The following is a 72,089-nucleotide window of genomic DNA, read 5'->3' as shown; positions in this document are numbered from 1 at the left end:
TTGACTCACACTTTGTGTTGAATGCATGTACAAACAAAAATCATTTTGTGTATTCATTATGTGTGGACATGTGTATGCTTAAAGGTTAACTTTATGCAATGTGTTTGTTTGAACTAATTTTGACATTCATTTTGTGTGGTGTCTATTTAAACTAAAAGTGAAATTTACTTTGGGTGGCATTTGTGCTTTAACTTTGTCATGTTTGAATGTTATTCATGTGTAGAATGTCTGCACTTCAACATGTTTTATAACTTCAATTTTGACTTTCTGTGCGTGTTTGTATGTTGACTTGTTTGAAATATTGTTTATTTTATGTGTGCTTGATGTTTTGTGTGAAGTATGTTAGCAATTGTGTTTGTGTGTGGAGTTTTTTTAAAATTTAATGTATACGTATACATGTGTGTGTTTGAACAAAATTTGAAATACACTTTATGTGTGTATGCGTATGTCAAATTTGACATTCAATTTATATGAAATTTATGTATGTTTAAATTTGAAATTCACTTTTATGTACAATGCACATGCACACATTTATATTTTAAAACTTATTTAAAATATTCACTTTGTGTAGATTGTGTGTTATGTTTAGTCAAAATTGTGGATTCAGTGTGGTGTGTTTGTGTGTTGAATCAAAATTTGGCATAGGGTTATAGAAACCAAAACTTCAATGACTCCTTGCTTTCTCCCGTTGAACGCGGTATTACGTTACAATAGTTGGGGGCATGAATTAGGTTGACCTTATTATTATTATTTATTTATGGGAATCGTCAGCATTCCAATAACTCAACATATTTCAACTCAAACCTTAAAATAGGTTGACTGTGTTTTCTTCAACTTCTACAAATTCCAGCGTGTCTTACGCTGCCTTCTCATTCTCACCGACTAAATTTCGTACCCTTGCCTAAAAATTTTGAAATCAACTTTTTTTTATTACAGGAAAGGAACTGCAATACATATATACAAATTATTAAACCATTTTCTATTACCGCTGAATAAGGCTTGGAAATTCTCGACACCCGCCAGTCAATGACGTGGTGCTTTTTTCAGTTCCTAATTTATAGATTGCACTTTCCTGCTTTTAATATTTGTAGACCAGGATAACATTAAATTCAGCCATGACTAGATCATGAAAGGACTTGTCACCCATCTCATATGACATTAGATTCAGCCATTTTCAATCTCTGCACTTTATTTCTTCTTTTTCACACTCATCTTTTTGTACGCAAATAGTATTCTGGGCCCTGGCTAAATTACTAAAGGTATTACGTGTTATCTTGGTGAGAGGATTGTTCAAATTCAAGATAAATGCTTAGATAATTAAATTTAAAAATGTAGCGGAGAATCTAAAATTAGGTTATAGCTGGATGTAGTCAACGTTACTGCTCAGAATTCTGTGTGAGATTTATGCCTAACTATTGGGACTGATTTTTTTAAGCTCACGGTATTGGCCGGTCAACTCAATACAAGGGGTCACACATGCCGACCACAAGTAAATAGCATTATAAATACCCAGTTTATCATACGGAGAGACCATCAATCTATGCCTTCCAGGTAGAGATAAATTTAGCGAACAATATCCAAAGCTTTGCCCAAAACACTTAGCAGCTTTCATATTTGTTATCAGTTTTCCTAGCAAAATGCAGGCCTCTATAAGCCGTTAGAAATAAGGTGGCAAATAAAAAGGCGAATTTTCAGAAGTCCAGTCTAGCTTTTGTTTAGACTCTTTTTATCAGTGACCCTGTGTGTATCTTGGTGGCTAAGAATGGAGATCAAAATGAAGTTATCAGTTTCTTCCGTGTTTGTGATTATAATAATGAGCAATGTTGGATGTGAGGGCAGAGAGCTGAGCTCCACCTTTCTAATTAAGAGCCGCCTTACAAACAGAAATGCTTGGTGTGGTAGTGATGAAGGAACGTGCTCAAAGTATGCCCGTGCTCATGGGTATACGCAGGGTAAGTGGGAATGCTGCTCCAAAAAGTACTGCGTCGATATTTCTTCCGATTCATTAAACTGTGGGAAATGTGGGCATGCATGTGGTTATGGGTTAAGCTGCTGTAAAGGAAAGTGCGTTGATCTCAACACTGACAAATCTCACTGCGGAAGTTGCTCCAACCGTTGCCGTCATGACAAGTGTGCGTTTGGTATTTGTGGATATGCACACGCCTAGGCCTACCTACTCCATTGATAATCAAGCAGGAGGGAACACTGGGGAGCTATGAATTATAATCTCTAGTATTCTTATTCTTTAATAGATGGTTAGATCTGCATTCTTTTAGGAGTATTGAGGAATTGTTTAGCAATAATGATTTTAGGATAGGTATTTAAGTGGTATTGAGGAATCGTTTTAGAATAATGATTTAGTGAGTTGCAAACCATCATTTGATTGTATTTAATGCAGCAGCAAGTTCTGTATTCCTCCACCTGTTAAGAAATGCAGAAGGAAATCGAATATTATGGTGAAAGCAGTACAGTATGGATTCAAACTGAGCTGTGTGTCCTGTGAATATGTTTCACAGCTCGCGAAACGTATACTAGTAAATCAAAGTAGTAAATAAGGTGATTGAGGATAAAGTTGTCTATAAACAATTCTCTCATAACTTTTTTGGATGAAAACTGAAAGGAAGTATGTAAAGTTTTACAGTTACATAATGATATGAAGGAAAAATCATTTTCTCTGTCTTATGATTTCAAAATGTCTTTATTAATATTTTTATATGTTTAAAAGTTAAGTATGAGTTTTAGGTGAAAATATTATGTGTTATGTATTTTATTTTTTGTTTCAAATTTTATATGTAATATTTCTATTTTATAAGTTTATTAGACTTGTTTGTTTTATAATTGATATATCAAAAGTTTGTTGTTAGTTTATCTTATGATAAACTTGTCTCATATGAGAGTTACATGTATAAGGATCTACAGATGATATAAAATTACTATACGCATATGAATACATATTGACAAATTTAATAACAAAAATGATTCATGCAAGCTAAAAATGAAAGATTTATTAGTTGATAAAGATTAATGGATTGTTATATTAGGAACAAAACTTATGTGTATAAAGAAAGAAACTTGGCTGGTTATAGAAAAATAGTTTAATCAAATTTTATCTGTTAGATTTCATTTTATTTAAATTATTTTTTTTGTTGGAGAAGTTGCGAAATTTCTATCAAGAAAAGGACTTGGTAGATACTTTTTTTCTTTGTAAGAAGATGCATTCACTGTGATCAATGATGATGATTGTGTAGAAATTCATTTGAAAATTTTCAATATTATGGTAAGCCAATTACTTATTGTTGAGCTTAAAATGGACGATGATGAGAATTATATCACTTTGTTACATTTTTAACTTCAGCTTTAGGATGATCTAGTTGTTGCAATTATAACGACTACTTTTAAATTTAAAAAATAAAGAAAATAATAGTAACCCTGTTACCAGAAGAGGTTGTAAGAATCAAAAAGATCTGTAGAGAGAATACCAATATTGGTCAAGCCACATGAGAAATGAATGCACATGCTTTAATTATGGGATAAAAATAAAACACAAAATATTTGAAAATAAAAATAACACAAAAAATGGAATAACACTCAATGTTCTAGATTGATAAAATCATAAAAAGATGCACACATTTTTATTGCAAAATAGATCTCTCCAACACCTTGGAAAGAAAAATTCTACTCCATGCAAGAGAAAGACTAAATAGTACACCTAAGCAATCTTAACACCTAATCAATCTTATCTCCTAAAAAGGAAAAATCCACATGAGAGGATATACCATGTGGAATAATCTACACTAACAAACCCCTTAAACATAGCTTAGATGGATACAAAGAAACTAGATCCTAGCAACTAGGCTTATTAAGGTAACCAAGTACAATGTAATCTTTGATGAAGTAAAGCAACAAAAAAATATGAAAAAAAAATCCTTCCAAAAGAAAGAAAAACTTGAATTATTTCTTTGTATCATTGTTTCCAAAACCACTAATAAAAGCCTATGCCCTTCTGCAAGGTATTTGTTTTTGTTTCTTAAACTATTGAACAATTTTTGCATATCAAGTAGCCATTATTGCATTCTGATATGTGATTGATTCATCTATTATGGGAGGTTACTATTCACTTTACAAGCTATAATTATTTGTTATAGGTTGATAACTACCTTGATTAATCTTGTGCAAACACTAAAAATGCTTTGATGTGAAGGTAGCGGTGGAATTAATCTTAGCATTGCTAGAATTTTCTCTCTACATGTGGGAGGAACCTCCATTATCCTAGCTATGAGGTGATTGAAGGTTCATGTCTAACTATAGGTGATAATTATATCTAGGAGTGTGATCACCTTTTTATTCAACACCAAAAGTCCATACATTTTTTGTGGCCACGTTTATTGGATTATTGTAGAAGGCAATAGCCTTAGTTTTTTGGTGTATGAGTTTATGTTGTACACATATTCTTAAGTTTACTTAGTAATCAACATTATTCTAGATGCATACAGTTGTATATTAGCTAATCAGGTTAAGTATATCATTGTTTGTCCCAACATGGTCATACCTTCTTTTCTTCTTGATTTGGACATTTTTCATCATCACATGTATTATTATCTCCCATATTCTTCTTTATAAGCATAGGGTCTGTATAGTTTAACATATCTCATACAAATCAATGCATTTGTTCATCAATTGATGAAATAGCTTTTTGTGTTTGCTTCTCATTATTTGGTGGAGGTTTGATTTTGACTTGCAACATAGACTCCTAGGTGCATCAATAGGATACCACTAGAACAACTATGGTTGCAAGCCCTTCCGCTTAGTGATTTTTCACTAGGCCTAAGATCCTGTGTTTTCTCCTACGAGAGCATTGGTTTATCGATTAGATTGCAATAATAAAAATGTCTTCATTAATCACAATACAATTAGATTGATTATATGGTAGATATTGAACATAGACACAAAGACATATTTGTAGGACCAACATATGTTACAACATACAAAGAAAGTGTTACTGATTGGTCTAGAAACAAGTTGCAATCACTTATGTATTGAAAATACCCAAAGCCATTTTTCATTACAAACTTGTAGTATACAAAACCGAGAAGATAAGACAATAATAAATATCAAAAACATCGAGAAAGTGTGAGAATGGTAGATGTGATAGTGGACAACATGAAAACCATTCAAATATTGAGAAAAAAGTTTGTCTTCAATGTTCATCTTTAATGTTGCAGACTAATTGAAGATATGTTGAAGATATGACCACTAAATGAAGGATACAAAGGATATTGAGTTGCGGGTATGTGCAGGATCATGGTGTGCCAAAACAAGCCCTTCAATGGCAATGAAATTTCAAAAAATTAGAGTTATGCAACTTGACATGAAAATTTGAATAAGTTGTGAACATTATTTTTAAAATATGTAAGAAGAGAATCTATAGAAAATTGAATGTAGTTTCTAAGCTACTGGTTGTTTTTTGGAAAAAAAAATCCTATTTGATGAAAATTTCAAATTTTAATGCAGTGGTACTAAAATTTCAGGAAAAAGATAAGAAGTAGACGTATGTCTAACCACCCTAATTAGAATCAAATCATAATATTATTTTATAATATTTATAATATAAGTATTAGACTCATGTCCAGATGTGACACATATTTTCCTATAAAGTAAATAATTATTTATTAATTTTTTACTACAGCTTTTCAGAAATTCAGAAACTCCTATGTCTGACCACCTTAACTTGGTCAAAACCTTATGAAATTTAATTTTTTTAAATTTTTCCCTATAGTAGACGAAGCATAGGATGTGATGCATGTTTCAGATTCAAAAAATGTTATACCGTTTGAAAGTTATGAGTTTTTTTCAATTAGTCTATCAATCAGGACTATTGTCAGAATTCAATTAGAAAATAAATAATAATTATTTATTAAAGTCGAAATAAGACAAGACTTATATTGTTGGAAAGCTGAGAACGTCCTTAAAAAACCCTTTTCATTTTATCAATTTTGGCTACAAAAAAAATCGTTAGCCACCAATGTAAAGTCTGGAAAATCAAGGAATACTAAAAAAACACATTTTTTTAGTTGACTTTCCAGGCTTGTCACTTCCAAGCCAAATCCCAAAGCATTCCTGAGCCAAAATTTAAAATTTGAAAATTTTACAAAAAAAATTGAGTATCTGATTTTAATAAGTAAATTCACTAACTAAATTTGCACAAAATTAATCTATTGTTTATTAATATATTAATATATAATATTTTAATATATTAATATATTAATATATAATATTTTAATATATTAATTTATAAATAAATTAGTATATGATATTAGGGGGAGAGAGAGAGAGAGAGAGAGAGAGAGAGAGAGAGAGAGAGAGAGACATCAAGGGAGGGGGAGAGAGATATTAGGGGAGAGGGGGAGAGAGAGAGATTAAGACATCAAATTGTGTCATTATGGGTCATATGGCCTCCTAAGGGGTTGTAGGACACAATATGACCCTTAGGACACCATAGGACCCATAGCAACTCAATATGGTGTCATAAGGGGTCATATTGTATCCTAAGGGGTCGTATGATGTCTTAAAGGGGTCATATGACACAATATGACCCATTAGGACACAATATGGCCCATAACGACACAATTTGGTGTCTTAAGGGGTCACATGGTGTCCTAAGGGGTTGTAGGATACAATATGACCCCTTAGGACACCATAGGACCCATAACGACCCAATATGGTGTCTTAAGGGGTCATATGGTGTCCTAAGGGGTCGTAGGACATAATATGACCCCTTAGGACACCATAGGACCCATAATGACCCGATATGGTGTCATAAGGGGTCGTATATTGTCCGTAGGGGTCATATACTGTCCCATGACCCCTTAGGACACAATATGACCCATAACGACACAATTTGGTGTCTTAAGGGGTCATATGGTGTTCCATGACCCTTTGTGATACCTTAGGACACCATATGATCCCTAACAACACCATATGGTGTCATAAGGGGTCTTATGGTGTCCATAGGGGTCATATGGTGTCCTACGACCCCTTAGGACACCATATGACCCCTTAAGACACCAAATTATGTCGTTAGGGGTCATAAAGTGTCCTAAGGGGTCGTAGGACAGAATATGACCCCTTAGGACACCATATTACCCCTTAAGACACAAAATTGTGTCGTTAGGGGTCATATGGTGTCCTAAGGGGTCATAGGACACAATATGACCCCTTAGGACACCATAGGACCCATAATGACCCAATATAGTGTCCTAAGGGGTTGTATGTTGTCCTTAGGGGTCATATTGTGTCCTACAACCCCTTAGGACACCATATGACTCCTAACGACACTATTTGGTGTCTTAAGGGGTTATATAGTGTCCTAAAGGATCATAGGACACAATATGACTCCTGTGGACACCATAGGACCCATAACGACCCAATATGGTGTCATAAGAGGTCGTATATTGTCCTTAGGGGTCATATGGTGTCCTATGACCCCTTAGGACACCATATGACCCCTAACGACACAATTTGGTGTCTTAAGGGATCATATGGTGTCCTAAGGGGTCGTAGGACACAATATGACCCCTATGGACACCATAGGACCCATAAAAACCCAATATGGTGTCATAAGAGGTTGTATGTTGTCCTTAGGGGTCATATGGTGTCCCATGACCCCTTAGGATACAATATGAATTATAACGACATAATTTGGTGTCTTAAGGGGTCATATGGTGTCCTAAGGGGTCCTAGGACACAATATGACCCCTTAGGACACCATATGACCCCTAACGACACCATATAGTGTCATAAGGGGTCATATGTTGTCCTTATGGGTCATATGGTATCCCATGACCCCTTAAGACACCATATGACCCCTAACGCCACCATATGGTGTCATAAGGGGTCCTATGGTGTCCATAGGGGTCATATGGTGTCCTACAACCCCTTAGGACACCATATGACTCCTTAAGACACCAAATTGTGTCGTTAGGGGTCATATGGTGTCCTAAAGGGTCATAGGACACAATATGACCCCTTAGGACACTGTATGACCCCTTAAGACACTAAATTATGTCGTTAGGGGTCATATGGTGTCTTAAGGGGTTGTAGGACATAATATGACCCCTTAGGACACCATAGGAACCATAACAACCCAATATGGTGTCATAAAGGGTCGTACAGTGTCCTAAAGGGTCATAAGGGGTCATGGGACATCATATTACCTCTAAGGACAACATACGATCCCTTATGACACCATATGGTGTTGTTAGGGGTCATATGGTGTCCTAAGGGGTCATATTGCATCCTACGACCCCTTAGGATACCATATGACCCCTTAAGACACCAAATTGTGTCGTTATGGGTCATATTATGTCCTAAGGGGTTATGGGATGCCATATGACCCCTAAGGACAACATACAAACTCTTAGGACACCATATTGGGTCGTTATGGGTCCTATGGTGTCCATAGGGGTCATATTGTGTCCTACAACCCTTTAGAATACCATATGATCCCTTAAGACACCAAATTGTGTCGTTAGGGGTCATATGGTGTCCTAAGGGGTTGTAGGACACCATATGACCCCTAAGGAAAACATATGACCTCTTATGACATCATATTGGGTCGTTATGGGTCCTATGGTGTCCATAGGGATCATATTATGTCTTATGACCCCTTAGAACACCATATGATCTCTTAAGACACCACATTGTGTCGTTAGGGGTCATATGGTGTCCTAAGGGGTCATAGGACATAATATGACCCCTTAGGACACCATAGGATCCATAACAACCTAACATTGTGTCATAAGGGATCGTATGGTGTCCTAAGGGGTCATAAGAGGTCATGGGACACCATATGATGCCTAAGAACAACATACAACCCCTTATGACACCATATGGTGTCGTTAGGGGTCATCTGGTGTCCTAAGGGGTCATATTGTGTCCTACGACCCCTTAGGACACCATATGACCCCTTAAGACACCAAATTGTGTCGTTATGGGTCATATTGTGTCCTAAGGGGTCGTAGGACACCATATGACCCCTAAGGACAACATACGACCTCTTATGACAACATATTGGGTTGTTATGGGTCTTATGGTGTCTATAGGGGTCATATTGTGTCCTACAACCCCTTAGGACACCATATGATCCCTTAGGACACCAAATTGTGTTGTTAGGGGTCATATGGTGTCCTAAGGGGTCGTAGGACACAATATGACCCCTAAGGACAACATATGACCCCTTATGACACCATATTGGGTCATTATGTGTCCTATGGTATCTTAAGGGGTCATATTATGTCCTACGACCCCTTAGGACACCATATGACCCCTAACGACACAATTTGGTGTCTTAAGGGGTCATATGGTGTCCTAAGGGGTCATATTGTGTCCTACGACCCTTAGGACACCATATGACCCCTAACGACACCATATGGTGTCATAAGGGGTCATATGTTTTCGTATGACCCCTAACGACACCATATGACCCCTAAGGACAACATATTCTCTCTCTCTCTCTCTCTCTCTCTCTCTCTCTCTCTCTCTCTCTCTCTCTCTCTAAAATATGAGTATTAAAATTGAATATCAGATTTTATTGGATATATGATTTCTATCATTACCATTAATGTGGCAACAGTAAAAAAAAAAGGCGGCAACGGGAAAAAATTTTGGGACCACAAATTTATACATTAAAATTGGATTTCCGATTTTTGTAAATAAAAAAGAGCATTGTGGGCCATTTTATGGATTCCAATGGCCCACGGTCTGCATATTTTGTTTTCTGTCAACAATACATGGAAATATCGATGATGATTATGTGTCTACTGTGTAATGCTTGTTTATCTATATTTTTCATTGAACAAGTTAGGGCCACAGATTCTGAGATAGGCTTTTGTAGGGACCCCCGCTCATGGCCTCATAGGTTCAAATACATCATTCATAGGTGTCATGGATTCCAACTTAGGTCCCATCAAAGTTTGATAATTTTTAGCACTTAGGGTGCTCAAGGGATGACATCGGTAGGGTATGACCCCGAGCGTTCGATCGAGTAGGGGGCAAAAATAGGAACATGCATAGGGTGATAATGCCTAACTGGATGTGTCGGAGCCAATGGTTTATTATCATGATGAGTAGAACGAGAAATTGGCCACACGACAACATTCGATTGAATGAGACTGACAATTTTTTTGCCAACCGAAAAAATGCCGCCCTAATAAAACCATAGGGAAAATTGAAAAACTGAGATAGGCTTTTGTAGGGAGCCCTCTTGTGGCCCCATAGGTTTAAAAGGATCATTTGTAGGTTCCATGGATTCCAAGTTAGGTTCCATCAAAGTTTGACAATTTTTAGCACTTAGGGTGCTCAAGTGGTGACACTGGTAGGGTATGACCCTGAGTGTTCGAATGAGTGGGGGGTAAAATAGGAGCATGTATAGGGTAATAATACCTAACTAGACATGTCAAAGCCGACGGTTTGTTATCATGACAAGTAGAACAAGAAATTGGCCACGTGACAACACTTGATTGAATGAGACTGACGATTTTTTTGCCAATCGAAAAAAATAATGCCCTAATAAAACCGTAGGGAAAATTTAAAAATCAAGATAGGCTTTTGTAAGGACCCCTCTCATGGCCCCGTAGGTTCAAATGGATCATTTGTAGGTGCCACGGATTCCAAGTTAGGTCCCGTCAAAGTTGGATAATTTTTAGCACTTAGGGTGCTCAAGGGATGACGCCGATAGGGTATGACCTCGAGCATTCGACCGAGTGGGGGGAAAAAATAGGAGCATTTATAGGGTAATAATTCCTAACTGGAAATGTCAGAGCCAACGGTTCATTATCACAATGAGCAGAACAAGAAATTAGCCATGCGACAACATTTGATTGAATGAGACTGACGACTTTTTTGCCAACCGAAAAAACGCTGCCCTAATAAAATCATAAGGAAAATTGAAAAACTGAGATAAAATTTTGTAGGGAATCCTCTCATGGCCTCTTAGGTTCAAATAGATCATTCATAGGTGCCACGGATTCTGAGTTAGGTCCTGTCAAAGTTTGATAATTTTTAGCACTTAAAGTGCTCAAGGGACGACATCGGTAGGGTATGACCTCAAGCGTTCGACAGAGTGGGGGGGCAAAATAGGAGCATGCATAGGGTAATAATGCCTAACTCGACATGTCGGAGCTGATGGTTTGTTATCACGATGAGCAGAACGAGAAATTGGCCATGTGACAACATTCGATTGAATGAGACTGGCGATTTTTTTGCCAACCGAAAAAATGCTTCCCTAATAAAACCGTAGGGAAACTTGAAAAACCAAGATAGGATTTTTTAGGGACCCCTCTCGTGGCCCCATAGGTTCAAACAGATCATTCTTAGGTGCCACAAATTCTTAGTTAGGTCCTGTCAAAGTTTGACAATTTTTAGCACTTAGGGTGCTCAAGGGACAATGCCGGTAGGGTATGACCCCGAGCTTTCGACCGAGTGGGGGGGGAAAAATAGGAGCATGCATAGGGTAATAATGCCTAACTAGACATGTCAGAGCCGACGGTTCATTTTCACAATGAGAAGAACGAGAAATTGGTCACGCGACAACATTCGATTGAATGAGACTGACGATTTGTTTGCCAACCAAAAAAATGCTACCCTAATAAAACTATAGGAAAAATTGAAAAACCGAGATAGGATTTTGTAGGGACCCCTCTCGTGGCCCCGTAGGCTCAAATGGATTGTTCACAGGTGCCACGGATTCTGAGTTAGGGCCCATCAAAGTTTGACAATTTTTAGCACTTAGGGTGCTCAATGGACGACACCGATAGGGTATGATCCCAAGCGTTCGACCGAGTGGGGGAGAAAAATAGGAGCATGCATAGGGTAATAATGAATTGTATCAATTATTATTTATTAAATGAATTGTATTGTATTGTTTATTAAATGAATTGTATTGTTCATTAAATGAATTGTATTGTTCATTATACAAACAACACTTATGATGAAATGAAATGAATTATATTGTTCGTTAAATAACCATTATTAACCATTGTTAATTATTGGAATGAAGATTAAAGATTTCCATGATAACACAATGCACAGATGAGCAACAATTTATATGATCGAATATGAACTTTTGTATGTATAAAAATGTCAAATGATTACAAATGTATGTCCATACACAAATATGGCATAAACACCAACTCAAACAAAATGTATGTCTATATGCGTGAATGTATGTCCATATACAAAATATACATGCCAAATAGACATGTAAGCATCCCAAAACTATCTATAATATCCTAAGCTGTTGATGAATCATCAAAATCGATCCTCTTCACCGCACTGCTCGGCTCTGAAGGATTCTGCACAAGAAAAAACAAACCACGATTAATATTAGTTATATTATATAATTCACATTCGAAAAGTTAACATAAAAATGAACTAAAATTGAATTATTCATGTTTACCTCATCTCCACATTTTCTCTTTGGCTTTGCAGGACTCTTGATGTATGTCTTCGAGAGAGGAGGTATGTTTTCAATATTTTCATACACAACCTACATATGTTCACAAACATGACATTGATACAAGTTAGCATATAATTGTCACTGATAATAATAAATTATATCTACTAAACATAAAATAAAATAAACACACATGTACTCGAGGCATCTCTTCTTCTTCTTTATCTTCAGGTATACTGGGTGTAGTCAACAAGGATGTGAAGCCAAGAATTCTCTATACATATACACAACAAGTATATGAAACTATTAATCTATGTCTAGACGTGTATAATCACTATAAGCTATTTAAACTATTCATTCAATCATATTTGCATTTAATTACCTTTCTCTTGTCTCCAACTGCACTACCAGATCCTAAATCACACTTCCCCACACTCGTCCTGCTTGTGCCCTACAAGAGTAAAATAAGATATACATGCAAGTTACTACATAATCTAATTAATACTGTGAGATTTTGCCAAGATCTAGAGGCAATGGAAAGCACAAATAAGAGAGAACAAAATAGATGATAAGAATAAACTGTATTCTATCAAGATGCAAAAAAATATCAACTGGATCATTACAAGATGTTCAATGATTATCCGTTGTTTGTTGTTCGTACAAACAATGTAGATGAGCCTACTTATATAGGCAAGGCTATAAGGATATGTGAGCACACAAACATGACATGTGGCTCAATAAGAAACAAGGGTAGGTAGGAAATAGGTGTGGGTAGGTAGGAGAAACAATATAATATTCCACATGAGGTGGAATGTAACAACAAGATAAGATCAACACCATAAAAGGTGAAAATTCACCTACACACACTATCCCAATGTGGCACAAACACCCAAGTGTCTCATGCCCAAAATAATATGAAATGCATTTCCTAAGTAAACTTAAGTAAGGTGTAATAATATCTAAGATGAATAATTATTTATACCAACACCCCCCTTAAGTGCAACTTAGGGGAATGCACTAAAGTCTACAATGCAACTAAGCAATGCAAGATGGGTCCTGGTTACAAGGCCAAGTTAGGTACCCATGTAAAAATGCAAATGCATGCAAACCAATGCAATGAAATCTCTCATAAAGCGGGGAAAGAGAGAAAAAACCAATGGGAAAAAACCCTCCCCCAAAAGAGAGATGATGAAAGCACACAATACTCTCAATGATGAAAAGAAGAGACCATGAAGCCCCCCCTCAATGTTGAATCTCTTGCAAAGATGGTCCAATGATGATGACCAAAATACCTCCCCGTAAAGAAGAAGGAGAGCCTACGTTGCACCAAAATGTCAAAGTGTGACAAAATCAGGTACCAAGTCGATGACGATGAATCACTCGCTACAACAAAAAGAATATCAGGCATGGAGACAACTTGCTTTGAGCATCATATGGATACTCGTAAATGGCAGAAATACTGGTACAATCCAAGTCTCATGGGAGCCATGCACAAATGTGTACAATCTAAGTCTCAACTAAAGCCATGCACTAAGTCTCACAAGATATTCCTAATCTACATGTACAAGAGGATTACATCAAATAGTCAATAAAGACAAGATACAAAAAGGTGGGGCACTTTATGATAGTGCGAGTATATCATTTCTCATGCAAGAGCATACATAATGATAAAATATTCAAATGTGGAAACATGAAAATGATGCCACCAACAAAGAAGCCCTATAGAATACTGCAGATGAAGATGCCTCCGAATGGAATTTCACCAAGAGATATAAATGAACAACTGACCCCCCATAAAAAGATCATGTTGGCACTTACAAATAATGGCAAAGTGGACTTCTGATTTTAACTTTACAACTTCTCAAAATGAGATATAAGAGACTTCAACAAATACTGCTAGTGATCTAAACTGAGATCCAAGCAAAATACAAGTACCAAATAGGCTAAAAATGACCAAATACTGAAAGTACAATATCCACTCAAAATCACTACAAAATAATGGCATATTATGAAAGTAGACAAAAAATTATTCACTTTAAAAAAAACAACACTTGAAAAGGAGTCCATATGAGCCCGAACGAAACCTCCAAAGTTTAAAAAATCAGGATTTCATGATTTCAGAAAAAACCTATATCTGAAAATCAGAAAACTCCTGTACCACTGTACAGATCACAAAATTATACCCCAAAACAAAAAAAAAATCTTGAAAAAAGGAGTCTGGATGAGTAAGATATCATTATTTGAAAATTGCCTGCAAAATTATAATTTCTAAAAAATTTTCGCCACAACTTCAAACTTCAAATGCCTCTAGATTTGGCCTACAAAGTCTAATTTGGATTAAACAAAAGGCAAAACTAACTTTCTTGGACCTCCTCAATCCAATGGTAACCTCAGATTTGACCAATCAAGCTTCAATAATAACCTGCAATAGAAAGCTCTAAAATACACAACCCCAAATAGCATCAAATTTCTCTCAATTGGCAAACTAATGACACTCTAATGACTCTAATACCATGTGAGATTTTGCCAAGATCTAGAGGCAATGGAAAACACAATTAAGAGAGAACAAAATAGATGATAGGAATAAACTGTATTCTATCAAGATGCAAAATATGATCAAGTACTAGATCATTACAAGATGTTCAATGATTGTTCGTTGTCCGTTGTCCGTACAAACAATGTAGATGAGTCTGCTTATATAGGCAAGTCTATATGGATATGTGAGCACACAAAGATGACATGTGGCTTAGTAAGAAATAAGGGTAGGTAGGAAATAGGTGTGGGTAGGTAGGAGAAACAATATAATATTCCACATTAGGTGGAATGTAACAACAAGATAAGATCAAGCTAAAATCGAATCATGAAAGTAGGATATGGAATTCGGAGGTGAGTATTGCAAAAATCAAAGGCAGTAAGAAAAACCTGGTTGATATTAGCAAGGCCGCCATGAATAATAGTTTAGATGGTTTGTTGAGGGTCAACAACATGATTGTGGATTACAGGGTTGGACATATTTCCAGTGCGACACCTTCAGACTTTAAGCAGAAGAAGATTGTGAAGGGTGCAAGTGGTCAGACGCCTCTATCCCAAACTATGACTAGTTCGTGTACCCGTACCAGGAGCAAGTACCAAGAGCAAGGTAGCTCCAGATTTATCATGGACAAGCTGGAGGATATCAATAGGAAAGTGATTCAAAAAAATGCATATTTGGTGCATTCTTATCAGTAAGTCTTTGTTTGTGTTGCCCTAAATCATTGGTATTTTGTAGACTGTTTTGTGGGCTTGGCCCTTTTTGTATAGCTTTTGTTGCTAGTTTCAGACTTTAATGCTTATTTCCAGGTTTTTTGTAAAACTTTTGGGTTTCGGGTCCCTATAAAACACATTTACCTTAATAAAAAAACAAACTAAGAAATAAACAATGTAATATTGAGCATTCAAGCTAACATTCCCCCCCCCCCCCTTATTACATTGTTCCTACAAATCTGCTATTGCAACCTCGGGTTTCTTTCACCTAACTAATGAACCCTCCCATAACAAAACTTGCTGATTACATAATATGAATACAAATTTTTAGATCTTCTCTTGAAGAGGTAAATCTTGAACCAAGCGGGGCTCCATCAAGTTGTCTCTTGACCCTCAAAAAGGTGTAGCTTCAAGTTGCATTCTTAAGCTCTCAGTCTCAAACTCTTAAATCACAGTCTTGAATTATTCAACAATGATCCCTAAGAGATACAAAAAATCTCTATCATTGTCTAATGACCACGAAAGGGTAAAATTCTTAATCATATAATTTGAATCTCTCTCAACAATAATCCATATTGATCTCAACGGCAAATCTCAAAAGTGTCTCCAAAATATAACCTTCACAATGCATGTATTCTTCAAATCTATTAGCATCAACAAAGAAGACAAAAAGAAACAAGAAAGCCTAAAGCTTAAAAAGCTTCTCAAGTAAAAAATATCATCTCAAAAAGAAGCTAACTTGACATGATGGAAATCCTCCATCCTTCGATACCACCAACCTCAAAGATGACTCTGTTAATCCTTATCTATTTAAGGAATCATGTGAGACTTTGGAAGCCTCATCAATTTGAAGAGTAAAAAGTTTTGTACCCAAATAAATCTTGTTAATCCTTATCTATTTAAGGAATCATGTGAGACTTTAGAAGCCTCATCAATTTGAAGAGTAAAAAGTTTTGTACCCAAATAAATCTTCCAATCAAACAAATTTTCAGTGTTTATGTTTAAAACATAATTAAAAAAGTGTTCATCTTTAAGCCACATAATAAGTATGAAATCCTTTCAAAAAGACATAAAAAGATAGTTTGAGGCGGTACATCTTCCCAAGGTTCCTATTTATAATCGAGTCTATAAATGGGAGAGAGAAATTCCTAATACCATGCTCTTTCCATAATCCAAGAATAGCCAACTGACTACACGCTGGATTGTTGTTAGCAATAGAATTTATATAAATGTAGGATACATCATATTCAATCTCCAAATATTTGACCTTAGTTAAGAATCCTTGTTCAGTTTCCAGGTTAACGATGTTTCCCCCTTTAGTAGCATTAGTTGTAGCTACAACGATGGAATATCCAAATGGAATTCTCCATTCAGTTAATAATTTCCTTGATGCGCTTACTAACTTCACAGAAATGGCTATTACCTGAACAACCTTGTCCTGAACATCATCAATGAAGTAATAGTTTCCTTTTGCTTCCATTGTCACAATCTCATAGATGTACTTCTTGATAGAAATGGTCGATGCCCTTCCCAATCCAAGATCTGGAATTTCGACCAAACCCTTCTCTTTTTCCATGAGCAAATTGTGAGGCTTCATGTTCCATCCACTTGATATATGAAATGTTTCATACGGCTCGAAAATTTCTTCTGAACATCACTAGCCGCAACATCATTGCTTAGACTCAACATAACCACATGAAGGTGAAATTGCCTGCCAAAGATTTAAAATGCATACACAATTCACATAAAAATGGAGAGACTAATAACATTTGACCAATCTTTTATTCGTGTTCCACACAGCTGCAATCTACGACCTGAAATGGTGAGTCAAAAAAGTTACGTAGCTGGCGACAGCCATCCATTGCAAAATTTCAAAGTCTTTCATCCCACACAGGCATCGAAAAACTCTCTATCTCACCATACCAGCACCTTTGTTGAAACTTCAAAGAGGCTCAATTAAATCGATTATTCAAATTGGATATCGAGATACTGTAGAGGACTACTTATGATTGCACCTTTTGACAGTATCGAATTCTTTGAAATGAAAAACAAACCAAGCTTCTATGAACAATATTCACACCTGTTCACATGGCGTATCAAATATTTCTCAACTAACAGCTTCAATCTAGGTGCCTTTTCATTGCGAAAAAAGATTTTTCTCTATCAATGTAGCAATGCAATGGCTATCTCAACCTTGAGTGAAATATATCCAGTTCTGCAACATCTCCACTGTGATCAATGTCTTCGTTGTGTTGTGCAACAAGAGAAAACTAACTCACTTCTATTGTCGTTCAATCCATGGTGGTAAAATTTAAATTCTTTATTCTTTTATTATTGCTTCAAGTTCATTTTTTAATAGTTTCCATCTTTTATTATTATAACACACTACACCAATTAACATGTTAGTTATGTCAAGAGGCATAGTGACATCACAAAGTCTCGATAATTTTTCAATTATCCATTTATCTATTTCTTTTATCTTTCCTAAATTTATTCACAATTTTGCTTTTAGTTTCTTAACAAGCTTTGATACCAATTGTTGATATTTAAGAGTAAAAATAAAAGATAAAAACAAGAAACATATGTGAAAGAACAATCTACACAAAATATCAGATTTACGTGGTTTACCGTAATGATTACATCTATGGGAAAATAAAGGAAAAAATTGTTTTTTAATTCTATTTATACAATTATATCTACAACAATTTGTATCAGCAATAATAATGATAATACATTATCCACTACTACTCAAATTTGAAATCTCCAAGGTAGACCAAGAGGCACAGGGGCTTCACTTAGTGAACCTAGGTTATATCACGTGCATTCATGGCATACTAAAGAATCCTCCTATTTTCAAAAAGTATTGCCTTGAAAAAAAAATTTGTCACCCCCTCCCAATACACAACTTGAATTAAAAGCCCCCCATTTTCACCAAATATTGCATTTTTTCATTGCCTGAATTAAAAAAGCCCCCTATTTTCACTAGATAGGCAATATACCGAGCTCATTTTTTGGGATATTACCCCTCAATATGAATGCACGTGATATAATATTGCCTAGCCAGTGATGCCCCAATGCAAAGAGGCCACCAATGGAGGGAACAATGAGAGGAGTTGAAAAGTCTATAATTGTTGGACTTATTATACAACACTATGACGACAAATTTGCAATTGAGTATCAAAGCGAAGCTTTTTGTCTAACATTATAGATGTAATTGTTTTATATTGACATGACAACTTTAGAACTAAGTATCAAAGTGCAACTTTTTTTCTAACATTGTAATTGCAAGAGTATTGCTAATCTAACCTTATAAAATTCTTTTCTTGATAAAGACAAGTATGATTCTAAATAGGATTAAGCTCCTACTATCTATTTTTGGTAACTATTAACTTTAAAGAGAATGCATCAAAATTTCTAATGGCTATCCTCAAGATTATAAAAAGAACAATTAAAGATGTAAATGTTCATTAATATTAGACTTGAAAAATATTCAATATGTTTAGACATACTACACATAAATATTTTTGTCATCAAACTTAATATTACTTTATTTTCTTAATCTCTATCTAAATGTCTAAAAAATAAATAATTAACAATACCAACCATGTACCTTCTTGATAATCTAAGACTTTATTTTCGCTTAACATATTCTCACTAATTTAATAACCTACATACAATATCTTGCAACCTTGACCATTCAAAAGTCTTCCTACAATCACTAACTCCAATATACCTCCCCAAAATGTCCACACTAACAAAGGACTAAAGTACGCCCCGACCCTTGTTTCCTTGATGACATTAAACTTGGTCAAAACAACTTAGAGGCAATGGGAACATTCGTTAGATGGCTACTTACTTTCTCCTAGATTTCACATGCCTGCTTTGAAGAACACCAAATTACGTTAAAAAGGTTGACCTTCTGATTTCAAGTCGAATCTTTAAAAAGGTTGACGTTATTATCTTTATAGAGTTTTTAATTTGTAAGTAGCTTTTGAAGAGGCTATTGAAATCAAAGGTACACTATTTGAAGAGGCTATGAAATCAAAGGTACACTATTTGAAGAGGTTTCAGAATTCGACGCTACATTTCCACACCCGCCAGTCAATGGCTTCCTGCTTTTTCAATTCCTCTTCTATATATTTTTAATATTTCCCACACACAATTGTAGACAAAGATATTCTAGATTAAGAAATGACTTGCCAGCCATCCTATGCAACATTAGATTCAGCCATTTTTAATCTCTGCACTTTATTCTACTATTTCACGCTGATCTTTTTGGACGCAAATAGTGTTCTGGGCCCTAGCTAAACTGGTAAAGGTACTAATTACGCGTTATGCTGGTAAGAGAATTGTTTAAATTCAAGATAAAGTGCATAGATAATTAGATTTTAAAATGTAGCGGGGAATCTTTAATTAGGTTATAGTTAGATTTAGTCAACGGTACTGCTCACTATTCCGAGTGAGATTTATGCCTAACTATTGGGAATGATTTTTTTAAGTTCACCGTATTGGCTGGTCAACTCAATACAACGAGTTACTCATGCCGACCACAAGTAAATAGCATTATAAATACCCAGTTTTCCCTACGGAGAGAGCAACAATCTATGTCTTCCATCTCGTCTCATTAATAGTGAGTGGTGTTCTTGAATGAAGGTAGAGAATTTAGCGAACAATAGCTAGTTCTACCCATCTTCACATATTCCAGAGAGTAATATCCAAATCTGAGCCCAAAACTCTTGGCATCTTTAATTTGACATACTGATTAGAAGTTTTCATTTTGTTTATCAGTTCCAAATAAAAAGGAGAATTTTTATAAGTCCACTCTTGCTTGTGTATCTTGGTGATTAAGAATGGAGATCAAAATGAAGTTATCAGTTGCGGTCCTAGTTTCTTCCGTGCTTCTACTTTTAATTGTGAGCAATTTCGGATGTGAGGGCAGAGAACTGAGTTCCACCTTTCTAATTAAGAGCAGCCTTAGAAGCAGAAACGCTTGGTGTGGTACTGATCAGGGGACATGTTCAAAGTCTGCTCGTGCTCATGGGTATACACACGGCCAGTGGGAATGCTGCTCCAAAAAATACTGCATTGATGTTTCTTCTGATTCATTCAACTGTGGGAAATGTGGGCATGCATATGGTTATGGGCTAAGCTGCTGTAAAGGAAAGTGTGTAGATCTCAACACTGACAAATCTCATTGCGGAAGTTGCTCCAACAGTTGTCATCATCAGAAGTGTGCGTTTGGCGTTTGTGGGTATGCACATATATAATAGATGGCCTATTACATTCATAATGAAGCACGAAGGAACGGTAGGGAACTAAGAATAATAATCTCTAGTGTTCTGCCCTCAAAATTATTATTCTTTAATAGATGGCTAGATCTACAGTCTTCCATGAGTATTGAGGATTTGTATTACAAAAATGGTTTTAGAATAACTATTTAGGAAGTATTGAGGAATTGTTATAGAATAATGGTTTTGTTATTTTGGAACCATCACATGATTGTAATTAATGCAGTAGGAAGTTCTTTATTCCTCCAGTTGTAAAGAAATCTAGAAGGAAATTGAATATTATGCATATTATGGGTTCAAACCGAGCTGTGAGTCCTGTAAAATTGTTTCCGAGCAAGCGAAGCGTATCGTAGTAGATCAAAGTACTAAATTGAGGATAACGTTGTCTATAACTGGAGTGTCTGGAAACTATGGAATTATCTTATATCTTCTTTGTAACTTCTGAAGAATGAATGGGAGAGGCGTTTCTGTAAAGTTTTCAAATATAACATAACTCTGTGGAGTGTTGGATGTTTCATGTCAACAAATACGGTATATGTGTTGAAAAAAGTAGTTGGTAGCTAATCGATTCAGTGTCTATAATATACAACGGGACAATACAGTATACACATTTTTATAGTTAAGTAGATCATTAATATTGGAAAAGTCGTTGCTGAGCAACGTAAGTATCATTGTCTTGTCCAGGCAACGAAAATGTTTGGAAACGTATGGTTATTCCGCATATCCATTTGGTTGTGATGAACCAACACGCCAATATCGGCACTGTTCAAACTGTTTTATCTGGGTTGGTCGAATGGTAAAGAATTGGTATTTTAAAAAGAGGCGTGACAAATTAAAATCTTACAATATTTCATATTTGAAGTATAGTAGGAGTATGGGAAGTCTCATGTATTGTATACTCAAATATAATTCCCCTAATATCATAGATTAAAAAAAAATTAATTGAATTACGAATATAATTGAAGAATAATATTGTACATTAGGATTACCTGTCTTATAAGATGGAGAGTAGTGGTGGAGGAGCCAGGGTCTTAGAGGATGGGGAAGGTGCAGGAGATGATGATGATCCCGATGATGGTGGATCTGCTTGGCCGTGTGCGTCCCGGTGTGTGGAGTATGCAGATTTTAAGTTCTCCCCAAGTTGGGAGGCTCTATGGAAAGGGGGTTTTTCTCTTTGCCCTCTAGTTTTGCCCTCAGAAGCACTCCACTCCTTCAGGTTTTAGCATTTTTTGGGCCTCTGACCTCTTTGCCTAGGCCCGTGAGCTCCTTTCTGTGGGGATTGACACCTGCTATTTGACATTTGTGGCTGCTGGCTTGTCTCCGTTTTTCTCCATTGGAGATTGTCCTGCTTGGTCGCGCTGAGAAGGGGTTTGTCAGTGTGCGGGGAACTTTTTTGTTTCCCCCTCCTCCAACTTCTCCTCTCTTCGGGCTCACTTCTTTCTCCATCTAGCCCTAGCATCGGGGTGTTTGGTGGCGAATGTTTGTGCTCTGGAAGGGTGTTTTCAATAGGGGCTTGGTGCACTCCCTTCCCCCCTCACTATTTGGTGATAGATCGGTTCATCGGTGTCTGCCCTGTGCTAAGTGTGTTTTAATTTGTTGGGAGAAGTGGTGTGATTTGCCTGTCGCAGATCTATGTGTCCCTAGTGTGGATTCGTTGGTACAATGGTTTGTACTCTTTGGACTGTCCTCCTACCCATTGCTTGGTTTCTTTGCAGTGTTGGTGGGGTTTTGTTTCTTCCTCTATTTTCTTTGTTCAAAATCCTTCCGTGTTGGAATTTATTTCTCTGTAGTTGGGTTTTGATTTTGTGAGCTTCAGACCCTTTTGGGATGTTGTCCCTTGTTATATGGTGGCCTTCAAGTTGCTTATTGTGAAGGTTAGGGCTTTTGGAATTGTTGCAGATGGCTGTGTATGCGAATAATGGGTCTATTGAGGTGGCCTTGTTGTTTGCAGGGGCTGGTGTGGTTCACAACACTTCTTACTGATAGAGTGCCTATGGAGGTGGTCCTCTTATGTGTTGGGTCTGATTTTGGTATAAGGTTTTGGGCTCTATTTTGGTTTCTGGACTCTTCGTGCTACTTACTCTCCACTTGGAGACTCTTATGGAGGTAGAGTTTGCTTGTCTGGGGGTTGGCTATGGTTTAGGGTGTGGTGGGATTTGAGTATTTCCTGGTTGAAGACAGATTCCCCATTGAAGTTGAGGATTAGCTATCATTGGTGGCTGGAAATAATTAATTGTTGAGGGTCGGTTATCCTTGTTAGAAGTACGGTTGTCATTGCACCAAAAATTGACCTATTAATGTCCAATACAACCACTAGATTTATAAAATCTACATGAAGCAGCTAAGCCATGTCACAAACCCGAGCGTTGCGCTACACAACACAAGGAGACCCCCGAACGCAAGCGAGGGGTTTTGAACATATGATCCAAGCTCTGATACCACTTGTTAGAAGTATGGTTGTTGTTGCACAAAAAGATCGACCTGTTAATGCCTAATACAACCACTAGACTTATAGAATCCACAGGAGGTGGTTAAGCCATGTCACAAACCTGAGCATTGCATTGCACAACACAAGGAGACCAAGGGTACACACCTTGCAATAACTACCCTATAGCAATTTAATCACAAAGGGCTCGTCTCCCTTCTTACTTGCCTCTATGGTGGTTTTTGACTTCATGTGGTGGGTGCTATTTTTTTCGTGGTTGTTGCTTCTTACTCTAGTTCTCCCCATCCTTATGTGCATCATTTTAAGGGACAACTCAACTATCCTAATCTAATGGAGTTTGTCTTTCAAGATGATCCTTCTATCAAAAGGTTGCGGAATGCCTATCAAAATTTGTTGATGATTTTTTGTTTCCTTGACTGATTTGGTCATAGTTGAAGGTGTTTTTTTAAGGTTATGGTTTGGGGTTCTCTCCTAAACCCCCTTTTTATGATTATGTGATTTGTCTCTTGGGATCCTATTCCCTTTGATGTGAGGTGATAGCCTCTATTAAAAAAGGGTCTATCCTTTTTTGGTTTTTGTTAGGTTGGTGGTCTCCTTGCTTGTGAGTGCCTCCCCTTGTGCGGTTGCATGGTAGCTATGTAAAGGTTTAGGCCTATCTCACTTTAATTAATCAAAAAATTTACATTGAAAAAGAAGTTAAAATTTCATACCATTGTAATAATTTCCAAGTATGTGAAGAGCAAGTCAATAAAAAAAAGAAGAGAAGATTGAATATTTTGAAACTAAGTATGCCTTCGCCAAATCTAAAAGTTAATTATAATAGTAGAAAAGAAACAATAGGGAATACTCATCATAAATACTCATATAAAAATAATTCATATGCAACAGTAATTTAACTAGAAATATTTTGTATAGTATTTTTTGCATTATGGAAATGTGAATCAATAAAATTAAATGATATTGTAAACCATAAATTAATTCTAAAGAAATTACATAACAATATAATAATATTCAACAACACAAATTAGACAATATATCAAAGAATCACTCATGAGGTAAACATATCAGTATTCTCATTGCCTAGAGGATTAATTATAATCTTCATGTAGCTGGAGATATTCCAAATTGATATATCAAGTTATAGACACCATAAAAAAAATGAGATATTTCTATTTAGGGAATTATGGATTATCTCTAAAGGGAAAATAGATTTTTATAAAATAAGTTTATTTTAACATTGTTGTCATAATTATGGAGCAGGGGAAGGGAGCAGCACTGCATTTGAATTCAGGGCAGGGCAGGAAACCCTACAATGCACAGGAAAACCAGGGGAGAATGGAAAGGACGATTCCCGAGACTGCCTAGATTCCTCTGAGCCGAGTTGAAAGGACTTGGTGGATGGGGACCCACAAGTAGGCAATAAGCCTATCGATCCTGATGGAGAAAATGGAGAATCATATGCTGGAGACACACATAAACCTGCTCGAAGGGACAACGGTCGGTCTTAGACTTCTCTATTCGATGTCAAACTGAGTGGAAATTCCTCGCTCCCTCCAGTTTGTAATATCTGAGACCTAGAAAAAGGTAGATTTGCTATTGAAATTCTAGACCCTATTATTGATCATAATATTAACCTTATGGCAATGACACTGGTTGGAAATTTTTTGGGCCCAAGGCCAAATATTGATATTGTCAGGGCATTTGCTAAATGCAAATGGGCACTTAAAGGTCAAGTAGAGATCACCGCTATGTCCAAAGGGGTGTTGTCATTGGCTTTCTCTTGCAAGGAAGACATGTCAAGAGTGCTTTGTGATGGGACTTGGCTAATCAACAAATCAACACTAGCTTTGCAAAAATGGTCACCTAAGATGGACCTAAATGAATCCTTCTTTGTTCAGGCTCCAATCTGGGTTAGACTGTCGGGCCTTCCCTTAGAGTCCTAGGTGGAAGATGTGTTTAAAGGAATTACTATCTCTTTTGGTGAACTCCTTTCTATGGACCCTATCACAACGGCTAGAAGAAGACTTACCTTTGTCAGAATCTGTGTGGGAGTTAGGTAAGTCACATATATGCCCCTATCCATTGAGATCAATTCTAGATTGGGAAAATGGAACCAACCTTTGGAATATGAAAGTGTCCCTTTCGCTTGCTTTCACTGCAAAAAAGAGGGGCATACAGCAAGGAAATGCCCTCTTCAGGTTGTCAAAGAAAAAGAAAAGAAAGAAAAGACAATGCAATGGAAATTAAAAAACCCTGTTAAGCAACCCGAGGGCTCTGAAAAAGAGAAAAGAATCGAAGAGGCCCAAAGTGTCGTCATCCCTGACATGGTAGAACAAGTGGATGCTAATGTCGAAAACTCAGAAATACCTTTGATTGAAGAAGGTAAAAATGATCAAACAAGAAAAGACAATAGAGAATAACAAGATACCAATCAGGAGGATCAAAGAAGTGATAACCTAGAAGAAGGAGAAATACAGGTGGTGTTATAGGACAATGAGGAAGCAAATTCGAATCACATTACAGATAACACCAATAGAGATGACCTTAGTAGCGACTATGAAGAAGCCTAGAAGTGTTTGATCCTTGGGGGAATCTCATTGTCGGGATCACAACAATCTGTGGAGATGGTGAAATCCACCATCCAACAATCACCAACGACCTCACTGCTTAATGCTAAGTGGGCTGAGGTCAAAGATGTTGACCAGAAGATAACCACCCAGAATACTCAAGAGGAAGATTGCAATATAAATGAAGTAGTGAAGCGAAAAAGAGGGGGTAAAAAAGGGCCTAAATCTACCCCTCAGGCTAATTTAGTCAAGACAAGAAACCAGACCAAAGCTGACATGTGTTTTAACCCATCTCCTCCAAGAAGGAAAAAAACAAGCCAGATCAGAGATCAAGAGGCAAGTAGGAATATAGCGGATGGTACTCAAATGACCATCCATGAGGTATGTTCCCTAGTTAGAAAATTAAAATAATTTCATGGAATATACGTGGACTAAATAGTCCACATAAATAGGATGTTCTTAGAAATTTAGTCAGAGAACATAAATTGGACATTGTTATTATCGAAGAAACTAAAATGACTAAAGATAAAGTAGAAAAGATTAAGCTTTTTATGGATGGGGAAGTTTTTGGTGGAAGCTCTGATGGTGCTTCTGGGGGCATTGCCATTTTCTGGAACCTTAGGCGTGTTTCTAGGGAGCCTATCAAGTAGAATAGCAATCTAGCTTTTATCAGGTTTCATCACATTGGGGATGACACCTCTTTACTACTTACAAATATTTATGCCCCTAATAATAGACTTGGTAGAAGCAAATTTTGGAAAAAGCTGGAAGCTATTCGGGTTTTTTACAAGGACGATATGTGGATTGTTATGGGGGATTTCAACACCCCTCTCTGAGACAATGAGAAATTTGGAGGTGTCCCCTCACAGCTAGAAAGTAGAATGGATCTTTTGAACTTTATCAACAACCAGGGTTTGGATTATATTGAGCTCCAAGGAGCCAATTTTACCTGGACAAACAGGAGGACGAGAGAAGATCTTATTCAAGTCAGACTTGACAGGGCCCTTATTTCTAATGAGTGGTTTAACCATTATCAGTGCTCCCTCTCTGCTATCTCTAGGATAGGTTCTGACCATTTCCCTGTGATTTTTGTTGTTGATAATACCATTGTTAAAAGAAACTTCCCGTTCAGATTTGAAAGGATGTGGTTGGACCACCCTATCCTTGTGCTGGTCATTGAGAAGTGGTGGTCAAGTACGAGTGGATACAATGAAGTATCAATTAGGGAGGAAAATGAAGTGTTGGTAAAGTACCACAACGATATCAGAAGAGAGGAAGAATTTTGGAAACAAAGGTCTAGATCTCTATAGCTTAAAGCTGGGGATAGAAATACTAGATTCTTCCATATGACCGCAATGAAACACAATACTTCTAATAGAATCTCGAAGCTGAGAATTGGGGGAACTAAAACGAGGAAGGATGATGAGATCGGGAAGAACGCTAAGAACTTTTTTACCTCACTTCTTTTGACGAACTCTGGTCTGGATGGTCACTCCCAGAGTGCCATCCTTGAGAATATTCCTTCAACTATTAATGAGGATCAGAACAAGGCCTTAGTGGCCATCCCTCCTAAGGAGGAAGTTAAAAAAACAACTTTTTCTTCTAATGGGAACAAAGCCCCGTGCGTGGATGGATTTCTGTTGTTCTTCTTTCAAACCTTCTGGAACATCCTCAAAGCTGATGTGGTTAAAGGTGTGCAGGATTTTTTTGGGGCTAGAATGATCTTAAAAGAACTCAATGCAACTTTCTTGGTTCTGATACCCAAATGCCCAAGGGCTGATTCTATGGATAAGTTCTGACCGATAAGCTTATGCAACTCATTCTATAAAATTATTTCTAAGGTGGTGACAAGAAGGCTACTAAGGGTTCTTACTCTAATCATTTTGCCCCAACATAATGGATTTGTTCCCGGCAAACAATTCCTTGACTCTATCATTGATATCCATGAAAAAATCCATTCGCTGGTGGATTCGAAAAAGCAAGGATTTCTTATGAATCTCGATTTTTCTAAAGCCTATGATGGAGTGGACTGGAGTTTCTTGGGTAAGGTGCTTGGAGCTTTTGGTTTTGGAGTTAGGTTTATTAAGATGATTGATCAACTCATCTCAGACCCTTCTTTTTCTATCATTGTCAATGGGGTGCCTTCCCCCTTCTTCAAAACTTCTAGGAGTATCAGGCAGGGGGGTCCCATATCCCCTGTACTCTTCATCATTTTGGTTGAATGTTTAGGTAGTTTTATCAGCAAATCTGTTTTGTTGGGGCTTCTCTGTGGTTTATCGCCCTCTTCTAGTTTTAGAGCCTGTACTCATCAACAATTTGTCGATGATACCATTTTAATGGGATCATCCACTATCAAAGAAGTGTCCAGTCTGAAGAACTTTCTCAACACTTATAGCCTGACCTCGGGTCAAATGATCAATTGGGAGAAAAGATTTGTTTTCTTCTTCAACACCCTGGAGGACAAACAAATAAGGATGACCTAGATCCTTGGATGCCAAATTGGTAAGCCTCCTGCTATCTACCTAGGCCTCCCCTTGGGATTGAAACCCTCATAGCTATTTTGGAATAGTCATGTGGATAGGTTCAGTAGAAAGTTGGCTGGTTGGAAAGGTACCCTTCTTAGTGAAGCTAGAAAAGTCCATCTTTTAAAATCTTCTCTCCAGAGTCTTTCGGTGTATGCTTTAAGCCTTCTTAAAATCCTTGGAAAATTTGTTGATGCCATTGAGAAAATCCAAAAATCCTTTCTATGGTTTGGGGTTGAGGAGAAGAAGAGAATGGAACTCATAGCCTGGGAAAATGTGTGTAAACCCAAAAGAAGGGGGGTCTGGGATTAAGGAATATCATAACTTTGAACAAAACTCTTCTTGCCAAACAAATTTGTAGAACTTATCAAGGAAAAGGAGAATGGAATGATATCAGGAAGGCTAAGTACTTACGAAAATTTCCCACCATTGAGGATTTCCTGGTCTTTGATCAGATACCAAGCAGTTCTTTCATTTGGAACTGTGTTATTCAGGCTAAAGGTATTGTCAGTCTGGATAATGTTTGGGCCATAGGTGATGGTAGGAAAGTGGACTTTTGGGATGATGATTGGATTGGTGGAGCCCCTCTTAATAAGAAGGCCTCTCAGATGCTCATCCAGAAATGTAAGGAGAAGATTGGTGCCAAAGTGGCTGATTATTGGAAAGATGAAAAGTGGTTGGACCTCAAATCTATTGATCCCAAACTCAAGCAGGTAAATTTAATGATCAACCATGTTGTCTTAAATACCAAAAGGGAAGACCACATGCTATCTCTATCTTAATAATGAGGAATCTGTAAACCACACCTTTTTACACTGTCCTTTTACCACTCCTATTTGGGGGATGTTTTTTCAAGTGTTGGGGTTGAATTGGGTTTTCTTGGAGGAGATGCAAGATTGTTTCAGAAGCGGGCATTATTCTACCAATAACATCACCATAAGAAATCTATGGAAGTTTTCTTTTTTCCATATCCTCTTGGGGATATGGAAAGAGAGAAATAATAGAATATTATGAAATGATATTAACACCTCTGAAGTGGTGTGGATCAAGATAAAAAACAACTGTGTTGATAATGTGCTGGCCAGGGGGTGCATTGTTGTAGCAATAAGGAGGACTTTGATGTTCTCAAAAGATGGAATATCCCAGCCTTTTTGGGCTTCAACATCAACCAAATCAATAGAAGATTGTGTTGCTGGTCCTTTCCCCCCAATGATTGGTTTAAGGCCAATTTTTTATGGCGCGGTGAAAGGAAACCCGAGACCTGTTGGTTGCGGTGGTGTTATCTAAAATAAGGTTGGCTTTTGCACTAGGGTGGTTTCCTATCCCTTGGGAATTCAGACCAATCATCTGGTGGAAGCTATGGGGACCCTTCAATCAATTAAATTAACCTTTAATTTAGGGGTCAAAATGCTATGGCTGGAAGGCGACTCTAAAAACATTATTAACTGCCTTCTAGGTAAACATCAACCTTCGTGGACTATAAAAAACATCATAGATTCTGCCAGGGAGTTGCTTTAGGGGTTTAAAAAATACCACATTTCCCATGTTTACAGAGAGGCCAATAGGAGTGATGACTGGGCTGCTAATGAGGCAGTATGGAGTGAGCAAATTATTACCTAGAATGGCAAAGGGGAGCTACCGTGTGTGGTATGTGATATCTTAACTTATGAAAGATTGCATGGTAAGTAGGGTCAAATTTGAAATCATTTCTTGAGGTGTAAGGAGAAGTTGTGGCAGTAGGAGCTGGTTTTGTATATACCCAAGAAGGAGGTATAGTAACCATTGCAGGTTCACTTCACATGCTTTATGGGTGTTTTTCTCCCTCCTGAACAAAAGCATCAGAAACTTCTACAAAATTTTGGTGGTTTCTCACAAAAATTTTGTAGCGAAGAAAGGTATCAGTTGGAAATTACAGACAATTGATATCAATAGCATTATGGGTGGAAAATAAAGGAGAACAGAGGCTACCACCATTAATAAATGGAGGAATCATTTGTAGGTCTGGGCGATACTTCAAGCTACCAAGATGGCTGATTTTATGAAGCGCATGCAAGAGAAACGACCCACAATTACGAGAATCTTCAAGAAGGGCTGGAACAAAGGCACATTAACCATAGGCAATAGGAAGGTCAAGGTGACTGAAACTATGATTGTGGAAGCAACGGGTCTTCCGATGGACGACATCAAGTTCTACAAGGACAAAAAAAATTCAGATGTTGTCATGAAGAAATTTACGAAGGATGAGGAGGAGAAAGCTAGACTAGTGAAGGGCAGCCATACCTACTTCTCGCCAAAGGTAATTAAATTAATTTGGTGAAGGGTTTTTCTTGCTATAATGGAATTTATCACTCTTGATGGTAGATACACTAGGGTTTACAACTACCATTTTGTCTTAATCACTTTAGGTATAAAGATAAAAAAAATATTTTGTATTATCTTTCTGTGCCCTTAATGATGGGATCAAGGATGCTATATCCAACCCCAATATCAACCCAACAATGCATGAAGGTTTGATGGTGATTTTGTATAATAACATCAAGAACACTACCGTCCAGTTGAATATAGCTAAGGTCTCTGAGTTGGAAGAGGATTTCGATGACTCTGATGATGAGGAAGGTGAAGGCTATGACACGGAAGCCGAGATAGAGGACGAACCCTAAATTGTTGGGTTGAGCAATAAAAAAAGAAAAAAAGAGCATGGGAAACAAAATAAAGGGTCGGCAAAAAATAAGTAGAGAGGGGAGGATGAGGATAGATGGTATGAGGAGGATAATGAGACTGAAAATGACATCGATACCGAAAGAGAGAAGGTCCAAACCCTTGTGAGCCAGAAGCAGAAAAGGAAGACTCCTAAAACTAAGGATGTGGGAACCAAGAACCGGTCACCTCTCATGACTAAGTCTAAGGATAAGGGCCTAATAGGGGAGGATATGGCCATGAAAGAAGCTCAAAGCTCTGATGTCAGGGAGGTGGGACTGGAAGTGAATCTTGAAACCGCTGGTGACAAGACCTAGGAAGAGCATCACCTGGATATTGACCTCTGCATCAATAATGGCATGGATAGCTTCAAACAGGTGCTCCTCTAGATGCAAAAGGAAATTATTGGCATTAAAACCAAGCAGGCCCAGGAAGCAGGGAAAATTGAGACTTTACAAGCTTTAGGCTCGGGTAAATTCAATTCCCTCCCAAATTGTCTCAGTGAGCTTACCAAAGCTATTGGTAATGCAAAGGAGATTATCAATGCTAACCGAAATAGCTTTCTTAGCATGGAGAATAGAGTAGGGGCCACTGAAAAAAGACTTGATGGAGTTGAGAACACACTCAAAAAAATTGGTGAGCAAAGTCATAAGATTCTTAAGGCTGCCTCGGTTAGTATGAAGGCTCTTATTAGTAAGATGGAGAATGACCATGGGGATAAGGCTACAACGGGCATTATTGAAGTAAAGGACGATACTCCAGATGATAAGGAAACAGGTCTTGGGAGAAGAACGAGGGCGAACACTAAAAAGATGCAAAGCCATGGCAAGGAAATTGAGGAAACAAAGCGAGCAGTTGATAATATGGAACAACTGGAGCTAGAAGCTATTGAAATGCTTCAGAACTTAACCTAAATTTGGGCTTCTGTTAATCCTTTTTGGTTTTTGACTTACTGTCTCTTGTTTGCTAGCATTTTGTTCATCAGCTATCTTTTCTTTGTGTGTTGCCTTTTGTGTTTTGTTGCGCTTTAATACAAATCTTTTGATCTTTTGGTTGTAATGGGTTTTAGGGGCCCATCAAAACCTGTTTTCCCATATTCAAAAACATTGTTGTCATAATTCAAAAATATTCATCTTGACAATAATTTACCTAATACATGCCCATGCCCATTCATCACCTTTTGTACAACCCAAGAGAAGTGAAACTCAACTTTAACTTCTCTAATAGTATTGGTTTTCTAAACAGAATTGCACAATATTCTTGCACATGAAAATTTTCAAGAGATATTCCATATCCATTAATAACTTGTCTGCAAAATGATATTTAGGCGCACTATGCTTATTACTATTATCTTAAACTATTTTTTTTTCAAATGGATAGTACTCTTACTATCACAAAATATGATCACCTTGTCATGTACTTTTCCAAATGCACCCAACAAACCCTTTAACCAAATTGTCTCTTTACATGCATGTAAGACAACCATTTACTTTGTCTCAGTAGTGGATAATACAATTATTCCTTGAAGCTTTGACATCAAACAAATAGGTCCTTCTTCAAGAGTAAAGACATAACCTGAAGTAGATCTCCTTTTGTCCAAATCAACTACAAAATTTGAATTAACATAACAACAAATTGAATTAGCACAACCATTATAGGTGATAGAATAATCACTTGGACCTCTAAGATATCAAAGCACTCACTCCACTAATGTCTAATGTTGTCTACCTAGAATTTCATGCATCTACTAATAATACCAACTGCATATTAATTATCTAGTCTTCTATGTACTATTACACATATTAAACTTACTATTGTATTACCATAATGTACACAAGACATATAATCATTTTATTCATTATTACAAGGACATAAAGTTGAAGAAAGCTTAAAATGGGATTCCAAAGGGGTATTTTTTTTATTTCATATTCTTCATACTAAATATTATTAGGATCTTCTCCACATACTTTTTTTGTGATGACCAAATTTAACCATGTTCCCTTTTTTTATGTATTTTCATGCTCAAAATTTATTTTACTAATGCTATATCATTCACATTAAGCATCTAAGCTAGCCAAGCCTTTAACCTTTTAATATCAACCATGATTTTTCTTTCTACAAGTATGTTTGGTTCTTGGGCCTAGTGGGTCTCTCGAGTTTGGAACTTCTTTTGTCCCAGGGTTTGCTTCCTTTTTGTCACTGCCCCCCCTATGGAGACTCCTTTTGAGGTGGAGTTCTCTCAAGGTGGGTTGGGTATTTGGGTATTTATGGACTGATCTTTTTCTTGAGGCTATTTGCTTCCTTTGGGTGCTGATTTGTTGCTCTGAGTGGTTGGTTGGAAGTGGGGGAGTGATGAGGGCTAGTTACCCTACAGGTGCTTAACTAAAGAGGGCCATGCTCCCTTCCTTCCTACCACTGTGTTTGTGTTGAATATTTGGGCAATTCAGAGGGGGGTGAATTAGTTGACAATAAAATTTTATTTTAGATTTGATTAACATATCCAGAACAATTAACATAATTTATCAAAATAGATAAAGCATTCACATAACAAATTAGACACAAGAAGCACCCGAATTTATGTGGAAAACCCAAGAAGGGAAAAACTATAGAGAATGCTAATTCTCAATATAAAACACTAGTTAAGGTAATTTTTACAAGGGATGGCTCACTGCCAAAGTGCTCACTGCCCCAAAAGGCTCATTGGTGGAGGGCTCAATGCCCAGAAAGGCTCACTGCCGAAGAAGAAAGAAAGATAAAGAAAATCCACCACTGAAACACAATCTGCACAACCAGAACTGCTTCTAGTAACAATCTACAACACAACTCTAACACTTAAACTAGATTCTTTCAATCTTGTATGTCTTCAACACAAAAACCCATACATCAAATCATACACCTACATAAATTGTCTTTGAAAAAATATAATCTTTAATGTCGGCTGAGACAAAGATCTAAAATAGGTATTCACTAGTCATTCTGATGCTGGAAAGGAATGATAAGTAGACCTCATCACAACATTCCTTATTGAACATATCAACACGCTACACACTTCGCTAGCACAGTATCGACTTCCAAACCAGGATCTTGACTTCCAGGTTAAACCAGACCCAAGAATATCACTGAATAATATTAGCAATACATCATTTGAAAGTCAAAGTCATCCGAGAATTCTGGGAAATCTCAAAATTCACAACACCATCTCATGCATACACGGCTTCTTAACAAACCACATATGGACCTAATCCAGACCACAGGATTTGACATCAATGACAACACATAACATAATGCTAACGGTTTGCTCCAATTTCTCACCCAAGGAAATCCCTCCCTCCTTGGTCCTTTGTTTCTACTCCAAGTGGTCCTCACCCTCTTTGGTGGCCTTTTGTGGGAACCCTCAGCATTGGTGTTTCTCAATTTTGTGAATAATAGGCCTTTTAAGGTAGCCCTTATCATGTTGTTTGTAGGGATCTCTATTAGAAAAAGGTCCAATAATGCCTTTCAAAACCCTATGGAGTATTTTGTTCTAGCCTATTCTCTAGTGCTTGTGTGTAGGGAATGGCTAGTTTTTTCTATTACTTGTCTCTTGTCTTTGTTGGCAGAGCATGTTGAGTTTAGCTACAAGGTTGTGGGAAGCCTTTCAAAATAAATTGATTGTTTTTTGGTTCCCTGGCTTTGTTGTTGTAAGCTCAAGTTTTTGTCTGGAAGCTAGCTCGAGGTGCTCCTAACCCCCTATATTTTTTATTAGATAATTTTGGTTTTTTCAAGTACTTTGTTCTTGCTAGTTTTTTTTCTCTGGATAAAAGCATGTTTCAAATAAGACTTGCCTTTTTTGGTTTATGTTTTTTTGGGTGGTCTCACTGCTTGTGAGCTACTCTTATGTGCCTGTCTTTCGGTTATGTATCGGTAACGAGCCTATCCCATCTTTATCTAATCAAAATATTAAACACCTAAATAATGAATAATACATTTTTAAAACTATCAAAGTAAAGACAACAATTATACTCACTTCTTGTAAAATTTTAACTCACCACAAAGGAATCAAACTTCCTATATAATAGTCAAGTGACTACTTCAAGCCACATAACAACTTCTTGAGTTTTTACAGAAATATTTTTTTGTGATCCTAAATAAACCCACTTGACTCTTCCATATATATCTCTTCATCCAATTCTCCATGTAAAAATATTATTTTAGCATCTAGCTACTCTAACTCAAGATCAACTAAAGCAACTAGTGCTAGTACTATCTAAATAGAAACAAGCTTAACAACTAATGAAAAAATTCATAGAAATCAATACCTTATTTTTAAGAATACCATTTTACTACTAATCTTCCTTTGTACCTTTCAAATTTATCATCAACACCCTTATTTATTTTGTAGATCCATTTGCAACTAAAAAATTCTCTTTCCTGTAGGAGTTCTACCAGGTCCCATGTTTTATTCTTCTCTAATGAATATATTTCTTCTTTCATTTCTATTTTTCACTTTACCACTTTCCATATCATCCATCACTTCTTGATAACAACTAGGTTATGTCATGTCTGTGAAGTGTATACCTGCAGCTGCAATACAAAACACTCAATAGATCATTACAAGCATGGTTAGCAAATTTAAAACAAATAAAGATAAAACCATAGCTAATCGATCTATTGCCTCCTAATAAATGCGAGTATAGATTTTCTCTCAGATCTAGATAGGCAAATTCCACTGACTTTACTACATCTAGATGGAGGATTTAAGATGATAATGATGCATTTAAGGTAGAAAAGAGAATGATTAAGCTACATGATTCAACAATTATGCTAGAAAATAAGCTAGATCTAAGAATGCAATTGCCTATAATAACAATGCTAAAATGATATGCTAAGATCAATATGCCTATAGTAACAATGCTTGAAATGCCAAATGAGATGGGATCATTATTGCTCCAAAATGGGGTCTATTTATAGGATTTCCAAGGCTAGGGGTGAGGTGGCAGGAATCAACGGTCAAGATTGAGTCTGAAGATATCAATGGTGAAATTGAAGGAGGTTGGAAAAGAGGTTGGATGAAAGGGAACATTTGTCATCTCTATGGTGACAAGTGTCAAGAAGCTTTGCTCATGAGAGAGCAAGTGTCTAAGGAAAGGGGACATGTGGCCCAAGAATGCCATGTGTCACAAGGGAAGAGTAGGTTTAATTAAACCCAGGGTTAGATGGAAGGGGTTAGGTTAGGTGGTTAGAAGTTAGGAGGCATGTGGGTAAATTTGAATTTAAAAATTCAAATAAGACTAATTAATTCTCAACAACTCATAAATTGATTTGTTTTAATTAATTAGAAGATTAGAAGAATTAATTGAAGATGGGGGGAGAATTAATTAATTTGAATTAATTAATCAAAGAGGATTATGAAATGAACTTATTAAATAAATCCTTAGATTTATTAATAAGTAGATGAAAGGGGGATTTTAATCAAATTCCTTAGTGAATTCAATTAGATTGGGAAAGGAGGATTATTAAATAATTTCTTATTTAATTAATTATCTTCAGACCATTTTTAGGTGTATACATTTTGCCCCTCTTTGAAGCGAGGTGTGATGATGCGTTGATTCAAAGAATAATCTCATTTTGATGATGATATTGGTTCGATAGGATGCTCCATTTATTGATTGATAAATTGTGATACAATGATGATTACTCGTATGACAAATAATACTAAGAAATATGACAAATCACCAGTTTGTACGATAGACTTCTCTAAACCGTATGACAAGATAAATGCCTTGTACGACAGAGAACAAGACACAGAAAATTGTGTTTGCTTGGTCGAATTTTGATCACTGAATTCTGATGTTTTGCTTATGTTTTCCAGTTTTAGATGTCTGATTATTTCAATTTAGGGATGAATACATAGCAAACACGCGATATGATAAGTGACCATAAGCATGCTAACCATAAGGAAGTTGGCTGAGGAGAGAAAACCTTTTCTTGCAAACTTAGGTACACACCCAATAGCTAATCAGAATGCGGCTGCTAAGTCTCACACAATGGATTCTCAACGTTGTATTATCCGACTCCAAACGCTAATGGGGGCACGATATGGCAAGTATCTTGGGAGAGTTACTATCTCTCTTGCACAAAGATTATCACCCTTTCGGAGGTGAATCAGGTAGCTTCGAATTTAACTGAAACTAGTAAGGGATCCATTCAGTCTGTCGGGGTATAATACTCAATTAAGAGGTCTCCTAGCCTTGAAAACCAAGGTTTTCTATACCCGAAGGTACGGAGGAGAGCTATTCCCGAGCACTGTCATTGACTTGATTTTCATCAAATCACATTTATTTTATAGTGGGTTGGATTACTTGGCATTAGTCCTTCCCACTTAGGTCGTTCCCCTCTCACCGGCCTTAATGGTTAAGAGTTATTAGCTCCTCAGGAGGGCAGGCCCGCTAAAGATATGCACTAATGAAGGTAAAAGATGAGTCTAGCTTTCTGATCACCTAAGAAAGGTGAGAGCATACTCGCCTATCATCAAAAACACAAAATACATGATTGTTCATTCCTTTAGCAAAAGACAAGTGTGCCTAGAAAGATTTAAGAAATACACAAAGTTTTGTTGAATTCTTCTTAGGCAACTTGCAAAATAGATCCATTAGTAATCATGATGCGTTTGGTTGAAATATGTCTTTGGCTAGCGTATCTTCGACAATCGTCCTACAAAACTAGTTAGGCTGCCAAAAAAATCACAAACAAACCAGGGTTAGCATTAGTAATGATCAGATTAAAATCTAAAACCTTGAAAATACAGTCTATTTAAAAACACAGAGGCAGAGTGTCATACGACACACATTACTAGCTCGTATGACAATATTTATGATATCCTGCGAGTACAGAAACAAGCTCGTACGATAGAGAAATTATTTTTGTTGTAAATCACAAAGTAGTTCGTGTGATAGAGAAATGAGCTCATATGACAGAGAAATGATTTTCATCCCAGATCACAAAGTAGTTCGTACGAGCCAGGAAAGGAGCTCGTACGACATTCTGAACTAGATCTAGACATAGATAAATGTTGATGAAGCTTAAGATGCCAAAAATGATAATTCTAGCCCCATAGTGGGCGCCAAAATGTCGTGCCTGTGAAGTGTATACCTACAGCTACAACACAAAACACTCAATAGATCATTACAAGCATGGTTAGCAAATTTAAAACAAATAAAGATAAAACCATAGCTAATCGATCTATTGCCTCCTAATAAATGCGAGTGTAGATTTTCTCTCAGATCTGGATAAGCAAATTCCAATGACTTGACTACATCTAGATGGAGGATTTAAGATGATAATGATGCATTTAAGCTAGAAAAGAGAAGGATTAAGCTACATAATTCAACAATTATGCTAGAAAATAAGCTAGATCTAAGAATGCAATTGCCTATAATAAAAATGCTAAAATGATATGCTAAGATCAATATGCCTATAGTAACACTGCCTGAAATGTCAAATGAGATGGGATCATTATTGCTCCAAAATGTGGTCTATTTATAGGATTTCCAAGGCCAGGGGTGAGGTGGTAGGAATCAACGATCAAGATTGAGTCTAAAGATATCAATGGTGAAATTGAAGGAGGTTGGATAAAAGGGAAAATTTGTCATCTCTATGATGACAAGTGTCAAGAAGCTTCTAGAAAGGTTGGATGAAAGGGAACATTTGCCATCTCTATGGTGACAAGTGTCAAGAAGCTTTGCTCATGAGAGAGCAAGTGTCTAAGGAAAGGGGACATGTGGCCCAAGAATGCCACATGTCTCAAGGGAAGAGTAGGTTTAATTAAACTCGGGGTTAGATGGAAGGGGTTAGGTTTAGAAGGGGTTAGGTTAGGTGGTTAGAAGTTAGAAGGCATGTGGGTAAATTTGAATTTAAAAATTCAAATAAGACTAATTAATTCTCAACAACTCATAAATTGATTTGTTTTAATTAATTAGAAGATTAGAAGAATTAATTGAAGATGGGGGGAGAATTAATTAATTTGAATTAATTAATCAAAGAGGATTATGAAATGAACTTATTAAATAAATCCTTAGATTTATTAATAAGTAGATGAAAGGGGGATTTTAATCAAATTACTTAGTGAATTCAATCAAATTACTTAGTGAATTCAATTAAATTGAGAAAGGGGGATCAATTAAATAATTGCTTATTTAATTAATTATCTTCAAACCATTTTTAGGTGTATACAGGTTCCTTATCATTAGAAATCAGAAGAATAAATAAAATATAATCATAATACCTCTTATAGGATTTCTAACCTATGTAAATCTCCTTAGAGTTTGTTGTGGCATTTCCACATTTTCTTGTATATTTTTTGCATTCACATCATCTTCAAAAGCTTCTTCCTACTTCTTAGTTTTTGTATATGGATGAGTTTCCAACTAAATTTTATGACTTGTGTTACTTGTTCCTATTTCATTTCAACTTCTATACATGACTATATGGGAATAAATTTATCAAATACTACATCTCTACAAATGATTATTCTATGGGTAGTAGGATCCCAAAATATCTACATCTCTTAATTCCATCACCATAAGCACTAAAAATATACATAAATAAGCTATCTTAGATCCAAATTATTACAACCTGAATATAGGATGAATTTTTTGGGATGGTGAATATCACAATTGCTAGCATTGAGCATGACTCAAAGTTTGGTTCTAACTAAACACAAGTGCAACTAGAACAAATGATTTTGGGTTTGTCTTTAGAATACATATGAATTAATTATTCATGACCAGTTGATTTCTTAATAGGTGGATCCACATATTGATAAATTCACTTTTATTTGATAGCTAGATCCTTACTAACATAATTGAAATTGTTTTTGTTCCTTAAAATAAATTTTAGCTAGATATTATTGACCAAGCAATTTCTTAATAGTGTCTTCATATATTGATTAATCAATTTCTAAATGGTTAAAAGTATAGTTGATAATAATTATTTAAAGAAACAATATTTTATCATTATAATTACTTTATAAGATTTTTGAAATTTAGCTAATATTACTTATTTAAAACACAAGCAAGTATAAATTGTTTTGATCATATATGATAAATTTGATGAGGAAAAGACAAAGATTCATGTTTCTCCTATAAGTGATGTGAATGTAGTAAGTAATTTGGCCATAAAATTAGTGAAAAAGGAACTAGTAAGAAAATATATTGTAAAATTATCTATATATAACTCCTTAATATTAGTAAATAAAATAAAACTTAGATGAGAAAAAGTGAACAGTAAACTATGAAATTTCTAATGACTATATTATATATTGAGTATAATACATCACAAATAAAGTTATAATTGACAAATTTGTGTGAACGCTCTAAGATGTCATATAGGTTTCTATTTGATTTGCTATCTATTATTAGCATTATGAAATAATCTATTTTTTTGCACAACAACAACAAGATCTCACAACTATAAAACTTGGATTTCCACTTGCGTACAAATTTTGATATTCTATTTTGACCTCTATTGACTCTTTCCCAAAAAGCTTGTGCAACCTGGCTTATGATGATACCATCCACTTGCAGTAACTAATGAAGAACAATCATGATTTGATTAAGTTGTTGGGCAAATGGGTTCCTTTCGATTTCCCTATCCGAAGATCTAGAAACTTCCCTTGTGCCTAGATTTTATGTCTTCTTGTGCGGTCCCTGTCCTACTTTAGTTTGAAGACTTGTCTGGTGTGGCCCATTTCCTATTTATGTTTGGTAACCCAGACCATCATGGTTGGGGACAAGAATAGGCAAGAACTGGCCACTTTTGATAAATGGAAGAAAAATAAGGAAGTGTGGCAAGAAATTGTTGATGGGGGAATGGTTCCATTCTTGGAAAGACTCCATGGCCCTTCTCCTCTGCTCATGGAAATGTTTGTCAACGGGTGGAAGAAAGGGGTTTTGAGGGCCTATGGTGTTGATTATCAGTTGGATGAAACCCTAGTGGCTACGGTTACGGGTTTGGCTATGAATGGCAGAAGGTTTCACAAAGACAAAAAAATAGGAGAGGAAGACATGGCGAATTTTTTTGATAAAGATAAGGAGCGTTCAAGAGTTAATAAAATGGCTGATGGTGGCTACAACAGAAAGGATCTTATGGCTCCCTGGGAAAACATGGCCAAGTTCATCATGAGGTACATTACACTTGATGGCAGATGTGCCAGTATCTTTTCTTATCATTTTACCATCTTGAATCATTTTAGGCATGGCAAAGTTATTTCGATTCCTTTCTATTTGGTTTCTTCTTTGGAGAATAGTCTTGAAAAACATGCTGAGAATCCCAATAATCTGGTCCTCCATGAAAGGCTTATTGTGCTCATTATGGAGTACGCCAAAGCTCTTGAAGTTGTGCCCTCTCTCTCTGAGAAAGGCCAAATACCTAATACTAATGTTCAAGATGTCTCTGATTCGGATATGGAGATGGAGGATAGTGGGAGCGCCAAACCCCTTGTTGACCTTGATTATAAGCTGGTTGAAGGGGTGATATGTTAGTCGCTCCTGGAACCCATAGCAACAAGAACCCCCCCAGATGAGCTGCAAGTAAATATAAATCGACTAGCAAGATGATTTCTAAAACTGAGCCTTATTCCAAAAAGAAGAAGTTGGTTGCTAAAGACTATGCTCCCAAGACCTTGGACCAGGAAATCAAATTGGACATTCCTCTTAATTTGTCCTGAAGGAGAAGCAGGGGACTCTACCTAAAGATGTGCATAGTGGTTTACAAAAGGAAAGTGCTCTGATGAATCTGGTGATGGAAACGACTAGAAGTCAGGAGAACTGTTGGAAGTGGGTGTGGAAGGAGATTGATACCCTCAAAGAGGGGATTAAGGAGATAATTGATATCTTCATTGATTCACCTAAGCCTAGCCAAATAGAGAAGCTCATGATCATGACCCAAAAGCTTTCCCATGATGTCGAGGTTATGAAATGTAAACATGAGCAAATAATTGAGAAGGTTGAGCAGTCTATGGAGGAGATCAAGAATAATCTTTTAAAAATGTATTATTGTAAAAATATATATATATATATATATATATATATTAGTCATTAATTATATATATTAAAAATATAATTAAAAAAAAATTAAATTAAAATAAATTAAAAACTAAAATATTTATTATAAAGAAAGGTGGTGGGTTGTAAGTTTTAATAAAGTTTTAAAAAAACTAATAAGTAGGGTGGCCGATAGTAATATCGACCACCCCCTTAATAAAAGGGAGGGGTCGGTATTACTACCGACCACCCTCCTCCCTTTGCATTATACATACCCCCCCTCCATTTTATTAAACGTGTTTCCTCCTTTTTTTTAAAAAGACTTCTCCACGTTGCAACATACCCGCCTAAGTAGAAAGTGGCATCGATTACTATGCAAACTTTGCCATTAAGGTACGTAGTGGTAGGATTAATGTAGGGGTAGGAATTAATGTAAGGGAAGGAATTCAACGTGTATTATATAGTAATTTAACCTTGCATATTGTTAGGAAGTTATTTTTAGTAAAGTAAATTTAGTATTGAAGTCAAAAGCCACATGTATTATCTATAAATAAGGATTTAACCACTTTAGTGGTGTGGTGTCATGGAATGGTTAATGAAAAACTTTACATAATGAACACATAGGTGTTCAATTATGATTAGGATTGTTATGTTGTAATTAGATCTTGAGTGGTGTCACTTGGAATCAATCCACCTCTAGTAGAGATATCCCAAAAGTAGGAAAGTGGGTAGACGGCTACACTATATATAACCATTGAGTGGGAAGAGAAGGGGGATGGAGATGCAATGAAGGAATAGAGAATGAAATAGGAGAATAGCAAGTTGGAGAATAGCAAGTTGGAGAATAGCAAGTTGGAGAATAGCAAGTTTGAGATTGACAAGCAAGGCATAGAGCTAATTGGTGGAAGATTGTCAGAAGTTTCACAAATCAGATTCAAGCTTGCAAAGAGGTCAGGGTTTCATTTGATTTTGTTTATTATTTAAGGAAGGGTGGAATTTGTATTTTCAGACATAGGTTATGGTTATTTATATGATTATGCTTATATCATTGTTAATTGAAAATATAATTATGTCGTTTAAAATAGAGGAATGGAAATCATAGTGAAATAGATATTAACTAATTTAATTGCTATAGTAACAAATAGGGATATTTAGTCTCTTAGTTAAATTATAAGGTTAGTTGATAGTGAGCATGATAAAAGTTACGGGAGATATTATGTCTTTTCGCTAAGAAATATTGACACCTCTTAAGGTTTTAAATTCTAAGTTTATATCGCCTAAGCTCTCTATATTTCCACGTGTCCTGATTTATTTACCTCTTTTCTCAACAAATGTCAACATTGATTTATTTGTATTAAAATAGTTGTAATTCTTATTTTCTGAAAATCTTAAATTTTCAAGCTATTATGCATTTGGCTATTTTATGAAAAGATTGTCTGTATTAGGTCTTGTGTAAAAGGTGTAAACAGTCAAGTTTAAATTCCGTTGTAATTTTGGTTGAGTTTTCATTGTGCCCTATGATATTATGTTTCTTGGTTAGGTGTAGATGTATAACCTTATTGATGTGAGCCATTGTGTGTTTTGTCCAAATGGTCAATCTTTGGTTAGTGAATTGTGTTTCCTTCACCTGTGGTATGTCAGGATTAGGTATGGTTGTCTATTTTGCCATAGAGTTCTCGTAGAGAGACTTGTTCCTATAGTGTCCTATGAGAGAGAGCGGCTTTTGAGCGGGGGTCGTGCCCAAAGTGGATGACAGAATAACTTGTCGGAAGTTAGTTAAAAAGTGATAACCTAAAAATTGATATGGGTGAAATAAATGTTAATTAAGATAATGTGCCTCGTGCATAGGTGTAGTGCTTGTACAAGGCTCATAATGCTACGAGAAGGCCTGGAATGGCAAACTAATCACCTTGTCTTCATGAAAGGATTGGTAGGGTCTGCATGAGACTTAGTTGGAGCTGGAAGCCGAGAGAGGTTACCAGGATAGAGAGTCGGAACCTAGGAGGTTGTACCATGGTATCCATCGTAAGCTATGCGATGACACTCTCTCCTTAGAGTCACTAGTGTTTGTGAGTTGGGTCACATGAATGTTTGCGGAGTCATGTATTTCTTTCGTACTTGTCTTATTTTTCTTGCTTGAGGGTTTTCTACTATCTCCTAGCACAGTAGGGTGGTTCCATTTCGGGATCACATGGTCGGGTGGTAGTGCCACTTCCCATCGGATGTTCTGGAATGTATCTTCAGGTGAGGAAGGGCTTCGCTAGTGTTCTTGGTTCGTGGTTCATGTACCAACTCATGTTCGTGATCATTGTTCAATTGAAACCTTGAGGTCATTGTATCAAACCTTTATGTAACCTTGATTTCTTTGTAACGTTGTAATTTATGGTATTTTTGTAAACATGTCTTTATGGATATTGTAAAAAAAAAGAAATTATTGGAATGCATGTTATTTCAGTTACTTAATTCTTTTGTATATATTAAATGATTGCTTTGGAGTACTTTGAATTTCTTTCATTGTGGAATTTTTATCTTAAACATTTAATTTTCCTATAAAGCTGAACAATAGGTTTTTCCATGGTGTTAATATAATTTACGAAGTAATCTTCGTTGGTGACCATTAGGGAATCTTGAGTTAGACTTCCGTTGTGTTATTAGGCATGCAATGGTTATAATTACGCACTTGTTCTTTTTAAAAAAAAATTATTTCACCCTTAGTTGCATAGATTGTGATGTTTTTCCTTTAGGGTTTCTGGCGAGGCATTACATGAGCAGTCTATGGAGGAGATCAAGAATAATCTTAAGAATCTGGTTGACATAAGTAAGGAGGCCATGAATAATAGTATGGAGGATCTGGAAAAGATCAATGCCATGGTGGTAGAGTACAGATCCAATCCTATTGACAATGATCCTGATGACAATAACAGAAAAAAAGATCTAAGCAGTGAAGACTCTACTGTTGGTGGCAATAAAACTAAGGGCCCTAGTTCCAGGACCAGAAGCATGAGCAGCAATAAGGGTACCTCTAGGTTCATTATGGAGGAATTGGAGGCAATCAACAAGGCTACCATCCAGAAGAACAAGGAGTTGTTGCACTCGCTTAACTGAGTGTTTGTCTCTGTTTTGTGTTGTTGGTTGTTGTTTCTTTTTGCTTTTGTGTTCGGTCTATGGTGTTCCCCTATTTTGTTGTTGGTTTCTATTTTATTGGCTGATGATCATGTTTTGTAAAACTCTTGGTTTCGGGTCCATGTAAAACCTATTTATCTTTATCAAAAACAATTCAAAGAAATGAATGAATATAATGGACTCATGAAAATGATAAGGTCTAATGTAGTGTCCCTCCTAGACTTACATTTTGACTCATGATTCAATAGACTGATCTAGACTTATGATGATGGTTATGAATTTAGTTCTATGCAAACATTTGTGATGCTATACGAACATGTGTTATATTGTTGACTTTTGATGATCTATGTGATGGATGATATTTCTTGATGGACTTATATGTAATCGAGACTCCTATGTGAATTATATGATTTCATGATATATGATGATGATACTAACCCTGCTGCATGGTGATGATTTTATAAGATCTGTTTGTATTGGGTGTCTGTCTTTGTGAAAGGGACGATGCCTTATCACTCATCGTGAGCATGATAAGGTGTTGTGATTCTCTTTCGCTTGCCTGCTACTATGGTGTTGTATATATATATGTACTTTTGTGTTTATCGGTGGATGCGGGATTGCAAGTACTGGACATCGACTCCTCCTAGTTTCATAGGTCTAAGTGTGTCCTAATCCTAATGGCAATTGTTGAAGATGACTTGGTTTTCCCTCACCTACTCATGGTCTAGTATGTTCACCTTGTCAGTCTTGTCGGGTGTAAGTGTTGTCCAGTCTTGAGTCGGTATCTTGTTCTATCTATGTGCAATTGGTTATGTCTGTGTGTATGGCTTATCATGGATTAGATTAATTATCCTATATTTGGATAATTTTTATTTAATTAATTAATTAGTGTTGAGTAATAATTAATAAAGTTATAATTAATTAATTAATTAATGGATATTTGATCTACTGTTATTGAATTTATTAATGTTTGTTTTATTAATTAATTGGTTTTATTTTGGGTTTTAATGATTGTTATTTATTTAATTGATTTATTGAGTATTGTTTTATTTAATTAATTTTATCCTTTGATTTTACTGTTGATGATTGATTTATTTTAATTTATTTTAGATATAGTTGTTAAGTTGATTTTGATTAATTAAAAATTATAAAAGTATAAAGCCTATTTCTATTTCTATGCTCTTAAAAAGTAATAATATTATCATTTTGCTTTTACTATGCTTGGGAGGTTTAGAAATAAAATAAATCTGATTTTACCTACCCACCTAATTGATTGGGTGAATTTGGAATAATAGGTAAGAAATATAATAAAATATTCTTACCTTGTAACTATACAAGATAGGTAAGAAATATTGATTTTTGGATTATTTTGATTGGTTGAGATTTTTGCATAGTTTGTTGTGTATTTTATGTTTATTTGAAATTTTTGGATGGTTGTTGGGTTACTAGTCAATGAGATTTTTGATTGAAGCTTTGAGATTTTGGCTTGGATCTTGGTTTGCATTTGGATTTTGGAAGCTTGGATTGTGGAAGCTCTTCTTAAGTTTTCATCCTTGGATTTGTGATCTCCAGGTTGGAGTTCTTCCATTTTTAGATTTTCTAAAATTCTGTCTTCTCTGTGTCTTCCCGTGAAAATGATTTATTTGTGATTGTTGAATGGATGGGGAAAAGAAAGACATTATAGTTTAAATCCTTTGTAATTAAATGAATGAAATGGGGAAATTGCATATTGCTCCTCATGTTTGAGTGAGATTCTTGAGTTGTTTTGTCTGTGTAAGTGAATGGTGGATAAATGAATATATGTATTTACTTTTTTTGTGTGTTTGTAGAATGTTCTTATTGTTATTGAATGTTCATTTCGGTATTGTAATCCTTGTGAACTCCTGGTTGTAATAGGGGCTATTTTTCTATGTCTTGAGTGCTTCTATGACTATGTAAGAGCTCATGAAGCTCCCTGTGACTATTTGTGGCATATTTCAGTCTATTGTAATCATGTTGCAAGTGTGTTTGGGTATTTGGAGTTGCATTTGTTAAGTCCATTTGGCCTATGCAAAGTTAGAGTTATCTCCCATGTGCCTAGACTCCAAAAATGCAGTTTTGGCCAAGTTGCTTATCCACTGAGTTGCAAACTAATTCCTGTGATTTGCGTTTGATGCATAAACCATGTGTATATGCTTTTTGATGCTCTTCCTACCTCCTATTCATGTCCTTGAGGTTGTTTTTGTCTCCTAAGTCAATTTGGGCAGTTACTTTACCTTTTGGATCCTTCAAACTTGAGATATTGCATACCTTGCTAGAAACACCACCAAATCAACTAGAAACGCCACCATACTAGCCAAGAATGCCACCCTATCCACCACGAATGCTGCTATGCATATCGGAAATGCCATTGTTTATACCCAGAGAGCTGACAAACTGACCAGGAGAGCTAACATACAAATTGAGAAAGTTGGCCTATGTACCCAAAACGCTGACCAATGGACCAAAAATGCTATGGAATGAACTAGAAACACTAGCCAATATCCCATAAACTCCACCCTACAAACCAGGAATGCCATTGTGCATACTAAGAGAGCTAAATTGCTCTGGAAAGCCCATAAAGGTCAATTTTAGTGTTGTAAAGTCCTAGTATGGATTGTGTGAGTTCCCAGAGGCATGTAAAGTTTGTGTTGAGTAATTTTGATTGGTTCATGATGTTCCATAATGTTTCATGACATATATTTTTCTCCGATAAGTGGGATCGTGCCCTACCATTGAGGAGTTTCCTTATGCAAAAGTTCGCTCCAGCAAGAGGTTCTTGCCTTGCTATTTGAGGATTGTTTCTATGACTCCAGTGGGATATTTTGTACCTCGCTATTGAGGATTTGCAGTAGTTTATGATGCGCTTGTGTTTCATGTTCTTGCTTTGGCACTAGCCTATGAGGCATTTATGAAGGCCCTATGCTTGCAATAGATCATATGTATGCATCTCTATGTGCAATATGTTCTCAATGGTGTTATGCATTATTGAAGACCTTCTTGTGAGCATTCTTTCATGTGTTGTGATGTCATTTTATGTGTTACTCTATGGCTTGGCATATGATTAGGGGGAGTGGGCTTCCTTGTGATGACCAGGGTCACGTGAGTTAGGTTGCTTGGCACCTAGACTGCCAAGGCACAATGGGAGTTTTCCTCTTTGTAATTCAGTGATAACATGTAATAATTGACTGGGTTTGGGTTTCACCTAATAAGATAATTCTATTTGGTTGATCCATATGAGATGGAAATTCAATCTCTCTTCTACTCAAATAGGTTGAGATGGCTCCACATGTATGTTAAGGGATTGTTTTCACCCTTCTTTTGTGAGGGTAGCTTGTATGTCTATTAGGAGTATGGATTTCTCTTCTTTGTGAGGATAGCATACATGTCTACTATGGGTGCATATTTACCTTCTTTGTGAGGCTAGCACATAGGAGTGTGACTAGTAAGGATGGCCATATTCCCTTATATACGAGGACAACATGTGATGACACTCCATTCCTACATGTGACTATGCCATGATTTTATTGTACACCTCTGGGAGAGTCTATTGTTTATTTCAGCCTTGTGTTGTCATGTAATTATTGTTATGTTGAGTTCATTATGTGCTATGTTGAGCCCCATGGTCGTTAGGTGTCATCCTAGGTCTTCAGTGAGTGTTGGAACCCCATGTCATCTCCTAGCATAGGGGTGGATCCTATTTGGTTCCACATGGTCAGGTGGTTTGATGCCTTCTTCCATTGGGATGTTCTTCTTTGAATGTTGTGTGCGTGGACTTGGATTTCTAGTATCTCTTCATGTGGATGGTAGTGAAAATAATAATGATCTTGTATGCCTTGATTTTAAGGATGTTAATCCTTAGTGTCAGTTACTCTTGGGATATGCAAATGAATGAGTATTTGTGGATTTGTATGGATTCAATGATTATCTATTATGTGTTTGAGTTATGAAGCTGATTTCTATCCATTAGGGTTAATATTGTATCATGATGATTTGCTAAATGTGGATACAAAATATGTGCTCTTCTCATTCATAATATCTTGTAATATAACATTGAAATATTATAACCTTGGAATGTATTATGATAATGTTATGCCATGTGATCTATATTGTGGAAGTGTTCATTAGAAATGGGTTTGAGTTAGATTATTTATGTGTGAATCTTGGTGGTATCATGTGTTAAGAAGGGTCATTACTTGCTGTTATGATTTGTGTATGAGCATGTGATTAGTAATATTGATGTGATGATATGTATCTTTAATAAATGATCTAGTTCCACTTATAGATTTGGATATGTTATTTCATTGCGAGTTAGATGATTCTTGTAAGATTGTGAATGAGAAGCATTGATGATCTTAGAGATTGAAGTAGAATGAAAATTGTAATAGTGTGTTGTTGACATTTCATATGGTATGTGTTAAGAGATGCTATTATGTATGGATTAGATGGAAATGATAAAGGTATCTTAGGTGGCATCATGCACCTATAATATTTAAGCATTGATGTTATACTTCATGTACTTGTATATGTTAGTAATCCTATTGTTAAGCATTGTGAATCTTAGATTATGATCTAGTACTATCTTATGAAAGGATATGCATTTAGATTCTTTATGAATAGAATGGATGTGTAATGATGGGGATTTGGAACGTTTGGATTGGTGCTCTAAAATGAACTTAGTTTATAGGATGTTACTCTTAAAAGTAGTGACGTTGAGATACCCTAGGGGAAATAATGATATGATGTGTTATTCCGCTTGCGTAGTTGTGTTATCATGTTCTATGCTCGGTTGTAATTGGCAAAAGATGTAATTTGTAATGATTCATTTAGTAGATGATGTATTTGATATGCAGTAGATGAATTTTATAGATGTATGTTTTGTTTAGTAGAAGAGCTTTAAAAAAAAATTTATCTCTATCTGTAGTTAGTTTAGGTGTATTTTCTCTAGGGTATTTTGGTGGGTATTACATCTAACATGCACCAAAACATTGATAAAAATAGTTGTTGGTTAATATCTGTGTGTGCATGTATATTTATATATTTATATCTGTGTATACATGTATATATACACACCCACATGCATACATACATACATATGCATACATATGTATATATGCATGTTTATATATGTATACATGTATAGATGTATATATATACACACTTACATATTTTTTTGTGTGTATATATATGTGTATATATATGTATATGCGTATGAACATGTATAGGTATATTTATATGTGTGTGTACACGTATGTGTGTATAAATATGTATGCATACTTCATTGTAATGTATTTTAAGAATGAGAATTATAATAATGCACTTAAAGTGAAAACATCTCATTCGTTTATTTCTCACAAGCAATTTGTATTTGCGAAAAGTATAATTTTTTATAATAATATTATTTCGATATATTTATATTATGAAAGTTTGGTGGATGATCATAAACATTCAGGGATTGAACGAAATAACTTCATATTTGCTACTGCAATTCAACCTTATCCTAAAAATTCAAATTCTTCACTTCTATTTTCTCTTTTTAATGCTCATTTATTATTGTTTCAAGCTCTTTCTTCAATAGTTTCAATATTTAATTAATATAATATTTACTAAATCAATTAACAAGTTAGTTATACACACACATATACATATACATGAATATGGAAAATCCGCAATCCCGTGCAACATGGGAATACTCTCAAGCTATGGGTATCTTATAGTGAGAGTAGACCTCCAGATTATAGGCCGAATTCCTTTTTGATCACCTAAAACTAACTGAAAATCTTGACAAGAAAAGAGGTAAGAAGGATATGTAGAAACTGAAAAATTAAACTAAACACTAATGACTTTGATTGAAGAAAAGGGATAGAAGAATTGCTCTTGAAATGAAACTATTGACTACTAGGTGATGCACCAAATAATTCTAAGAAGCCTAATCAGCTGTTCAAACTCACAATCAGCTGATATAAATATCCAATTCTGCTCACAACTCAAATAAAACAAGCAATGCATAAACATTTCATAGAAAGGCTCTGAATTTATCATTTGTTTGAAGGAAAACACTAGTTTCTCACAACTCCAACTTGATAAAATCAGACAAGCACAATCTACAAACTACAACCTGCACTAACAATGTTGTTCTCATATAATCTGTGTTTGAATAAATGGAATCAAGAGGATTTGAATGCAAATCACAAGAAAAACACAATTTATTCATTCAAAGAAGTAGACAAGAATCATAGAGGAGGAACAACTGTTGATCTTTCATTAAACTAAAAGGAATTGGTAATATAAACTGAAAATACTTCTAAAACTGAGTTACAATGCTTCTTGAGCTTGAAAGATCTTTTCAAAAGCTACACTGCCAGCTGAGAGAAAGAAAAGAACTAGCTTCGAATGAAGGAGAGGAAGAATCTTATATCAAAAAGAGGCTCCAAAAATATTTGAAATTTGAAATCTTGGCTGCTTTTTCTTGCTGACTGAGCTGACCTGTGGTGAACAACTGAGTAGACTTCAAGAGGAGATGAGGTGGCTATGAGATTTCTTCAAATCAGGTACATGACTGCAACTAACTCCTTGAAATCAGGATGAAAACAACCTTTGAATTTTAAAACCACTTGTTGGGTCGAGCAGATTAGAAAATCCCACAAAAGGGGGGTGAAAACTGGAAGATACTTGTAGTCAACTACCTCAAAACCCTCCTTGAATGATGCATAACCCATGTGAGGTCTTTTACTAACAGTGAACTGTTGTAGATCACAAAATCTCTTTTTTTAGGGCATCAATTTCAAATTTTGAAATTCAAAAATATCCTATTACACTGCACCGTTCTCTTTATTGATCTCTGTATTTTACTATATTTATATAGATAGTCACATCACTGTCAAGATCCTGGAATCTTCTCAAGATCCCTGTTCTTGGGGCCATTGTTTTTATATAGCATCCTTGAAAAATAAAATATTAGCATGACTGCACTATTAGTTTTGTACACGGGTCCACACCTCTGTTTGTAGGGTTACCAACCATCCTTACTGTCATAAGACACAATGGTTATATCATTCCTTTGTTTTGCCAGTAAAGATCTTATTAGTGATGTCTTTGTACACTGTTTTACCTTCATAGAATGAATATCACTGTCCTCGCTAGTATAAGAGGTTTTTATGATGCATAGTATTGTCATAACAATGCATCATCATTATTATGTAATTTACCAGTAGGCTGTCCTTCTTAACAGTGAACAAGATCCCTGTTATACTGTGACTGGTGATTGGAGTTTGATGCACTTTGAAGCTACTACAATAATATCCTCCCAACCATGGATTGGTTTGTTACCACTGTTAGAAACTTTTTCTTGAAATTTTCTTGAATGCTAATGTAGAGGTTTACTCAATGATCTTAATCAACACTTTGAAGTCTACTTTTCATCACATCTCAAATCTGTCCTTTATTTCCTCGTGACTGTGATGCTACATTCAATAGGCCGCTCACTGTCAGTGACAATACTTTATCATCTCACTGTCTTTTTGTCGATTACCATATCTCTCTGTTACAGTCTTTATCACTATGATTATAATTATATTTGCCTTAGACTGTATTGAATACTATGAGACCATTTTAGCAGTCAAAAGGGTTGTCTTACTCATGGATTGTATTCATTGTGAAGCATATAATTGCATTCTTTGATGTCTGAGATACTTTCTTCCATGATATTATGATTATAATTATATTTGCCTTAGACTGTATTGAATACTATGAGACCATTTTAGCAGTCAAAAGGGTTGTCTTACTCATGGATTGTATTCATTGTGAAGCATATAATTGCATTCTTTGATGTCTGAGATACTTTCTTCCATGATATTCTTACCGTAAAAAAATGGGCTGCTATTCATGGTCTTGATGACATTAATACCCTTAGATTTCCTCCTTGGCTATTGTCTCATTGAAATACAATGACTCCTAGGACTGTATTTGTGAGTGCTCCTTGTTCATGTCACTGATGACAGTGACTATGAGCTATCAAACCGTCTTGACAGTGTTAGTCTCTTTGGAATTTCTTTCAAAAGCCTAGAAGAGTTCAAATATGCTTCAAATAAGATGTTGCTATCAACCTCTGTTGATATGGATATCTCTGTTTTTGTTCTCCATGCTCTTGAATTGATACCTTGTGTATTGACAGATTGACTACAAAATAAGGCTTTGCTAATTCACTAACATCTTGTCATCTCATTTACTATGACTGATATTGTATTTCAATAACATATCTGCTCACCATATGTGAGACCACTACAAGGTCTTTAAAACTCTTATATCTTTTGATGCACATGTTCTTTCACTGTGATGTCACTCAAATCACTGCTTTGTTTTGTGAATCTTGGTACTTTACAGTGGCTTTTATTCTAAGGACAAAGGGAACTCAGGCCTAAGCCCTATGCTTATGATCCATTCTTAAGACCTTTGTCATATTGTAGCTTCCTCACTATTTTTATTATCACTGTCATGTGGTACTATTTCCTGGTTTGCAAGCACTATACCTTCTAAAGTGACTATCACGTGCTGCAAACTATGACTGTTCTGACAGTCACGTGTTACGCCTTTGACTGCTATCAACCCTTCCTTTATCTCTATAAATATTCACTACTATTCACTGCCTTTTCTTCATGAATGTAGTTATTCTTCTTTCTTTTATTGTGTTTGTACTGACTGAGACAAAGCTCGCTTTGTATCCTGAAGACTGTTCTAGACCTCCTTATCAAACTCTTTTCATTTTTCTATGACCCCTTATATGATTCCAATGACTCTGATTATGAGCTATCAAACTGTCTTTAATCACTACTCACTACCTTTACTATTGGTGAATGTTGCAACAAAACATATTGGACTGTCATGAATGTCACAAAAAGCTTTCTCTGTTCTACAATATACTCATATGTCTACTCAACATGGTCTAGCTTCATTGGTCCATACTTTGCACCATAACTTCTTATGTATTGACAGTCCTATGGTTGTTACATATGCAACTATACCCTTAAAATGCTTTGTAAATCTGCCCTATGGTCTAAGACTGAAACTCTAGACCTGCCTCTTTGCATTTTAATAGTGATTTCTTGTCACTCCTACATGTCCCTATATGTTGCACATTTCTTCTACCACTGTGTAGAGGGCTACAAACTTGAGTGTTGCAATCTATGTCGATCTGATTTGAAAGCCTTTATTTTCTGTATATTTCTCTTTATCTCTGATTTTTCTATCACAGGGTATTGGGACAAACACCTTGTAGTCAACTCTTAAGATGAATGGACTGTTACAAAACCTTCAAAAGATTGATTACAATCTCCTTTGGTATGATTGAATGCACTTTAAATATACTTCCCACGTGGATTGATCTTTGTGCCTTGACCTGCACCAATCTTTAGTTTATACACTTTTACCATGAAGGATCATCCATTCCTTTTACTGCTACAATGTCATGGGACTGCTCGTTGAGCCATTAGAGAGGGATTCTATTGGATTCTTTAGAATCACGACTGCATTTTTGAATTGAAATTTGAAATGTCATATCTTTGTCCTATAATAAACAATGGCCTACATCATTTTACACAAATATATTGATTATCACGGTTCTTTGTGCATTGGTTTGCTTTATTTTTATCTCTTTTGACAATAAAAATGCATCTTCAAAATAGTGCATACATCCTATGGACTAGCCACAACTCTTCTAACAACAAAAGACTCTTAACCAAGGCGATGATGTAATGTCCCTACTAGTTAGAGATCATTGACCTGCAAAACAGACTGTTAGAATGTAACAAATATATAACTAATCTAATTTGCAATTAAACTTCCATTACTTAATTAACACTAATCTCAATTCCTATTTAATAAAAAGGATACGAGTGCAATAATGGGACATGTCCATAGGCGGCTGTGTAGCTCGTCTTCTTGGAACCCATCTTGGTTCCAAGTCATACGAGGAAATCAAAGGTTAATTCGATTCTTGTCTTGGATGTAATTTCTTACACCCAAGCCATCCAGGAAATCGAAGGTTAATTTGATTCCTGTATTGGATGTAATTTCTTACACCCAAGACATCCAGGAGATCGAAGGTTAATTTGATTCCTGTCTTGGATGTAATTTCTTACACCCAAGCCATGCCAAGGAAGACCATCATATATGATCGATTCCTTGCCTTGGATGATGCATCTCACCATCCAAGTCCATCAGAGAGGACCGGCCAGATCCGTCTCTTCTTGGATGAACTTTATCAACCAAGCCATAACATATATGCATATAGATACTCAGTATATACTGCCTATAGGGATTATCATAACCCCTGCATTAGACTAAGGGAATTTCTTCCCAATAGCCTCCATCATATAGCCACATCATTCATATTACATTCTACAATTCATTATCTTTTTCATTCCATAATCTACCTTTACATATTCCTATATTAACATGTATTCGGTAACATATATTCAGAAAATATTCATTAACATGTTCTTAGGAAAGTTCATTAACATCTAAAAATTAACATATATTCATGACTATTCATTATCGTATATTCACAAATATTCATTAACATATATCTAGAACTATTCATTAACTTGTATTAAAATATTCATTACTATATGTGTGTGTGTGTGGCACACACGTCCACACACATATATATCCTCTGTGAACCGCAAACATCACTTACCTGTCGTTGTCTGCAGTCTGTTGTTGAAGCTCCTAGACCGTAGTCCCCTTGCTATCCTCTCGTCTCCCTTCCTGTCATATCACTTGTAATGTCTCCTACTAAGTTTAGGCTTGTTTTAACCATAATTAATCCATCTCGACATACTTTGGCTTAAACTAAATTGATTAGGAGACAAAACTATCTTTAACATGAATCCAATCAATGATAACAAGAACATAGGCTTCTTCTTAAACATTCCATCTAATTTATATACTAATATTTATTATTAATATACATATAGTTTATATATATATATTTATATACATTATTTATTCTCAGATATTATCATTATATTACTGCAGATGAGGAACTTATAAAACATTATAATAATTATAATTATATTGTTGTTATTATTAGTATTAGTATTAGTATTAGTATTAGTATTAGTATTAGTATTATTATTATTATTATTATTATTATTATTATTATAATTATAATTATTATCTAAATTTATATTACTATTAAATTCTGCATAAGAATGTTATCAGGCTTCATATATTAAGCATACATATTAAGCACATCCCATGCATACCACCAAGAACACAAATGTTACTCCCTGTAACTCCATAACAGTTCTGTTCTAATATGATCGTAGATGATATATCCTTCTTTTTTCCCTCTTCCCATCATTCTCTTTTTATACCTTCCAATAGTCATGTCTCTTTGGAGTAATCTTTCCTTGAGGAAACGCGTCTCATACTAATTACTTAATTGCTGATTTAGGGAAATGTGTCTTTTTTCTTAATAAGTGCTGACTAGTCAAACTACTATCTTATTGATCACTATTATTTTCTTATTGGAATTGTACCTTGTGTTGTCATAAAAATTATGGAGGATTGACCCACGATGTTAATGTAATACTCCATATTGAAAGCGATCAGCAATTATAACAGTCAGTTCTAACAAACCCGATCTCTATGTAAAACATTATCGCTCAATTTGCTTTCCATCTTATAGTCATCGTTGTATATTTGTTCTATTACTGATCATAAGCTTGTTGCCACCGAACAAATTTCTGACCAAGATCACTGCCTTCATAAGTTTCTAACTTACTCCTGGATTACTCTCCCATGATTTACCCTTAATATTACTTGTGCTTTAGTATAATATAGGGAGAAGTGGTGACTCAAGGAAGCGTCACCACCTTCTAATAGCAAGGTTACGTGGGATCCTTGGGCCCATACATTTAATGAGTTCATTAACAAATGAACTTTTTTTAAATAAGTATTTATTAATTGATAATAACAATTAAATAATAATAGCATCAAATAAAAAATATTAATTAATAGGTAAATATTAATAATAAATAAACATTGATAATATTTATTGCTTAATATTCTTAATGTTGTTAATGTTTATAATATAATGCTAATTTATTTTATTTGGATATTTCAGAATATTATTATCAACGAATATTAATCAAATAATAATATTTAATAAATAAATATTTAATAATTTCAAATAATCATTCGCGGATAATTAATATATTAAGTAATAATAATTATTGTTTCATTTATGCTCTACATAATGATCAAGGAGGGGACATGATAGATGTTTAGCTCACACATTTGACATAACAGTAAAAAATTTAAATGAGAGGAAGCAAGAGTAAACTTAACAAAAACTACTCCTCTCACCAAAAATCTCTATAACAAGAAAGGGATGTGCAAATGTAATAAGGTTTACGAGGCACGTGGAAACCCTACCTTACATCTGCTACTCACTATCATTTATTGCTCTTGTCTTTAACTTGATGTTACCACGTATATATCTGCACATGCATTTGAAAACTGCTCCTTCAATCTCCCTTTCCTTGAAGCCCTAACTCCTCTGGTTGTTGCAATTCATTCTCTTTACTGAACAAGGAGTTCCTCTTCAGGCAACAAAGAGTTCTCCTTCTATAACCAAGAGTATACCCTAATGCCACGTAGATCTTATCCTCAAACTCCCTATAATCTGCTTTCCAACTAAGACCTAACTCAAAGACCTTTTACCACGAGCTAACTCTGAGTTTTGAGGTTGCCTCCAAAACATTTTGAGAATAAACTAAAAGATTTTCATCTATGCCTTGAGGCTATGTGAGCTTACAGATTATGAGGCTTTCTAAAGGTAAATATGAGTCCAAACCACTTTTAAATATTTCAAACATTTTGGAATTTTCCTTTGATATATTCATGACAAGAAAGCACTTAAAAAGAAAAATCCCACTACTTCAAGACTTCATCTACAACATGCTTGTAAAAATGAAGACTTTACACAATTTTTAATGCTTTCTCTCAACTTAACTCACAAAACATCTTGAATATGTGACCAAAAAATGAAGTTTGAAACTCTATGCACGGACCTAAAATGCACAATTAACGTAATAACGTGAATTGGATAACATTTTGGCAACTCTCAGGGATGTTTGCATGTTGAACAATGAAGGACCAGTAGCTTTAAGCAATCCATTGGGTACATAGTCTTAAAAACTCAGAAATCAAACTTGAACTAACTAGACATTGTTGTTAGAAACATAGAACAACACTTAAAAACTCGAACTAGACAGCTACAAACTCAAACATGACTGAAAACTACTACAAAAAACTAAGGAATTACCATTAAAACTTGTGCACAAGCACTTGGAGGAAACAAGGTAGACTAACATTGACTGAAACAAGATGATTCGGCACCTTATTGAAAATAAAACTAAATTTCTCCTATACTAATTAACAAAATGATGACTCAAACAAAACCATTGACTGGTTTTGAAAAATAACTTCCTTTTCTTCTCAGCTTTGGATGAGTTACATGTTGATAAACAAATGAAAAGAGATGATGAATGAAGAGGCACTTTGCAATGTGCTGGAAACTTGACTCAAGGACAAGAACAATATCACTCCACTGAGCTAATAATGCAAGCAACCAATGATTGGAGCTTGTTCCACTTTAGTTGCAACTACATGTTTTGGTGGAAGCATGAGAGATGTTGTCATTTTGATCTCCATTGTCAATAGGTGTCTGAGACGACAGCCTCTTGTAAGGTCAAACTTTGGAATATCAATGATGGCCTCTTGCTCATGAAATGCTTCTTTGATAACCTCTTATTGATTAGTAACCCTCTTCTTAATAGGTTCAATTGGTAACATGGCTACTTCTACACCTAGCTCTTGTTGACTCTCTTCATACTGATTGTGCATTTGCTCCTTGAGAGAAGTTGATTTAATGTTCAAACTTAAACAAAAATCGTCCAACTCATCCCAAAAAGAGTCTTCTTCGACATCTTCTTCACTTCTTTGTATGAAATTAACTAATTTTAACTTCATTGTAGCTCTTTTCAATCTTTTCTATTTGCTTATTCTTCTCAAAAACCTCTTTGAAAACAGGCTCTTGCTCCTCATCTTGTTCATCTTGATGAATACTCTCATTCAAGGCAGCATTTTCCTTCTTCAAAAACAGGTTGTCTTCATTTGAGTTTTGATGGATCAACGCCCTATCAACTTGATCTATTTCATCTTCTTGTTCAACATAAGAAAGTAACTCTTCAAACAAAATAGTTAGAGAATCATCGGCAACACTTATTTATAGATCATTAACCTATTGTTCTAGATAAACATGCTTATCTTTACCTGCAATATATTTGAATTTTCTATTTCTACTTCATTTGTAGGTGTATTGATAGAAAACAAAAATTTTCTACCTCAATAAATTCTTCCTTTTGTTCAACAAACCAGCTCTTTTGATATACAATAGGGCCTCTTGGACAAAGATGGATGATGCTAGGATAGGAAGGCTAATTTGCAAAGGGATCTAAAGGATGTATATAAACTTCTTGATATATGGAATCATCTTGGGAAGGTTTTTCTTGGTTGGTTAAGGACTGATTTGACTCAAGGTCGATGGGTTAATCCTTAGAAATAAAGGTCTATTTTTCAACCCTTGTAATTACTTGCATAGGAGGATTATCTCTAAAATTTGGGATTTGAACATTGGAAGACCTATTTGAATATTGAACACAGTCACCTTGCTTGAAACTTGGAAATTTGTACTCATGAACCTCTTCTTCCATAGGTTGTTTGCAACTTTAAATGGCGGTTGGTTAAAACTTGGGATGCAAGAAGCTACTTGAGCTTGTTGCCTCTGAACTTGAGCAAGAAAGAGCTTCATTTGCTCATCTTTTGCTACTATTTCCTTTGCCAGGTTTTCTTCATATTGATTTTTTTGAACTTCCAATTCTTTTGCAAGACTTTCTTCATATCACCTATGTTGTGTCACCAAATACTGCTTATGAAGTTTCTCTCGACGAGCCAACTCTTCTTGCTCATGGAGATAAGCTTGATGAGACCACTCATCTTGTTGTAACTCAAGCTCTCTTTTTCTATTAATCTCATCAATTTGGGTTTGAAAGTATGCAGTCATATCTTTTAGACTCACTAAATTAGTACTTTGAAGCTGAGTACTCACACATTAGGGTCGCCAAGGGACTTGAGCAGGGGTGGGTGAGTGGTAGGCATATTGAATATGTTGGTTATCTACTGTCAATGAGTTATTTGGGTAAAAACCAACATTTTGGTTGGTTGGATATGGTTGGTAAGAGGGTGAAGGAGCAATATTCTCATGATATGAAGGTGGGTATACATGTTGGCCATAAAAAATTGACATGTTCAAACAAATAAAGAGCTAGAAATTAAAATGGAAAAATTGATTTGAAAATATACCAGCACTTGATCCTTGAAACTAATAGATATGAACTTCGATTTGCCAGGTGCAATGATTTCTTGCCTCCAAAGGATATTATATTGCTTCTCGCACCAAGGCGAAGGTGGCCTTCTATGAACTAAAATAGTTCAATAGTCCCACCGGGCATGCCAAAAATTGTTGTCATAGGGATTTGCAATTGATGCAAATATGGAAAATCTACAATCCTATGCAACATGGGAATACTCTCAGGTTGTGGGTATCCTATAGTGAGAGTAGACCTCCAGATTATAGGTCGAATTCCTTTTTTATCATCTAAAACTAATTGAAAATCTTGACATGGAAAAAGGTAAGAAGGATATGTAGAAACTGAAAAATTAAACTAAATACTAATGACTTTGACTGAGAAAAAGGGATGGAAGAATTGCTCTTGAAATGAAACTATTGAATACTAGGTGATGCACCAAATAATTCTAAGAAGCCTAATCAACTGTTCAAACTCATAATGAGCTAATATAAAGATCTAATTTGGCTCACAACTCAAATAAAACAAGCAATGCATAAACATTTCATAGAAAGGCTATGAATTTATCATCTATTAGAAGGAAAACAATAGTTTCTCACAACTCCATCTTGTTAAATTTAGACAAGCACAAACTACAACCTGCACTAACAATGTTGTTCTCATATAATCTATGTTTGAATAAATGGAATCAAGAGGATTTGAATGTATGTGTATGTGTATGTGTATGCATATTTCTTTGTAAATTTATATTTTAAGAATGTGAATTATAATAATGTGCTTTAACTAGTGAAAGCATTTCATTTGTTGATTTCTCACAAGCAATTTGTATTTGTAAAATGTAAAAATATTTATAATAAAATTATATAGATGTATTTGTAGTGTGAAAGTCTAGTGGATGATCATAAACATGGAAGGATGAAATGAAATAACTTCACATTTGCTAGTGCAATTCAACCTTATGCAAAAACTTTAAATTCTTCACTTCTATTTTCTTTTGTTAATGCTCTTTTATTATTGTTTCAAGCTCTTTCTTTAATAGGTTTGGTATTTTATTTATATAATGTACTACATCAATTAACATGTTAGTTATGTCGAGAGGCATTCCATAATGACACCACAAAGTCTCATTTTACAAATATCTAAATGTAATGAAAAACTATAATATAGTTGACATTTATTTTTTAAAATCTAAAACTATAAATTATATCGTACATAAACAAAATATAACTCTTAAGTAAATAAAAATAACTCTCCAAATTAAAAACTAAACAATATAAATAGTTATATAGAAAATATATGTGTCCATATCTATATGTAGTAAATAAAATAAGTCAAAGACCAAATTAATAAAATTATTTGTAAATACATAAAATAGATCAAAAGCGATATTTCTTGACATTTATAGATGTGTAGCGTCGTAAATTGTACGCACTTGCTAGGGTGGTACAATTTCACACCTAGTTTAGCACCCGCCTTGGCGCATTTTGCATTTTGCATTGCATTTCCCCTTAGCACTTAATTAATTAAATTAATTAGGTCTAAGGTCCTATTTCATCATCTCCCACATCATAAAGTTGGGCCCTTTCATTAAAGTGTGCCCCTTTCATTTTATTCTTCCAATACATCATTTAATCAAAAACCCTCATTAGGTCCTATTTTGAACTTGGGGGCTTGATTTCGGGGTTCAAAACATCTCGAAATCACCTGTAACTTCGGGATTCTCTCTAAAATCATCATATCCGACAGTCCTGAAAATTTGGTGAAAAGTTGTCGGGACCATGGCGCCCGGAGTGCAACATGGTCCCGGACATTTTTCTCAAAATTTTAGGAGCGCGATCCAATCATAAAATAAAGCTTAACCCCAAGAAATTGGTGGGAGATTCAATCTCTAAGTCGGCCTAAAGTTGAAATTAAGACCTAGGGTTTCATACATAAGTGTTCTCTTTCTTCATTGGAAAGGATCCGATTTTTGGCTTTCAAGGACCTTCTATGCAGCGAAAGAGCAGATCTTTGAAGGCTTCAACAACATTCAACATTCATCCATCAAGCATTCATCAATTTCATTCATCCACTTAGGGCTTGGAAGACATTGAAGAGCAATAGGAGATTACCAACTGAAGATTGGCTTGTACTCCTCCCTTGAGGGTTGGGTATGATTTCATGTTGTTTTCATGTCTTTGCATAAGCTTCAATATATCCTTTATTCATGCTTTAGATTACTTTGCATCTTGATTTAGAGCATTTACATTATCATTTACAAGCAATTAGGGTTTACTTTCTAGGTTGCTCTAGTTTGCTTTCTTGCATTTAAGGACCTTGCACACACACTAGGTCTACACACACATTACTTTTACAATACAACTTGGCTATTCGTGGAGGTGTAAATCACCAAAGTGGGGGTTTGACTAAGGCAAAACCCTATATAGCCGCCCAAAACACCTTTTCAGATATAAGTGCAGATTTCGGGATTCAGACGACGCCGCGAGTTGCAGATCCGAAAGAAGCAGACTGAGACAGAACAACACACCAAATTCCAGCCCAGAAAGCTAGGACAGGGGCGTGGGGCGCCCTGGTCCTACCAGGACAGGGGCGCTGGGCGCCCTGGTCCTTCTAGCAGACAGCAAGTTTCAACATTTTGACAGCTTTTCAGGTTGCAAAACAGCAGTTTTCGGAGCAGTTTCAGGGGCAGAATCAGGACAGTGGCGCCCGCGCCCCTGTCCCGAACATTTTCAGTCAGATTTTAACTCCGGGTATGCATTTGCATTCTTGTCTTGTCCTTGTGTTTACAGCTTTCCATCATTTAAGTTCAATTCTGTAATCTTGTTATTAGTTCATACTTGCACTTTGGGGTTAGGGATTGAACTTGCATCATTTCATCTTTCAATTACAACAAAGGAATAGAAATCCTAATAGGTAGCCCATGGCTCTCTCTTCCACAAGAAGAAGTAGCCAATTGTGTGATACCTCTAGGCTCTTTCGTATTCCACAAGTGTGTGGTTGAAAGTGAGATTAGGGCATGTTTGCTTAGTGTCACTTTTTCTCCCACACATTTTGGTGAACCCGACGTGAACCTATCATTGCTTCCTCTTGCATTGAATTTGTTAGATCTAGATCTAGATTTAGTGTGTTTTCATTTCATTTTCATTAAAAAGAAAAAAAAGAAGAAAAGTGTGTTTCTTTGCATTGTGTGTTTAAATTTTATGCAATTTCAAAATGTCAGATTTTTATTTGCAAGATGTTCATATTTGTGATGATTATGAGTTAGATGAAGCTTTAGATGAATTTTTGAAACCTAAATATACCAAACCTTCATTTTACCAAAAACTCATAAACATTGTTACTATGCCATTTCGTTGTGATGAGAAAGATAAGTCGAATGATTCCTCTCAAGGGTACATTCCTATCAGCTCTTCCACTAAATCTAGTAACATGGTTGTTTTCAATGATCCCCTCTATGAAGAGATATCTCCTTTTGAATCAAAAGATAAACCTTTTAATAGATATGATCATGATTTGTTGGATGATGCCCTTGATGACCTTGTAGCTCCTAAAAAACACTCCCTTCATGAGGATCCTTTTGTGCAAGAAGATGACATTATCCCTACATTTCCTAGTGATGGCCTTTCCTTTTCCAACAAAATTCCCACTAGAGATGATGAATTAATGATAAATGCTTACCCTTCTCCTAAAGTTGGTCTTACCCATAAGCATCCCTTAGAGAAAGAAGATGAAATAATAAGCAATTTCCTTAATTCTCTCTCCCCTATTGAACATATTTTGAGGAAAGAGGATGAGTTTAACACATCTATTGATGCTCTCCCTCCTAAGGATGAGGAATTAATAAACAATGTTATCTCCTTTCCCGAAATTGACAATACTTCAAACATTCCTTTCAACAACCTCACTATTTGGGATGAACCATTAGAAGAAGGTATAGATTATTCTTTACCCCTAGCCAAAGGGGATGAAATCAAGATTGAAAACTCCCTTGATAGTTTCTCCCCTTCCTTGAATCTCAATTATTCTCCCTCTAAAAATAAAGCATCTCCTTCTCCTCAACTTGGTTCTACTCATAAGGAAACCCTAGTTCAAAGCAAGATGATTAACATTTCTTTCAAAGATCTCCCTCTCAAAAGTGAGACTTTAGAGAGTAATGTTGATCCTTCTCCTAGAGAGTTTATTCCCCATGTAGATACTGTGATGATAAAGGATGATATGACCTTTCCTAGTATTACTCTTCCTACTAGAACATCAATGCCTATCCCTTGTCTCTCTCCTAAAATTGATTTGATCCGTGATAAGATTTTAGTGCAAGAGAAGACTATCAATAATTCTTTCAACACTTTTGTTCATTCCTCTAAACCATCCTCAATCAATTTGATACATGTGAATGAGACACCTAACAAACCTCTCTTCACTGTCCAAGGTGCTTGTCCTTCTCAAAATTCTCAACCTTTAAATAAGCCTATCTTAGTGGTTCAAGGTGGTTATGCTAATGATTCTTTTTGCACTCCTAACAAACCTATTATTACTGTGCAAGGAGGTTATTCTACTAAGAGCCCTTATGAGTATGCTAAGCAATTGACTAGAGAGAGTTGTCATGCGGTTGCCCATACTTATAGTACTAGAAACAATAGGCAACCTAATCCTCCTCCAGTTATCCCAACTTCGCTTCCTCCTTCCCAACCTATTCTTCCTCAAGCTCCTCGTATTTCACAAGTTCTTTGTAAGGAATATGATCTCATAGAACAACTTAAAACTACCCCTGCTAAGATATCCCTTTGGGATTTGATCCAAACTTCTTCTGCTCATCATGGAATGTTACAAGATGCCTTGAAAGATTTGAATGTTCCTCCACCTAATACATCTAGTAATATAGTGTCTTTGGTTAACTATGTGATGAATCCTAAAGCTCAAATTGTGTTTACCCAAGATGAGTTGCCTACTAGTGAAATTCAACATCAATATGATCCCTTGATGATTGTGGTTATCATAAATGACACTGCTATAAGACGAACACTGGTAGATAATGGCTCTGGCCTTAATGTGTGTAGCATTAATCTATTGCATAAGATGAATGTGGATACATCCCTTATTGAGCCTGACTCTCGTCCCATTCGAGGCTTTGATAATGTGGCTAAGTCTTCATTAGGTATTATCACCTTACCCATCACAGTGGGACCTGTTACTTTGCCTACTCCTATCCATGTTATGTCGGGAAATATAACATACAACTTGTTATTAGGGAGACCTTGGATTCACGGTATGCAAGTTGTCCCCTCTACATTGCATAGACAAGTTAAATTCATTTATAACAATAAGACATATACCTTGATAGGTGATACTAATTTTCAAGCTTGTTTGCAAACATCTACTTCCAAAGGGAGTTCTTCTAAATCTTCCTCTTCTAATGACGAATCTTTAAACAAAATACCTATGGATGAATCATCACCCTCTGATAATCAAAATTCTTTGGATGAGTCTAAAGCTCCTGAAGAAGATCCTTCTCGACTCGAATCTACACATGAAAAGGCTTTTGATCCTGAGAAGGTTCTCACAGAAGACGATTGGGGATCTCTTGATTTTAATCCCACCTTTGTAGGTGAGTATAGGGTTCCTCCTAGAGATCTTAAAGGTAAGAAGAAGGAAGAAACTAGAGATCAATCAGTCTTACCTGAACCTATGAGTAATAATTTTGTGGCCGCTTCTCAAACTTCTTCTCCTCACACCTCTAATTATGAAGAGTTTGATTCTTTGTCTTATGAAAAACCACCTTCTCTTTCTGAAATGGCTGATCGTTATGGTCGTGGTTTTCGCATTTTTGCTAAGCATGGGTATCATGGAAAAGGTTGTGGTGCTCATGAACAAGGGATAAAAGTCCCTCTAGAGACTAATTTTCACAATTATGCCTTTGGACTCGGCTATAATCCCTGCAAACGTACCAAAGCATCTAAAAGACCATCTCTCAATGTGAATGCTATATTTAGTAGTGATGATGATCTCACTTCAACTAAATCATCTTCTACTTTTATCAACTCTCATTCCCCTCATAAGGAAATCTTGGCGATGAACAAATCTCTTTATGACTCCCCTCAAATTTCAAAATCCACTCATGAATCTTTATCTCCTATTCATCATAAAGTCCTTTCCTCTAGGGATAAGGCTCTAATAAATTACACTCATCCCTCGTCTAAGATTTCTTGTGACTTTTCTTCTTCAATTTTTATCACTTTATACATGTTTTTGATCTCACTTATAGTTGAGCATTTAGCATGTCATATTCAAATACCTCATTCAATCTATCATGTCTTTAAATAACATTAATGGCTATTATGTTGCTCATCATTATGTGACATTGGTAGCTCATTTACTGGGGGCTCATTGTCATTCATGATGGTACAATTTCAAGTGCAATCATATTTTTTTGAAGCAACATAATAGCTTAATTTTCTTGTTCCTATGGGGACAAGAATGATTTCATACATCTCTTCTTTTGCTTATGTTCAAATCTCTCCCTAGAAGATTGTGTAAGTCCTCATTAGGGCAATGATCTTTCCTTATTTTTATCTAAGGATCCACTTTTTCCTATTTTGTGGATGGTGTGGACTTTATTACTTGATGTTATGCCTTGTACGCATTTGTTGTTGTTTGTTCAAGGATTCTCTCTTACAAGAGGTGTAAGTCCTTGACTACAACCTCTTTTGCACTTGGTAAAATACATCCATAATGAATTCACTCTCCCGATTGGGTTAAAAAGAGCGTCATCCTTCATTAAGAATCACTTTCACCTCGCAAAAGAAGGAAGTATTGCATTCTTATTCTCTTCTTTGTCTTATTCTAGAAGATGTTATATTTGTCCTCTCGGGGATAGGTGTCTTTTTGTACAAAGATCTCTTCTCCTCTAAGGATCTCCTTTACACATATTACAAGATATCCCTTTTCAACTATCTTATCCTTGCTTAAAGAGTGCAAAACTCTCTTGCTTGGATTTATGACATTGTTGCATTTTTGGGGTATCTTCTTTTGTAATAAAGGTAGGTATCCTTGTTCTACTTTACTTATGACATAAACATTACACTTTTTGAGCAATGGGTCATTCTCGGAACCAGAGCACAGACTCTTAGAGCGAGATGTCTCCATTTTTCTTTTATGCAGGGTGATTATTCTCGGAACCAGAGCACAGACTCTTAGAGCGAGATGTCACGCTTTTGTACTATACATATACAGGTTGTAGCATACTCGGGCATAGACTCCTATGAGGTGCTTCTAACCTCCCTTACACACACATGCACGAGGTTGAGTGGAACTAGCGGCATAAGGCTAGACTTCCTCACTCTCCTCCCTTACATGGATCACCTAGACAGACTCTAGGGGCGAGTTTTCCATGTCCTTTTCCCATGGATCACCTAGACAAGATCTAGGGGCGAGAAGTCCATGTTTTCTCTCTCACTATTCTTCTCATGGATCACCAATGTGTGTATTCATTCTTTTTTTCCCTTTCTTTTCTTCTCTTTGCATTTTGTTTCCATTTACATCCTTCATCTTGTGTTAGAGAACTCTCAAATCCTCACACTCTTTATTGTGTTGGAATTGAGATTTAGTCCTCTTTCTTACCAAATGATTCTCCATTAGTTTTTGATCTCATATCAAATCTTCTTTTGAGCATTTGTCATCAATTTTCTTTAACAATTTGAAGTGGTAAACATGATACCCTGTTTCAACTCACTAAAATTAGCAAGCCGAAACAGGGGGGGGCATATAGCTACCCTCAAATTTTCATCACCTTCCTTAGTAAGCATTAGGTGATTTTGTGATCTAACGTGTGTTTTGTAGGGTGCGGTTCCTAACTATGTACTGCAGATACCGCTGGGGGCTTCGTTCGACAGACTTATGGATATATCCTTTTTCAAATAATGTTTACTTTTCTGTACTTTAGCTTGCATATGCACGTAGTGTTCATATGACCGCTAAAGTGGGGGCTAAATACCCTCGAATTTTCATCACCTTCCTTAGTAAGCATTAGGTGATTTTGTGATCTAACGTGTGTTTTGTAGGGTGTGGTTCCTAACTGTGTACTGCAGATACCGCTGGGGGCTTCGTTCGACAGACTTATGGATATATCCTTTTTCAAATAATGTTTACTTTTCTGTACTTTAGCTTGCATATGCACGTAGTGTTCATATGACCGCTAAAGTGGGGGCTAAATGTAGCGTCGTAAATTGTACGCACTTGCTAGGGTGGTACAATTTCACACCTAGTTTAGCACCCGCCTTGGCGCATTTTGCATTTTGCATTGCATTTCCCCTTAGCACTTAATTAATTAAATTAATTAGGTCTAAGGTCCTATTTCATCATCTCCCACATCATAAAGTTGGGCCCTTTCATTAAAGTGTGCCCCTTTCATTCTATTCTTCCAATACATCATTTAATCAAAAACCCTCATTAGGTCCTATTTTGAACTTGGGGGCTTGATTTCGAGGGTCAAAACATCTCGAAATCACCTGTAACTTCGGGATTCTCTCTAAAATCATCATATCCGACAATCCTGAAAATTTGGTGAAAAGTTGTCGGGACCATGGCGCCCGGAGTGCAACATGGTCCCGGACATTTTTCCCGAAATTTTAGGAGCGCGATCCAATCATAAAATAAAGCTTAACCCCAAGAAATTGGCGGGAGATTCAATCTCTAAGTCGGCCTAAAGTTGAAATTAAGACCTAGGGTTTCATACATAAGAGCTCTCTTTCTTCATTGGAAAGGATCCGATTTTTGGCTTTCAAGGACCTTCTATGCAGCGAAAGAGCAGATCTTTGAAGGCTTCAACAACATTCAACATTCATCCATCAAGCATTCATCAATTTCATTCATCCACTTAGGGCTTGGAAGACATTGAAGAGCAATAGGAGATTACCGACTGAAGATTGGCTTGTACTCCTCCCTTGAGGGTTGGGTATGATTTCATGTTGTTTTCATGTCTTTGCATAAGCTTCAATATATCCTCTATTCATGCTTTAGATTACTTTGCATCTTGATTTAGAGCATTTACATTATCATTTACAAGCAATTAGGGTTTACTTTCTAGGTTGCTCTAGTTTGCTTTCTTGCATTTAAGGACCTTGCACACACACTAGGTCTGCACACACATTACTTTTACAATACAACTTGGCTATTCGTGGAGGTGGAAATCACCAAAGTGGGGGTTTGACTAAGGCAAAACCCTATATAGCCGCCCAAAACACCTTTTCAGATATAAGTGCAGATTTCGGGATTCAGACGACGCCGCGAGTTGCAGATCCGAAAGAAGCAGACTGAGACAGAACAACACACCAAATTCCAGCCCAGAAAGCTAGGACAGGGGCGTGGGGCGCCCTGGTCCTGCCAAGACAGGGGCGCTGGGCGCCTTGGTCCCTGGGACAGGGGCGCTGGGCGCCCTGGTCCTTCTGGCAGATAGCAAGTTTCAGCATTTTGACAGCTTTTCAGGTTGCAAAACAACAGTTTTCGGAGCAGTTTCAGGGGCAGAATCAGGACAGTGGCGCCCGCGCCCCCGTCTCGAACATTTTCAGTCAAATTTTAACTCCGGGTATGCATTTGCATTCTTGTCTTGTCCTTGTGTTTACAGCTTTCCATCATTTAAGTTCAATTCTGTAATCTTGTTATTAGTTCATACTTGCACTTTGGGGTTAGGGATTGAACTTGCATCATTTCATCTTTCAATTACAACAAAGGAATAGAAATCCTAATAGGTAGCCCGTGGCTCTCTCTTCCACAAGAAGAAGTAGCCAATTGTGTGATACCTCTAGGCTCTTTCGTATTCCACAAGTGTGTGGTTGAAAGTGAGATTAGGGCATGTTTGCTTAGTGTCACTTTTTCTCCCACACAAGATGTATGCAAAGACATATATACCAATTAAATAAAATTTATATAACATAGTTGTACTAAGTGTATTATTGTATAAATACAACACAATTATATTTCTATCGAAATTATTATAATCAATAATATAATATAAATATTGATCTATTGATATACTAACTAAATTACTTATATGTACTATAGCACTTATTGGTATATTAAATGAATAACTAAATTCGATCAATTTTCTCATTGTGTGCACTATAACTACATTGCAACTTAAGAGACTTATTTTAATTGTTGATTATTATGGCATGTTCTTTGATTACACTGTTCAATCATGTCTAATTATTTAGTGACTTTGACGAATTAGATCTCAACCAAAGAAGTGATTTAAATGTATACTTACTCATAATATTTAATTCACTATATGTAAGAAAAAATCAAAATATCTAAATAATTAAATTATTTATATTAAACTAACATTAAATTTATATGATTAATTCCCACCCGTGTTCCTGCCTATGCCCGCCCGCACTGGTGCTATCTGTGATGAATGTTGCAGGGGGGGGGCTCTTGGCAGAATCTTTCTAGTGCCCTCCTTTGCCTCAGTACCGCTTTGACTCCTTTTTTGCAGATGTGGAACCTTCCACATTCATGGACAAGCTCTGTGGTGGGAGTCTTGATAAGATGGGGAGAGTATCTAACATTCCTGTATCCCATGCAAAATGTGTGGTCAAAGAGAACTAAGTGGAGATACTTGATGTGTTGTTGAATTCGGTGATAACAGAGTTGAGCCTTTCTCTAGTCGGTAAATTCCTTGTGTTTTGCCCTTCGTCGGATCAGGTAAGAAAGTGGATAGTAGCTAAATGGAAACTGAAAGTCAGCATTTCTATTAATGCTATGTCAAATTGACTTTTCCTTTTCAATCTTATTAATCAAGAGGATTTGGCCTGCATCCTTATGGATGGTCCCTAGGCTTATGGAAGCAGTGACTTCCTTTCCTTGTGCAAATGGAAGCCAAATCTTGACCCGTGGAAGGATTTAGAAGATGTGGCTACAACATGGATTTGTCTCCCTGGTCTTCCCCTAGAGTTTTGGAATTAGGGAATTTTTAAGGGACTTGCCAGCTCATTTGGTAAATTCCTTCTTGTTGACCGCATCACTCAAACCAAATCTAGATTGTTGTTTTCTAGAATCTATGTGAATGTAGCTGTTAACTCTATGCTACCGACCAAGGTAACTCTCCTTTATAGATTGGGTTGTTGGATCCAACTGATTGAGTATGAGAATGTTAAGTCTTTTTGTCAAAGTTGTAACAGATACAGGCACCTTAGCACAGCTTGTAAGAAAAAATTAGGGATGAAGCAACAACCCCCTAGGGTCATGGATAAGTCAAGGAAGAGCTAGGTTTGACCCCTAATGGTGAC

Source organism: Cryptomeria japonica, chromosome 3, assembly GCF_030272615.1.
Source record: "Cryptomeria japonica chromosome 3, Sugi_1.0, whole genome shotgun sequence".
Classification (NCBI taxonomy): domain Eukaryota; kingdom Viridiplantae; phylum Streptophyta; class Pinopsida; order Cupressales; family Cupressaceae; genus Cryptomeria; species Cryptomeria japonica.
The sequence above is the reverse complement of the archived record's forward strand: the minus strand, read 5'-3'. Positions refer to the sequence as shown.